We start from the raw sequence: 72,089 nt of genomic DNA, 5'->3' as shown, positions 1-72,089 counted from the left end.
AACTCTTCTGAATAATTTTCCTTTTCTCATTAGGAAATAAGTGTGGAGGTAGCTTCCCTGTAACCAAATAGTTAGCAATATCTGCATACCAAGGAGTCTTATTAGTTACTGCAAACAAATATTCATCTGGAAACTTATCCTCTACAGGAGAATCTTCGTTAGTATTTTGGATTCTAGACAAGAAATCAGCTACTGTATTTTGTTTCCCTGGTCTGTCTAACACAGTAATATTGAATTCTTGTAAAAGTAAAAGCCATCTTGTAACTCTGCCATTAGTAACAGGTTTGTTCATGAGATATCTAATTGCAGAATGATCAGTATGGACAAAAGTTTCATAGCATGTTATATAATGTCTAAACTTGTTGATTGCATGAACAACAGTTAAGAACTCTTTCTCAGTCACAGTATAATTTAACTCAGTGGGAGTCAAATTTTTACTGGTGTAGTAAATGGCATAAGGAACTAAATCCTTTTGACCCAACACAGCTCCTAGAGCTGTATCTGAAGCATCTGTAGAAATATGGAAAGGAAGTTTCCAATTTGGCCCTCTCAAAATGGGTGCTTCAGATATTCTTGTTTTCAAAGTTTCAAATGCAGATTGACAATCAGGATCCCACTTGAATTCACAGTCTTTTGTAAGTAATTTGAAGAGTGGAGATGCTATTTTGGTGAAGTTTTCAATAAATCTTCTCTAATATCCAGTAAATCCAAGAAAACTTCTAACATCTTTTTGAGAATTTGGAATAAGAAACTTGGAGATGACTTCAACTTTTGATCTATCAACTTTAATCCCATCTCCTGAAATATGATGTCCTAAAACAATCCCTTCAGTAAACATCATAAATCATTTCTCATGACTTAATGAAAGGTTTGTTTCTTTACATATTATAAGGACTTTTTCCAAATTCTCTAATGCCTCTTCAAATGAATTACCATAAACTATAAAATCATCCATATAAACCTCTACACAATCATGAATTAGATCAGAAAAGATTCCTAGTACTGCCCTTTGAAATGTTGGGGGTGCATTACATAATCCAAAAGGAAGTACTCGGTAAGCAAAAGTTCCCCATGGACAAGTAAATGTGGTCTTGTCCTGATCTTCAGGTGCTACCTGAATCTGATTGTAACCACTAAAACCATCCAAAAATGAGAAATACTTTTTGCCTGCTAAAGTATCTAATACCTGATCAATAAAGGGTAAAGGAAAGTGATCCTTCAAAGTTGCTTTGTTCAATTCTCTGTAATCAATGCAAACCCTCCATTTACCATTCTTTTTAGGTACTATAACCAAAGGAGAACCCACCGGCTATCTGAAATTGGATAAATGAAGTTTACATTAAGTAACTTTTGGAGCTCTTCTTTCACTATCTCCCTAAGGTTTGGATTCATCCTTCTTTGAGGTTGTCTGATTGGTCTACTGTTTTCCTCAATATAGATGTGATGAATGCAAGTATTAGGGTCAATACCTTTCATATCGGTATACTCCCATGAAAATGCAGTAGAATGTTTTTGCAAGATTTTGGTTAGCTCTTCCTGTTGTGATTTTTCCAAGTTTTTGTTGATATTCAATGTTTTTCCTGGAAAAATCTCAATGGTGGAACTACCAAACTCTTCCATAGAGAAAAGAGACATTTGTCTAGATGATAGACACTCAATGTCGGAATCCAACTGAAATTGTGTGTGGTCATATTCTGAAGATGGTTCAAAGTTTTCTAATGTGTTCAGAATTTGACTATCTTCACTAATCTCAGAAATGGTAAAGACAGGTTGTATAGTATCTTCATCATCAATCCACTCATTATCTCCTATTTCTGTAATTGCTTTTGCTGGAGGATACAGATTGAACTTCTTTGTCGAATTACCATCAGAAATATACATATCCCCAGACCTACAACTGATAAAAGCATCAGCTGTAGCTAGCCAAGGTCTTCCTAAGATGAGAGGATGTCCTCCTAAATTACTCTTGGGAGTTAAAATCATGAAATCTACTGGATATTCCCAAGAGTCTAAGGAGACTGAAATGTCTTCTAATACACCATCTGGTTTAATAATTGATCGATCTGCAAGTTGCAATAAAGTAGGTGTAAAAAGAAGATTAGGAAGTTTTAGCTGTTCCATAGTCTGTCTGCTCATGATGTTGATAGCAGCCCCTAAATCAATCAAAGTATTTGGTATTTCTACCCCATTGATATGTGTTTTGACAATTGGACTACCGGGATCTACATACTTCTGCATAGTAATTTTTCCCATCATGATATCTGCAATTTTCCCTACCAGGTGGATTCTTCTTGTATCTCTTGGTTTCCTTCCTGGTCTTTTAAGACTCAACTCCTTTATTGTTTTTTCTAGAATAGGAATCTCTTTAATGGCTTGTAACAAGGGAATCTTGATACAGACATTCTTCAATTCATCTAGAAAATCATAGTCAGGCAACAAGATTTCTTTTTCCACCCCTTTGTCAATTTGTAATCTTTCAGGAAAAGGAGGTGTGGATGAAGATGCAGGTTGCTCAACTATAGGAGTTGTGGGGGTTAACTATTTTTCTTTTTCTTTTTGAGTACTTGGGTTTTGAAGAGATGCTTCAGAACCCTTATTGGCTTCAAGAGAATCTTCCTCAAAAATGCTTTGCTTTTGAGCATCTATAGAAGGCTTATCTAGTACTCTACCTGATCTGAGTTGTACATCATTGAGAGGAACAATCATATAGGCAGGAAATTGTTGACCTTCCATCATGTAAGCATTTTGAGGGTTTTTGTTATTGGGGTTTGGCAATGGCTGAGAAGGAAGTTGATTTGACTTTTGTTGGAATGGAAGCAAGAGTTGAGAAGTTGGATTCTGTTGAGAAGGTTGTTGTGGAAATGGCAATGATAGTTGTGGGTTTTGATTTGGAAGTTGTGGAGCTTGTTGGTTTTGAAAAGATGGGGGATATTGATAAAATTGAGCAAATCTCCCATAAGGATTTTGCATACCTTGTACCCATGATTGAAAAGGATTTTGAGGTTGGGACCAAGGTTGTTGCCAAGGATTCCAATTTGGTGGGGGTTGAAAATTCATAGAGTTGTTAAACACTTGATTTTGTTGCCCCTGCCAAGGTCTCCTTGAAACAAAACAGAGAGATTCGATTGTATTTGGATCTTCTTGAAAGACAGCTTTGAGCCCAGGAATTGAAGGACAATCCTTGGTCTCATGATTCTCTGAACAAATTACACATGTTTCTACAACTTTTGCATCCAAGGGACATTCCCTTAGAGCATGTTTCTTTCTACACTTTGGGCAAAAGATGGCCAAAGCCTCAGCTTCTGCTTTCTGCTTATTGTGAATCTTAAGAGTGTCTAGTTGCTCACTAAGACTCCCTAAGATATCAGTCTTGAATTCATCAAGCATGTTGCCAATGTCAGCCCTACTTACTGATCCAGTTGCAGATTTGTTTGCTCTGATGAGAGAAGGATCTCTAGGCCCTTTTTGAGTTTTAGATTTCCCCCTTGAGAGATGGACACATAGCTCTGCTATATCATGAAGTGGAAGTTGAGATATGTCTCATTTTCCCATCATGTTCAAAATATCTATCCATTCATCTCCAATGGCTTTTAATAGAAGGGCTTTCCGGTCTCCTCATCTAAGTTACTCATCTTTGCTCTTTTCAGATTGTATTGGAATCTTTCAAGTAAATCCTCCAAGTTTTCATCTTCTCTTTGCACCATTTTGAATACCTCATCCTTGTGATTGGTGGGCATACAATAGTCCAGGTATCTATCCAAAAATGTTTGTTTCATATCATTCCAAGTCCTAATGGATTGAGTGAGTAATCCCATGAACCATTTCAAGGCTGCTCCTTTCAATGTTGAAGGAAACAGTTTGAGTTTTTGAGAGTCTTCCAGATAATCATAAGTTCGACACACGACCTCAAACTCAAATAGAAATGTTTCAGGGTCCTCATTTCTTAACCCATGGAAGTTTGGGAGGACAGATGGTGAGATGTTTTTCATTGTGGCTCGGGAGTCCTCATCGACTATAGGAAATCCGAATGAGTTATCTCCATCCCTATTTCCCCCAATGTTACCTCTACCTCCTCCATTGTTTCCTCCTCCTCCTCTACCAAATCCACTTGCTCCTTCCTCTGTCATGGTAGTTTCCCTGGAGACTTCAGAGTCCCCTGGTTCCTCTACTAAGGGTGAACGAGAAGGAATTTCTCCCTCTTCTTCTTCAGATGATTCTACTTCTTCAATTATAATTTGTCTCTCTGTAGAAGGAAGGAAAGGATCTCTTTCTAGTTCAGATTCGATGGAAGGTGTGGGAGAGTCAACTACTGCCTCTTGAATTCCAGGAATCCTAGGGCTAGGAGTGTAAGTTGGAGATGATGGAGGTGTCTCTTGTCTATTCCTTGAAGTAGATGGAGTTGTAAAAATCGAACTCTTGGCTCTAGCTAAAAACCTTCCCCTAGAATCTCTTGCTCTATGCATGTCATTTTTTGTTTTTCTTCAAGTCGGGCTAATAATTCTCTTTCTGATCTTCCAGGTCACTCTAGGTGCAAGAAGAGAGCATACTCAAGAAACTATTAAACCAATAACTTTCTCTTTTCTGATCCTCCAGATCACACTAAGTGCAAGAGGAGAGCATACTTTGAGAGGTTATCAATTTTCCTTCCTTGAAATTTTCTTGTTTTTTTTTTAGAAATTGGCTACCTAATTTCACTTCCCCGGCAACGGTGCCAAAATGTTTGGTCAATTTAGTATGATCTAAATTGCTATTTATAATGTCAATCCGGGGTTCGTAAACTGACGAAGTGAAGTGTACTATATGTACTAGATAACCATTTCCTTAATCTTTTGTCATTTTTGAGTTTTTAGTTTATTTTTGGATTTATCTTTCCCTAATGTGTGATGGTGAGAGTGAAAGTGAAGTATGAAGTATGGATGGTGATGGTGATTTCTACGGTGATTTTCTCAAACTTGAAAGTGCTCAAGAAGAAAGCTTTAAAACAACTAAACTGGAATCAATTCTTAAGAGAAAGTAAATGCATCAAAAAGTGAACTAATGACAATGGCCCAGTATCCTCGCTGCTGAATGAAAAGAAAGTAAAAACTGAACTTAAAGCAACTCAAACCAAAAGCAAAGAAACTAATTCACACTACTTAAACTCTTCAGATCCTTTACCCTTCAGCTCAATCTACCTTGTGGGAAGTAATCATGAATAAGTCAAGCAATATGCTATCTAAATGGCAAGAAATTAAATTGCATAAAAGAAACTAGTCACACTATAACTCTTCTGGTCCTTTACCCTTCAGCTCAATCTACCTTGTGGGAAGCAACCATGAATAAGTGTAAGCAATATGATAACTAAGTTGCAAGAAATTAAATTGCAGAAAGGAAACTAATCACACTACTTCAACTCTTCTGATCCTTTACCCTTCAGCTCAATCTACCTTGTGGGAAGCAATCATGAATAAGTTTAAGCAATATGATAACTAAATCACACTACAGTTAGTGATATTCTGATTTCTTGCTAATAGAGTCACTTCACTATAGAAAGAAACCATAAATTGATGAGCAGTATGATATCTAAATAACAAAGAAAATAAGTAAGCAAATCACAACTTGGAAAAGACAGTGCTGAAATTAAACTTCAGAAAATGAAAGAACTTCAGAAAATGAAAGTTAGCAGGAAGGACAAGATGATCTCATATGCCAATATTTATCAAAAAGATGAAAATTTGCCTGGGCTACCTAAGAAAACCTGCAGAAAAGCACTGATCAGTTGACAGTTATAAGAAAACAGGGGTGAAAATCTAAACAACAGTGAGTTAAGAAACATCAAATGAAGTGTTATGTACAAGTTAATGATACAAGATCATAATAAAACCAAAGGAAAACTTTACAAGGCTTTAGCGTGCAGGGGCCCTCTGCCACTTCAGTCGGTCAACAAGTAATCACACGAATAAGCTCAGAAAAGTCTTCTCATATATTAAAACAACAATATGTATAAATAGTGGGGTGACAATACAACAGTTCAGAATTTACATAAGGGGAAAAAAACTTCTTTACAGCGTTCATCGACGCGTTATTTATAATGACAAAATGCTGAAACTATCTAACTAACTCCTACGCCATTGACTGTATTGCCAAGGGCACGTAGATCCCTTCAGCCGAAATCTAGCGTAACTGTCATCATGTTTATTAAATCTCTGGAGTGGTTGCTGTGAGATTTCGGTTACAGAAGTGATCTCCAGGTGTGCTGGTGTCTTCGTGAGCTAAGGACTATGCCACGTAACTTTCACTTGCTCAAAACAGAGACGTGCCACCGCTGAACTCTTTGGTTGGCTCTACCTTTGACCTTCGTTGACCGTGACCTTCCATGGATGATTTGGCTGCTTCGAAGGGACACGTTCCATGTATCTGTCACCTGGAGCTTGCCCATGTGGCTCGTTTCTTCATAGGACATCTATAGCACAGCTTTTAACAAAATAGCTGCGGAATCCTGTGCTGGCTGCGGAAACCTGTGCTGGCTGCGGAAATTGACAAGTTTCCGCAGCTGCATGAACAAAAAAACTAAACCAAACAACAGTCATAAGTATAGTCAGAAAACTATGTAAAGAGATTTTTTTAAACTATAATGCAATGATTTAACAACTGGGTGGATGCAATAAGTAGAAAAGGAAGGTTGAGAGGGTGTATAGGAAGGTGCAAGTTTGAGGCTCAACACTAATCATGATTCTTGTCCCTTCTCCTTTTTATTTTTTGTATTCTCTTTAATGGTTGCCTCATCTGAGTTCTTCATGGAGACAATTTCATCTTCTATCGTTTTACACAATCTGTTCTTTTCATTTAACTCTCTTCTAGTTGAAGTAATCTCCAACTCTGATCTTTCACAAAATTCCTCTTTCTCCTTCAGTCGATTACAAACCACATATTCTATTATTTTTGCTTCTTCAAGTTGTGCCCTTAGGCTAATACTTATAGGGACCTTCCCTATGACAACGATTTTTTTATTTATTTATAATTCAGAGTAGCAATCAAGTTCCTACACCACTTAAAATTTACATCACTACTAAAAACATATAAATTGAGTTTCATATGTCAATAGTCATAAATTTTAATTCAACCATGGTGACATTCACAGTACAATATGATCATTCTATATACATCATAATCATATAACATAAATTATGAATTCACAATTTATCATTCACGTAGGAGTGGAGTTTTGATTCTCAGACTTGTTGATGTTTGCACCCCCTTGTTATCGCTCGTGTCCACATGTAAATGTTGATGCACTAATCCGAACTTAAACCAGAACGCAAAAAATCACAGATATAACCATAATTACAAAGATGCAACAAAAATAACACTTCATTTCATCAATAGGAAATACTGAAATATGCTTACAAACATAATTGAATAAACTAGCTTGGGTGATGGTGGCTTATCTCTAAGAAGAGATGTGGCAGATACATGCCTCTGAACTATGTTACAATGAGGCTTAAAGGCCTATTTATTATTGAGAAACAATGGAAAACTCTAAACATCCAAAAACCTAACCCTAAGAGATGAAGCACCAAAACTATGGGCCTTTTTGGGTAAATTGGTACATCAACTTCTTGGGGTCGTAACTTTGGCATACAATCTTCATTTGACACACACCATCCCTCGTTAGAAATATCAATCCAAGGACTACAAATTTTTTGTGGAAAACATGAGTCATAGGTTCATGTTTTCCCCGATTTTCCCAAAAAAACTTCATTTAGGCTCAAAACGGCTCCAGAAGTTCAGGACTCGAAAAACTGCCAAAAATAGTAAATTGTGCTACAATTAAGGAAATTGAAAATTTGAAATTGATAGTGGTGGGGTCCAAATGGAATAGGTGGGTGGCCACCAACATCCGCCTGGATAATGCACCCTGAACCAATGTTAGTGACTCATCGATTTACCTCTCAGCCTTGTCTTTGGGTACTCTTCTTCCCCGCTGGGGTTGTACAATAGAGGAAGAATGTTAGTTGATGGAGGTGAGAAATTTTGGCTCACAAGTCCCCTCTCTGAAGGCCTCCACCTCACCAAACTCACTATAGCTCATATTCACTTGCAATAACATTATCTTATCCATCCAACCATAGGGAAAAAAGGTCCCTTCACCCATAGATTTCCCTTTCTTTTATAGGAGGCTTCAAAGGTGACACTTGGAACTTCATGAATAATTAATTATTTGTATTAATCCAAAAGTTTGATTATTCACCCACCCATGTGTCACCCTCTGACGAAGGCTCTCCAAAATCATTTACTTAAATTTTAATTCAAAAATATTATTTTTCTTCAACCCAACATGACTCCCCATTTCTTCTCCTAGTTGTCTCTTGATTCCCCCTTTATGTTCCTGTTGTGGTAAAAACACAACACCCCCCATTATTGATGCGTCCACTTCGAATAATGGGGACCCTTTCTATAAAAATTTTGGCTAAGCACCTTTTTGGATTTTTATTTTAGTTAATTGCCCTACGCTTTCGTTAATTTTTAGTTTTCTTTGGATTCTTGTTTTGATTGCTTGTTAGAATCGATTTTTTATAAGCTTCACATTGACGCTTGTTTCGCCTCATTTGGTCAACTGGTTTGAAAATGGCACTCCTTTCAAGTCTCATCATTTATTTAGCCTGGGTTAAAAATGCGTAAAATGTACAATATTGCGTTTTGTAGATAAATTAGTTTAATAATGCATTCATTTTAAATATTAACCCGTAGAGAATTTTACTAACATTTTTTCATTTTTCGGCCAAATCATTAAGTATCGAGATTAAAGAAGTTTACTCCAATTTCTAAATCAGTTATTAATCTTGAAAACCCAAAATTTTCGAAGTGGCTGTAGTTTATTTTTATTTTTACTTTTATTAAGAGTGGTTGTAGTTTATAGAATAACTCTCATAAAATAAAACTAAAATAAAAATTGATATTAAATCTTAATTTAATTAAATTAAATTAATATATAATTAATTTAATTAAATTAAAATTTAATATATAAAATATATATATATATATATATATATATATATATATAAACATATTTCGCAATCGGGAGTTTGTATCGCATCGAAAGTTTTAACTTGACACATTTTAAAAGGCCCCGACACTTCATATCCCCGATCGCCGATTATTAAAAAATTCACATATCGCATCGGGAGTTTTCATATGACAAAATTTGAAAACCCCCGATACACCTCCATGCTCCGATACCCGTTAAGCCTTCTCGACGCCGATATTACATCAGGGAATTTCGCTTGGGGAATTTCGCTTACCTCATGATCCATTCCCCCGATTGCCGATAAAACATGTCATGAGCTTGTTATAAGTTTTGTTTTAATAAAAAAGAGCTTTTATTCAAAACTTCTTCATGGTAGGTTACGTATGAAGGGAGTGTAGGTTATTATATAGGTTAGTATATTAGTTTGTAATATGTAATGTATTATATTATTTAAAATAATATGTAATATATTATATTATTTAAATTAATATATATTATTTAATTAATAAATTTTAAATTAATCATATTAATTAATTTATAACAGTTAATTAATTTGATTAATTTAAATTTAAATATCATTTAGATTAATATTAATTAGTTTTTTAATTAGATTAAATTCGTTTATAAATAGTTAATTAAATATTAGTTAGTTAAATTAATAAATAATTTACTAATAATTAGTTTAGTTTATAATTAGCAATTAAATTAGATTTAATTAGGGACTAATTTAGGATTAGTTTTTAATTACAATTTTTTAGCCCAGCAACAGAATTTCCAGATTCATGCCAGATTTGACTCCTCAACTTTGGAAGCCCGTAGATTGAGTTATACTTGGCCAAATGAGGCCCAGGACGGCTCATTGGAAAGAGAAAATCAAGGAGAACATTTTGGAGGAGGTTTCACCAACAGATTTGATCATTTATTGGGCCAAAAATCAGGCAGAAGATCAGGCTCCGAATTTTGAAAACAAAATCATTTTTCTGAGTTATTTTCTTCAATTTCATTTATCCAAAGCCTCTTCTAATTGCAGATCCATTGGTCAATAATATCTTTTGCCAATCAAATCATTCCAAGCATCAATGCAGAGCTTATATCTTATTTTCAATTATTTATTTAAAATAGAATTTGATTGGGTTTGATTCAATTGCCAGAAATGATATTTTGATTGCATTTTAATTTATTTTGATTTCTTTTGCAAGAAAACAGTGGAAAAGATATGGAGAAAAGGATTTCAAGCAATGAGAATGCTCCAGCAATTGAAGATCAGAATTAGGAGCAAGTAAAATTATATTTGGAAGATTTCTCTTCAACAAACTCTCCTCTCCAAAATTCCTTCACAAATATTATAAATAACAGATTGCAGAATGTAAAAAGGGCTGCTCTCCTCTGCAATTTTAGAGACTTCTGAAAGCACTATTGTAATAGGAATTTAGAGTTGTAGGAGAGGGAAGTGAAATCTCAGATCTGGGGATTATTGAGGATTTTTCCTTTGTATCTTGAATTATGTATGAGGGGCAGAGTTTTCATTATTGTGGCTTTAGCTTTGAAGGCAGAAGTTCAAGCAATGTAAAGGACTGTTGGAGACCAAGATCAGAGAAATGGATGCAATAAATTGGTATTTTTAATACTACTGTTTCAAATATCAGTTTCATTTTTATAGTAACAGGAATGTCTCATTTTATTCATGTTTGTGCACTATTGTCAATATGGGTAATTTGTCTCAATCTTGTTATTAGGTATCTTTGTTCTTATGGATTAATTTCTGATTTCTGAGTAACTATTTACTCAGAAATCTGCCTTATTAAAACTGATTTATTAAGTGGTAATATGTTGTGAACTATTTCCACATATTATTGTTTAGTTATTGGATTTGCTGATTTGATAATCAATATCATTTATGTGAACTACTTCCTGAATGTTATTGATTTATTATTTCAGTTAAAAGGTCTCAATAGAATTTGTTTTTGATATCCATAATATCAGTTAATTGAATTACTTCATTAACATGATATTCATTATAAGCAAAGCATGTTTAAATCCCAATATTTTAATTATCTTGCTCTTAGTTGGGTTAGATCTATATCTACCTAATTAAGATAGGATTTAGATTAGTTTCCTTTGCTTGCATCATAGATTAAGCTTGCATTTAGAGTAAATTCTACAATCTTTTAAGTCCTCTCCTCAAAAAGGCGAAATTTTAGTTGTGGCTTGGCTGAACCCAAATCAGCTTAAGGGTCATTCTCTTGCCTGATCAGCAAGAAGAAGTGATCTGATGTCCCTGTCTATTGGTAGTTAAAGATACATTATAAACCAATAGCAATAGGGAGAAGGTAACTGGACCTATATGAACAGTCGGAGCCACCACACCAAACGGAAAAGGAGCTGCTTTTAAGGTCCGGACCGGGTGGTTATCCCCCAATGTTGTTGCAGCGATTTTCGAGGCATCAACAGTTCCTTGATTAGTTTTCATTACTAAAGTCAAATGGTAGGTATCATATTTTGTCCCCCAACTACACCCTAGTTTAACTCAATTTTACTCCGAGAAGGAGATCCTTGTATTGGCTCTTGCCACATGGAGGTTCTCTCATGAGATTAAATTTCTCTAATTTAATTTATTATTCTTTATTTTCATTCACTGCCCTCTTTTCTTAATGAGGTTAAAATATTTTAGGATTAATCTTTCTAATTAACTTTATCTCCCTTTTGTTGAATTTCCATGACCTTGGGTCTAGGTTAGAGTCTTAAAATTATTGATGCTACCAAACCAAGAATCTCAACAAGAACTACTTCTCACAATGGAAAATATAAAGAAGTAAATCACATAGGCACAAGTATACACAATTTTTAACAAAATTGTACAATAATGTACAATGCCAATCTTCGTTTATATTAAACCAAATATGAATAATACAACAATCTATGGTATACAAAATACAATGACAAAATTCATTGCGGCTTCTATGTCATATCTTGTCCTGTCGATCCTTCTCTCCTATACTGCTCACTAGCTACCCCTTAGTCCTTTAAAGGACAACACATCGAGACTCTAGGAGGGCTTCCACCTAACATTGTTTCATGTCACTTTTGTAGCATGTACATGGGTTTATCCAATCTACTCTCTGGGTAGGCCTAATTCCCGAGCTCCAAACTGTTAGGCTAGTAGTCACCTGTTTTCCATCAAGGTGTTGCACTTCGGCACCAAACTTCACCCAACCTTCAACTCCTCTTCGTCACTTCAACATAGCTCATCTATGGCTACTTTGGGTAGCCAATACACTGCCCTCCACTAGATCAATGGCACCCAATACTACACTACGGAATCTACATCAATGAAGGCTTATGGTCACTCAAACAAGCCTCCAAATTGGATCCTAGAGGCTGCACCAAATCTGATCTAATTGTGGTCAACTTCTTTGACCCAACGCTTTCTCCAAATGCTGCTCCAACCCTATTCGTACACTGTTTTTTGTGACTCCTAGTTCGGGCACATTGATGTAGCCCTACACTCCTCCAATAGTCCTCAACCATCCCTCTGAAAGACTGTGATCCGTGACACACTCTTAGAAGACTCCTCCCTTGCTATGTTGTTGTCTTAGGGAATGTACCAGCCCTTAAAATACCCTATGCTTCTCTTGTTGTGGTGTTATGGCCTGCAACCTATCACACAACCACCCTATAGCTCTCGACTAGTAATGCAACAGCTCCTTGTCCCTAAACGGTGCCCCAAACAAGTTTATTTTCACCCATTAAGGCCTCGACCTAGTGACCAACACCCTCAACCTTCATCATAGCAAACTTCGGACTTGTTTTAGCACTTAAAACAATCCCTCTAAGCCCCGCTTCCCTAAGCTCTTGCTGCATCCTTTGATTAAACCTTCCTCCTCAACGAGTTGCTGTCCTTGAGATTGTGTTGCACTTGTTAGATGAGAATTAACCTTGCCTACACCCTCTATTTATACAAAAATTAGGGGCTCCATGAATTTGATGAAGATTCATGTCTCTTGGACGAATTCCTCAAGCCTACATGACTTGTCCTTGTCCAAATATTAATGACAACTTCAAAAATTCATATCTCCACTTCTACAACTCGCAATTCGATAATTCTCGAAGCATTGGATTCTCCTTTCTGCCATCTATAATCTCATCCCATCACATATATAAATGTGCTTCTGGAAATTCCCAAAACACATTTTGGTGCAAAACCCCATACTTGGGTTCCAAGCCCACAAGTGACCCTTGTCGCACTTTTCCCTCCAAACCCTGAACCCTAGGGCTTGGAATACTTCCTAAGCTACACAAATCAACACATTTTCCCCCTTTAGTTATTAAAACATGTATTCACATTATCTACCTATGATTTTCCAAAAGTGGAAAGGGTAGAGTTCTCAAGTGGTCCAATCTTTTGTTTATTCCTATTCTCCCTTTACCCCAAGTTTTATTCTTGATTAGATAACCTGGTTTTAAAACCTCATTTACCACATTGTATGAATTAGTATTATTATCATATCTTAATTATATTTTAGTAGTTTCTTCATGATTCCTAAGGTGTCAAGTCAGTCATGCCCTTTAAGAACATGCCTTTGAAGTTCCAAGGGTTCCATGCCAAACAGTTTATTTTTTATGCCAAGGGTACCAAGTCGATCATGCCCTTCAAGAACTTTCCTTCAAAGTTCCAAGGGTGCCACACTAATCAATTTATTTTTTATGCCAAGGGTGCCAAGTCAGTCGTGCCCTTCAAGAACTTCCCTTGAAGCTCCAAAGGTGACACGTCACTTTCCCTTCAAGCATCAACTTACTATGAGGGGAAAACTAGGTGTGATTATGGACATTATTATCCTCTCCTACATCGCTCGATATAGTGAGACTAATGGTGTTGGGGATCAAGAAAACTGTCTTGATGCATGCCCCCCCCCCAAGTAAAATCCTCGTGAGTGGCCCAATCCAGCATCTACCCCCACAACATCATGATCTTGAAGGCGAATATGTACCAACACATCCCAACCCAAGTCACAGAAAAAGTGCTAGTGAGTGAGATCAAGGACACTGTCCCACCCCTCCCATGAAATTCCATCTATTTGTATAGCCCCATCACCCATGTGTGAGTCGTTTGGCCAAGAAACTATCCTACGCTTGCAACCACTATCATGTCATTAGAATTCACAGTAGAATTTTAAATCATGATCTTGAAGGCGAATATGTACCAACACATCCCAACCCAAGTCACAGAAAAAGTGCTAGTGAGTGAGATCAGGGACACTGTCCCACCCCTCCCATGAAATTCCATCTATTTGTATAGCCCCATCACCCATGTGTGAGTCATTTGGCCAAGAAACTATCCTACGCTTGCAACCACTATCATGTCATTAGAATTCACAGTAGAATTTTAAATTGAACTTTAAAAAATTCTTGAGACAGTAGTATGTGATTCAAACCAAATAATAGGTTGTTGACTCATCACATGCAAGTGCATCGGGGTGGTATCCTGCCACACCCAATAATCATCAGTAGCATGTGTTCACAATAATAGTCACCAATATACTCATGTAGGCTAAATGATCATCATGACATAATTATCAACATCTTTGTAATTGTGAGAAAGAACTAATGTAAACTAACACATAATGAATCCATCATATGATCAGACATAGTCATAAAATATGTCCATCATAATTATTATTATCATAACATTAAACTGGAATTTCATCACATCCATTCATAGTAGGAGTCAAATATATGTATCCTCAACCTTAGGTCCTTAAATAATAATGTATCGAGGCTAATGTCATATCAGAGTTCGTCAACCAGGGCAAGTACTACATACACCCCCTCTTAACAATGGACTTCATCCCAAAGTCCTTAGAACAAGAAAGGAAAGGAAGACATTAATGCATATCCTTGGCATCCTCTATTAAAATCTTGTTATCCTTATTGTAATAGGTATCCTCAATTTGTAAATCGAGCAAATTCTCCCTCGGTTTTGTCTTTAAGGGGATTACCGAAAATATTTGAGGCTCCAACTTAAAGCATTTTCCACTCAGTTTATGGTTCTCTTTATTTAAGTAATATCAACATCATATTCTATTGTTAACTTTGACCACCTTCCTTATCTGGCATTTAAATGGTCTTGGGTGAATATGTGTTGTATGTTTTCACAAACAAACACAACCATTATATTTTATCATTCTTGATCCCAATACTTTTATGGCACACAACGTTGTTCAACAATGTATACACATATATATGGAAATGCCAAATACATTACATCAATCTTCATTTTGCAACAAATGTGGACTACTTGGGTAGACATTAGTTCACTATGAACACCATCCTTAAGTAGGTTAACAAAATCTCTACAACTATGTAATTAACACAATTAAATATTTCATATGAAATTAAAAGCATCATAGTTATATATGTTTAACATCTAACACATTGAAATATATCACAAGAGAATATACCAAAAATAGTGAGTGACCATTAACTCAAAACCACATGTACAGTGGAGCTACATCAAGGTGCATCAATGCCTCTTGGGAATAAATCTCAACTACATCACATACCATTCAGGTTAAATCAATAAATGGCTCTTAGTCTAGGAATTTCTGCATAGAATATCTCCTTTAACAGGGAGAACATTAATACAATTATATGATTGTGCTCCCAAACCATACAATTATATGATAGGCTCCAAAAACCTAGCACTCAATCTCAACCTACCCAGAATAGTAATAATCCTCTTGAATTTCTTAGATGTCACATATTTGAACCTAAGAGTATTGCAATTATAAGTGTCAATATGTCTAATCATCATTGTCTCAACAATCACCTAAGCCAAACTCCTTCATGTATCACATGCAATGCACATCTCTACTATGCATATGTTGAAGATAAAGCAATTGCATGTTGCTTCTTCTACTCCAATAAAGGAACTGACATGAAACATAAATCAAGATGTTTATTCCTTGAGCTACATGTATAAGGCCCAAAAAAAATTGTATCCATTTAAATATAAATTATCTTTGAGCCATGAAAATTTCAATCCCCAACTCCATGTTTCATTCAAATATCTTAGCATTATTTTCTACTCTCCAATTAGATCTTCCATGTATCCAAACATTTTTTCAATCCTTAGGTAGGTCAAGTTACCTTTGTACAATGTTGTGCACATTGTTTTCCTTGTTTTAATTTTATTTGCCTAATTTCCTTTGGTATGATGCCCATGTTACAATCTTCCATTTGGAATATCTTAGTTGGATTCATGGCATAGTTTAATGGAGATATGAAAATTCATTCTTATTAATTCAATTTTTCATACCAAAATAGTAATATGATACTCCAATACCAAACATCTTCAAAGATTATTTTATGTCCTTCTTCAATTCTTCAATATCATACTTAACATTACCTAGAAAAATTAAATCAACCTAAATATCTTCAATAATAATCCTCCCCTTATATTGATCTTTACATTGCACTTAGATTTGCAACATTTCTTTAAAATTGGGACTTCATTCATATAATCATCCATTAATGCATACCATGTTCCAAGTGTGTACTCATGCATACACTATTACTCTTCCCTCTTACATTAGTACGCAACTAAATCCTTCCTTGGAGGTGTCGATGCAAACCAGAAATTATTACTCCATATCTGGCATGTTCAGGATCAATGTGGTTGTTAAAAATACTTAATAAGTCCCTTCCTCTTCACAATTGGTTATTTATAAGGGAATAATTAATTTCCACTTGGCCTTGTTACTTGTCACAAATGAATCGTCTCTTTTATGTCCTCTCATTAGGTAATTGTTGTGCATTGTTTTAATTAAGAATGGATTATGGATCTATTTATTAAAAATAATAATGGATGCTACCCTTCATCATATATTTCTCGTGCACCAAATAAAATGTTATATTGTAGTGCCCGCCCTAGTTGACAACCTCTAATATGAAATTAGCCTTGATACATTATTCTTTGAGGACCTCGGGTTGATGATCCAGATATTTGACTCTTACTATGAATGGATGTGATGATAATTATTTTTCCAATTTGATGTTATGTGATAATAATTGTGATGGACATATTTTATAACTATGTCTAATCGTATGATGGATTCATTATGTGTTTGTTTACATTAGTTCTTAGCCAATTTATGTACGTAAAGCACAACAATTCTTACAGAGGTCATAAGGGAACACACATGTACTTGTGTAAGAGAATCCTCTTAACCTAAACACATTTTGCATGGGATAATACTTTGTAATTCATCTCTACTTATCTGCAAAAATATTGGTGATAAAACATACCTAAAGGCTATTTGGTAATATAATGTTGTACATGATGTCATTATTATTCTTCATTTTCTAATTCTTCTCACAACCATTTCTGTAGTGAAAGCATGAAAGGAATGTATTTTGTTTCTTTATATACAGTGTTCAAGTACTTCAAATGATGTTTTGATTTCCTAGGAAATAGTTGCCCACTAAATGTGTGCTTGATGGGAAAGGACTTTATCATCATTCACTTTGTTATTCTTATGATTTAGTAATAATTAAAAAAGAAATTAATTTAACACATGTACATTTCAATGAGTACATATAAAATCTCTTTAAAGGAAAATTTGAATTATTCCTAATTCCTTTGCTTTCCCACCATTGAAGATTGCGCGAAAGTTTTCAGTGAAATCCACATTACATTGAACAATGAACTCATCAATTCAAGTTGAATGACAATTCTATGCGTCTTTATCTAAACATACTTGTCTTCCGCATGGAAAAGTGAGCAATTGATCATAATAACCATTCAGAAACACAACACCAACTAACGTATAGAGGACACAACGAAAATATCTGCAAGTATTTGACAGATGGAAAAAAATTAATTACAATTAGCACATCTTATAAAACTCATTTATTTAGCGCAGAGTATTGTGATTAGAGGAAGTCATTTCCCACATGAATAACTTATTGTCCGCGATAGTTGAAGTAACGTTACTGAAGGCATATGAATAGGCATATTGCCTATTTCCAGGGTGGGATAAGCTCTAGCCATTATGCACGCCTTTTTCTTTTCTCACTAATTCGTTGATTCTCACTAATTACATTCTCCATACCAAAATGGTAATATGATACTCCGATACCAAACATTTTCAAAGATTATTATATGTCTTTCTTCACTTCTTCAATATCATACTTATCATTACCTAGCAAAATTTAATCAACCTAAATGTCTTAATCAGGCTGATGGAAGGCAAGCCAGGGTAACCACAAACCACACTTAGCCAAGTAGCTAGCCCTACTATGCCGGGAGAGGGCTCTCTCTGTAAGGATCTTAGCCAAGATGACTGGATCAAGTAAAGGATTTTAGGCTAGTTATAGTAGCAAAAAGTTTTGATTGGATTTTTGAAAGGGTTTGCCGGATCAGGAGGAGCTAGACAGTTTAGGTCTAGGGAATTAGGTCAGAATTGTAGGGTGTTTAATGGGGCAAGGTAGGCATAGGCTTTAGCACTCAAGGGATTGATGGGATGAGATGTTTTAGACTGGTGAGAAGCTAAGAAGGGCATGTGAAAACCATGGATCCTTCCTAGACTGCAGAAAACATGAAATGATGAATGGTTTCCCAAGGCAGAGCACTGATATAATGAATTCTACCTATCAACTTGAAAACATTCAACTAGAAGCAATGAAATGATGAATGGAATACATAAAACACATTAACATATGATCACATAAGAAGAAACTGTACTAAAACTCATACCACATGGATCCCATAAAAATAGCTGCAATTCCTATTAATCTCCTGCCAAACTGCTTACAAAAGGTGTACAATCAAGGTCTGAGCATCCAGCTGAGTCCAACCCTTTACAATGAGAAAGAAGAAGAAGATATAGAAATGAATTCAACCTCCTCCCATCCTCCGGGGCTGAATACCTAAGATTAGGAGCTAATCTAACTAATACTAAACAAGAAACAAGAATATAGGCATCATCAACAACTTGCCTCTAAAAGTGAAAAACTGATTCATTTGAGCTCAAACTAACTTCTAAGGCAATGAATCTACCCTCTATTACTATTTATCTATCATAATTACATGCCAAGTCATCATTTAAAATGGTGAATAATCATCCATGAGAGAGAATCCATGATCATAGTCAAAAAATGGAAAAATAGCAACCTTGAGTAAAAACTGCCCTACGCGCAGTGCCACTAGCACAACGCGCAGCGCCACTTTCAGGTCCATTTTGGAGGTCTTCTAGGCATCCAAATTTAGCCCATGATAGCTCATTCGAAAGGTATTCAAGTCTACTTGCCAAACCACATTGCATTTCTACATTTCAAGATCATTTGACCCCTCAAAACTTTATTCTCCCAAGACTGCTTCTGTGTGTCCAAAAAGAGGTAGAAAGGTAATTTTTAGGGTGTTTTTTTAACCTTTTTTTCGACCAGTTCTGCCCCAAAAACTTTGAAACTTGGTAGGGTGCATGTCCTCATCGCTTGGAATCCAAAAATTCAAAACATTTCTTAATTGAGTGCCCCTAGTAAAAGCGCAATGTTGATGGCGCTGCGCGTCTAGGCAGTTTCCCTGCGTATAAAATTTCAAAATTTGGGAATGAAAAAATTTCCTCCGAAGTTGCCCAAAATTGGTGAGAAGCACCATCATCAAGTGTCCTGATGAGCCAATGAAGCTTCAAAAAGCATCCTAAGCCTATCCTCCTCCTTTTTGCCCTTAAAAGCCTGCATAAGCCTAGCTTTCATTTTCTTGACCCTCATATTGCAAATCTTGTTTCAGGTCCTGTAATGATAGGCCATGTGTTTGATCATCTGATTGTCTCTATTGGCCTTCTGTAGCAGGTTCTCAAGGTGAAATTTGACTCTCTCAAGCCAAGTTTCTCTATCATCTTCAATCTCCTTCTCAATAGGAGTCAAAGGGACTTGTGCCTCTTTGCCACTTTGTCGTTTCATCTTGAGCATTTCTAGCTCCATGAGGACTTGTTTGTCACTCAAATTCTTATTTCTTGCTCCAAATATGTGATGACATATTTGGCCCTCTCCAAGTTGTCCGCCAAATCTTGTACTTGAGCTTCCCTTTCTTGTATGATGATGTCATTGGTGGTTTCTTCATCCTGTGCCTCTAATTCAATGATTTCCACTCCATGATGAGTATAACGCTGCTCCAGCTCATCATGCTCAGTCAAGTCAAAGTCCCTTTCCTCCTCATCATCAAGACTCTGCTCTGGCATCTTTTCCTTCCCTTTGTGCAGTTGTTGCACCTGTACCTGTTGTGTCGATGAAGAAGGCAAATCCCCTTCCACATCCTATGGAGCTAGCATTTGCCTATGGGCTGATGAAGAAGCCAAGGTCCCTTCCATTTCCCGTGGAGAAAACACTTGCCTATTGGCTGCAAATAATCTCCTTGTGCCCCTCTGATATGTCGTGTAAATGGGAACATCAGCGGTTCTAGTCTCCTTGGCTTCCTCATTCCCCTGAACACTGCTAGAAGGTCCTCCTGCTTCTTGAGACACTGGTGGAGGAATTTGTGGACCCCTGAAGATATCATGAGAAATAAAGGTCTCCCAAGAGATGTTGAGGAGACTGAGATGATGAAGCACAATGATTTTGATTAGGGAGTAGTGATAAAGGCTGCTCATCTGCTGAGGGTATGAATTCTTCTAGACAAAGTGAGTCATCTTCTCAATATTCCTGAACAATAAGTAAGGGAGATTTAACATCCTCACCTTAGTTAAATGCATGAGGAGTCTGATGTGATAGGTGTACAGCCTGGAGAATCTGCTCTCACAAGTGAAATACTTCATGATGGTTTTCATCATGGGAGCATACTTGTCTTCGAGAAATATGAAAGGAAAAAGTCTCTTCACCTCATTTCTGTATTGGGGTTTGATATAAGGCTCATAGTAGTTCTCATCCAGGTCCTGGGCCTTATACCACCTCTCCCCTACATTCAGAATCCTGGTGGCATCTGAGATGATAGAAGGTGAAACTGTGAATGTTACCCCAGCAAGAGTCACCCTGTTGTCCCGAAGATGAGCTACAAAAAGTCTAGTGAGCTTAGGGTGATGCTGAACTCTCTCTACCTACTCACAGAACTCATAGCAACCAAGGTATCTGAAACATGTGACAGCCAACTGAGAGGCCTCCAATTCCCTAAGGTTTGATGGCTCTTCTCTAATAATCCTGCCTCCCTTGTGTGGTTTTCTCTGTTGCCTAGCTCTGTCTGTTGAGGTGTCACTGCCTGTGTTTGCCTCCTCCTCATAGTCTCAGTCCTCTTGGTCCATGTTTGCAAGGTTGAGGTTGTATGAAGGGAATGAGTGAAAGTGTTTTTAGGAATGAGGGGATGGGAGATGAGCTTGTGGCTAGGAAATGAATGAAGGAGTAGGAAATGAGAGGGAGGGCTTGTTTTGAGAAATTTCCCTTGGGGAAGAGGGATAAAAGGGATGGGGAAATATGGAATAGGGATAAAGGGACAAAGGGATAAGGGATAGGGAAATAGGGATAGGGTTTAGAGCTGTAGTGAGTGATAGGAGGAACAATGATAGTTTAGGGTTTTAGGCATCACTAGGGAAATTTAGGGTTTCATATTTAACATGGAAAATGATGCTTAGGATGTTTGATTTGCAAACCAAAACTGAAGTGAGGGATGTAAACTTACTTGCAATGATGGAAAGAGAGAGAAATTTGAGGTTTGTTGGAAGTTTTGAGGCTTTTCTAGCCTTCTTGCTCAATGCGCAGCGCCGATGACCATACGTGCAATGCCACCCTCGAAGCGTAGTGCCAATGTAAATTTACACTGCGAATTTTTGCCAGACGCGTAGCACCGGTCTCAACACGTAGCGCCAAGCCTTCAACACGCAGTGCCAACCTGTCTGCTTCAGAAGCGCAGCACCGCTCTGCCAACGCGTAACACCACTGCTCCACTTCTCCAGAAGCGCAACGCCAACCTTCCTTCGCCCAAAACTCACTCAAGCTTGCCTCTTCTTCTCACTTTTTTGACTCCTTGCTTGCCAATGAGAATAATGAATTTGAAAATGAAATGTGGGAGCTTAAATAGGAGTAGATTTTGATTTTTGACTTGAGAAACCCACTTTCCAATGTTTCTTTTCCTTCTTGAAAACTCTGTTTTAATGCCTTTTTCTTCTTTGTGTCTTTGCAGGTGGATAAATGCTCAACTTGAATTGATTTTTGCAGTGTTTCTTTGTCTTGCAGCAAGGAGAGATGCTCTGGTGCAGCTAGGATCAATTATTACATATAGTGACTTAAAATTACATATGAAATACAAATAAACTCAAAAAACTCTGTTTTCACCTCAAAAACATGTTTTTGAGGTGAAAATTACATTAGGTTAAAAGACAATTATTCAGTGGCTATGATCTACAAGCCATCATGCTTGACTTATTCATCATCCTCATACCCTTGCTGACCTTTATTTACACAAAAAAATCAGGCATCTTGACCTTGGAAATGAAACCCTAAGACCTAATGAAAACATGCCCTATGACCTAATGGACCATGATTGCAAATTGACCATGAAACCATAACTGAATACAACCTAAAGAAGGGTCAGCAAGTATAATCTATGAGGGAAAATTTAACTTCCATAGGAGAAGACAACCATCATTATATCAGTTCGACATGACCTAATGGAATGATGTAAAATTTTCAGTATGGGACCCCTAAAATGACAATGCAAAGAGCGAATTTGATCCCTGATGGAAGTATGCAGATACTGACACTAACATTGGCCTTATTAGGGATGGCAGCTCCTTGGAGGTGTCAAGAACACCATAGACCAAGTGCCTCATCCATTGGGCAATACGGTCAAAACAAAAAAGTGAAAAAATGACTCAATACAAACTGAAAACTGACTCACAACCAAACTGACTCTAAACTTGACTAAAAACCAAATCAACCAAACTTGACACTAATCATTCAAACTTTATAGCCTTCACTTCGGGCCCCAAGCTCAAATGATAGTGTACTTGAAAACTTGCAATGAAAATCAAACTAATATATACAATGAAGGTGAAGTAATTTCAGGGAACAACCTCAAAAGCAGTAGTGCTTCAGGAGCCTACCATTCACTATCCCTCTTGAACAATCCTGACCATCCATTTCCTTTAACAAAAGTTCATTTTGTCCCCGATAAGCTGAGATTTTATACAGTCCTTTCGATAAGTTATCAAACTTACCATGCTTTCCCTTTTCCTCATTCCGTGCATCCCACTGCAACACTACATCTTCTAGCTGAAACTTTTCTACTTTGGTTTTGCGGTCATAAATCTTTTTGATCTTCTCTTGCAACCAGAAAGTGTTTTGGGAAACCTCTTCTCTTGTTTGTTGAAGGTGAATCATTTGATTAATTTTACACTGAATATCGTCCTCTTCGCTACCAGCTTCCTGTAACAATCTCATGACCAGGACCACAGGTGATGTAGGAAATACTGTATCAGTACCATAAACCAACTCAAAAGGTGACATACCTATGGATTTCTTGTTGCTCACTCTGTCAGCCCACAAGGCATTAACAAGCTTCCGATGCCAATTCTTCTTGTTTTCCTCCAACATTTTCTTGATAATGTTCACCAAGGATTTATTTGATGATTCAACCAGCCCATTGCCTTGCGGGTAGTATGTTGTGGAATGACCCAATGTAATATTGTACTTGTTGCAAAACTGAACCATATTCCTAGACTTAAATGTTGCTACATTATCTGTTATAATCTTGTGAGGGCATACAAAATGAGACAAGATATTAGATTCTAAAAATTGAATAATTACCGTGTTTGTGGCTTGCCTTGTCGAAATGGCCTCAATCCACTTAGTGAAGTAATCGGTGGCTGTCAAGATCCATTTGTGTTGTGCTGATGATGTAGGATAGATTTCCCCTATGAAATCAAGTCCCCACTACTGGAAAGGTGCATTTACTTCAACTGGCTTCAAAGGAAGAGGAAGAAACTTCCTTTTTCCTTAAAAAACTTGGCATTCAAGGCAGCCCATCACTGTCTTATACAAATATGAAAACAAGGTCGGCCTATATTATCCTGCTCTCAACGCTTTGTTAGATGTTGTTTTCCAAAACAAATGACCACCACAATCACCTCTATGAAAGTCATTCATTACCTGCTGAGCTTCATCTTCAACCAAACAATTAAGAAGAACTCCTCCTGGATCTTTCCAATAAAAAGCACTATTTAAAATGTAGAATTTCACAGACTTGAGTTTAAGTGATCTATCTTTACTTCTTGACATTCCAGGAGGTGGCGAAAGATGCTAAAGAACATAAACTATATCAAAATACCAAGGTGATTTGAGAAACATTTCTGATACCTGAATGAGTGAGCCACCATCTTCGTCCTCTAACATTGCTACAATAAGATTTATGTCTAGAGCATGCAGATTTGATTCAGCCATCAATTTTTCCAAGCCTTGTCCTTTGATTAGTTTGGTAGGCTTAATCTCAAGATCATACTCCAACATTGTTGCTATCCACTTACCTCTTCTTCCCTTCGGATCAGTTTGCATGAGAACATCCTTGACTACTGCATTAGGAACATATGCTATAGTATGTGAATGCAGAATGTATACTTTGAAATCCTTCAATGCTTTTATAAGAGCTAGTGCTTGTTTTTCAATGATATTGTACCACAAGGCAGCATCTCAAATAGTCCTACTGAAAAAAGCAATGGGTTGCTCCACCTGATCTCTCTTTTGCATCAATACCGCAACCATGGTGTGCTCGGATGCAAATGAAAATATAATGAAATCATGGGTATAATCAGGACTAATCAAGACTCGGGCTGTAGTCAAAGCAAACTTTACCAAGTTGAATGGCTTCATGGCATCTTCGGTCCACTTCACAGTGCTATCCTTCTTCAACATATTAGTTATTTCACGTAAATGTTTAGCCAAATTTGGTATAAATCTGCGTAAGAAATTCATTTTACCATTGAAAGCTTGAATCTCCTTTTTGTTGTGTGGAAAATCTATATGCTGAATTGCCTCCACCCTTGAAGGATCAATACGAATACCATCTTTAGAAATGATATGACCAAGGATCTTACCCTCGTCCATGGAAAAAAGAATCTTCTTCGGGTTGAGATAAATCCCGAACTTCCTACATTTATGAAAGACAATCTTCAAGTGGTGCAAGTGCTCATCATCAGAACCAGAAAATACCGTCAAATCATCTAAATAAACAACCAAGAAAACATCCTTCTCATTAGCAAAAGCTATGTCCATCACCCACTGAAAAGTGGCTCCGGCATTCTTCAATCCAAATGGCATTTTGGCATACTTAAAAGTTCCCCAAGGTGTTGTGAAAGCAGTTTTGTCTTGGTCTTTTTCATGCACCAAGATCTGATTATAGCCTGAGTAACCATCAAGTAGTGACATCTGTGATGCTCCAACTACTCTTTGCAGAATATGGTCCATCTTAGGAAGTGGGTAATTATCCTTTAAGGACACCTTGTTGAGGTTCTGGAAATCTATGCACAATCTTATCTCTCCGGTCTTCTTTCGTACCGGGACCAAATTTGAAATCCAATCAGAAAATCTAATTGGAACAATGATGCTAGCTTTAAACAATCTATTTACCTCTTTCTCGATGGATGGCAACAACTTTGGATTGATTCTTCTCAACTTCTGTCTAAAAGGCTTTTGATTCGGCTTGATAGGAATAGTATGCTGAATGATATCCTTGTCATACACCTTCAAATCTGAATAATCCCAAGCAAAGACATCAGAAAATTCAGAAAGTAATCTAACATACTTAGCCTTTACTTCAAGAGACAATGATTTTGATAACTTTACAAGCTTGGGCTTGTCAGCTGTTCCAAGATTTACATCTTCAACTCCTTTGTCCGTAGGAACTAAGCTCGATTTTCTTGCCACATCATCCTGATCAAAAAGCTCCTCTAAAGGTATGATACCTCTAGGAATAATGTTATCCTTCAACTGTAAAACCTCCATCTGATTTACCTCAATCTCTTGGTCATCGGAATCACAATCATCATCAATGGAAGCATTTTTAAACTTTCCTTCATTTTGCAAAAAGGCATTAATTTCATTATCATCCCAAAATACTTACCAATACCTCAAATTATCAGGGACAGCAGGCCTATGTTTGACATGAATTTCAATTTTGTTGCTAGAATTCATTGGAATCTTCAAATTGCTAGCCACAGTGGCGAGTGGATTTGCAATGATGTTTTGAGTCTGGGGTACTGCTGTCAAGGTATATTTAGGAAACATCCTCAAAATATCCAGAACTGTGTTTCTATAGGCCCTCATCCGCGGATGCTTTGCTTGATATTTTCCTTTTACCTGTTTAATCACCAGCTCTGAATCACCATAAACTGAAATCCTTTTCGCATTGAGCTTCTTCAAAAGTTTAAGACCTGTAATCAAAGCCTCATACTCCACTTCATTATTAGCGCAATCAAAAGCTAACTTGTAGGAACATACTCTAACATTACTTGGGACTTTGGCAAATTGGAAGGCAGGGCTTTGAATCCAAATTCCAATACCGGTAGTGTCCTTACCCACAACACCATCGAAGTCCATGCTCGAAAGGCCGGCTTCATCTTCTAGATGCTGAAATTATGCTTCCTTCTCAACTTTACCTTGGATGATTACTTCATTTTTCTGCTCTTCACTGACCTTTTGCTGCTATGTGGGCTGCTCAGAAGAACTTGCTATTTTTTTCTTTTTCTTGATTAAGAACTGCTCTAAAATTCTCAGAAATTTTTGGTACATCATCTACTTCTACAAGCTGAATATATACATCATTCAATCCACTATCAGAGTACAAAACAAAGGACTCTAAATCAATATGTACAACATTTATTGGATGATTCACAGGCTTCTCTTTACTAGTGATCATGTACTTCATTTTCTTTTCCCAGTACAACTTCCTCAATTGACCGAAAACAGGGATGGTAGCATAAGAGAAGTCAAGTTGTAAAGTGCCTTTGAGTTTAGCACCCCACAATATAGATAAGAGCATACCAAATTGAGGCGGTATATCAGCAACTACCACATCCATCAAGACATTTTTGGCTGGGATTTGATCTAAAGAAACCACCAGATCTTTGATGAGACCAATGAAACAAACTCTACTAGAGTCAAAGGAGTACAAATCATGATATTTCCGAGGGATATCCAGGCCCAACTTTTCCATAATGGCTTTAGGAATCAAATTGTGAGAACCTCCAGAATCTAACTTGGCATTATGGAGAATGTACTCATGCAATCTAAGACTCAGATAAAAGGGAAGGACTTCACTATCTTCAGGCTGACCTTCTATGGCTGGACCAAAAATGAGTTCAGGATGATCATCTTTGACATTCACCATGTCTGAAAAAGGATCAATTTGCAATATTCTAGATACATGGTGTTTATAATTTCTATTCTTAACCAGCTCAGTCAAAGGAATGAACATTTTCAATTTAGCAATTTTAGTTTCTAAATTAAAGGATGAAACTTTTTCTACCTCTTTGACACCAATGTCCTTCTTATCCGCATGTTCTTTCGCTGCACTATCTTTTTGCTGATTGTTCTTCTCATTTGTAGTGATACTTGTCGATGGTACTTTGCTGGAAATTGGATCAGAAAACTCTTTCCCTTTCTTCTGAGTGTTTAAGGAATCATTCTTGGATTGCACATCCTTTCTTTTATGAATGGGATTGACCGATACGTCTCTGCTCCTTAAAGAGTACTGCCTTTGCTGTGAAGACAAAGCATTTATATAACCACGTTGATAATCATCAGACTCAGCCTCCAAAACCACATCATTTGCCAAGATGTAATCTTCATCCCTTTGAATGTCTAGAACTTTTGCATATTCTTCATCTTCGGTCAGAAATATAGGCATACCATCAACAATGAAAAAGTGATTTGTTTCAATTACCAGATCTTCATCATCTTCTTCTTCCATACCTTGAACATAATTCTGTTGTAAGGGAGTTCTGATCTGTTGTTGTTGTGTTGGTTGCTCGGGTGCCTTTTGTTCTCTCTGCTTGATTCAGAATTGGGGCTGCTGCTGTCCTCTAAAATTTGGATTCCAGATTGGAGTTTCAGGTCTATCTGTGATGGTTAACTGGTCAACCATCCTTTCCACTGTTCGAATCAATGTATCCATCTTTACATTTGAAGGAGATGCTTCTTTTCATGGTCACTCTTTTCTCTAATCTCATTCTTGCTCTTTTGAACAACAAGTTTGCTTCTACACTCATTGCATTCTTTTTCATGTCTTCTAGTGTGGTAGGATCACATTCCTGCAACTGATATGCCATATCAGCATCGAAACCGTCTGGAAACTTAAGCAAAGCTAATCCCTCTGGTGGTTTAATGTTGGCCAGAATAACATTGTATACTGCATTAAACCTCACACAATAGTCTTGCACACTCTTGCCGATATTTCTTTTGATGTTCTCATACTCGGACAAAATCTGAAGCGGATTCTTGTTCACCTCCCACCGATCTAGGAATTGCCTATGGATAATTCGTAAAATGGTGATAGAAGAAGCTGGTAAAGCTCTGAACCATTTTCAAACTTCACCTCCAAAACTTTGTACAAACAATCTCATCGACACATCTTCAATTTATACCTCATGGAGGTCAAAGAAATCATTCATTCTATCAAGATGTTGCTAAGCTGTAATGGTTTGAGTAGCATCAAAGAAAGGTATCTTGGTTTGATAATCAGCGGGCATGGCACCAATATTTTGAGGTAAAATGAGGGGTGCATACCAGGCAGCCATAACTCGAGGTGGATTTAAAACAAGGATCAGGCTACTAGGAGTTGATGGAGAACTGGGAGGAATAGGTGATTGACAGAGAATGATAGGTTGATGGGGAAGTGAATGTATGAATGGAGGCAAGGAATGAATTTGACAGGTTGAAGGGAATAATGATGAACCGAGGGTAGTGGACACTGGTTCAGAAAGCTCAGGGATCTTAGCAGTAATGAGGGATGATTGAGGGAAATTTAGGATATACTCATCAATTGACCGATTTTCCTTTTGGAATTCGAGATATACAATAAACTCAGGATCTAGAACTATATCGTCAAGTGCACTTTCAAACCTGGTTTTGAATAGGGAAAGGTCAAATGATAGATTAAAGGGGAGATCTTCTAAAAACAACCACTCATTAGGGAAAGAATCTACTTTTATTGAAGGTGTGGGACTGACTGAAGTTTCTTCTTTCTTGAGTCTTCTTAAAATCAGATTAGGATTATCCACTACTGGGGCAGGATTTGGATCGCGATTTCCCCTATTGTACTTTCTCAAAGCCAGTGTGCTCAAATTTCGAAGTTTTATATATTGCTTTACAACTTTCCAATTCAGCCTAGTAAATTCTAAAACTCATCATCCATAAGCTTAAGAATTCAAATGAAAGATATTACTGGGGTGATTAGTCTTTCGTTCCCCAGTATGGTCGCCACTATGTTATCACCTGGATTGAACCTCAGGCTGATGGAAGGCAAGCCAGGGTAACCAAAAACCACACTTAGCCAAGTAGCTAGCACTACTAGGCTGGGAGAGGGCTCTCTCCGTAAGGATCTCAGCAAAGATGACTGAATCAAGTAAAGGATTTTAGGCTAGGTATAGTAGCACAGATTTTTTATTGGATTTTTGAAAGGGTTTGCCGAATCAGGAGGAGATGGACAGTTTAGGTCTAGGGAATTAGGTCAAAATTGCAGGGTGTTCAATGGGGCAAGGTAGGCATAGGATTTAGCATTCAAGGGCTTGATGGGATGAGATGTTTTAGGCTGGTGAGAAGCTAAGAAGGGCATGTGAAAACCATGGATCCTTCCTAGACTGCGGAAAACATGAAATGACGAATGGTTTCCCAAGGCAGAGCACTGATATAATGAATTCTACCTATCAACTTGAAAACATTCAAAGAGAAGCAATGAAATGATGAATGGAATACATAAAACACATTAACATATCATCACATAAGAAGAAACTGTGCTAAATCTCATACCACATGGATCCCATAAAAATAGCTGCAATTCCTATTAATCTCCTACCAAACTGCTTACAAAAGGTGTACAATCAAGGTCTAAGCATCCAGCTGAGTCCAACCCTTTTCAATGAGAAAGAAGAAGAAGTTATAGACATGAATTCAACCTCCTCCCATACTTATGGGTCGAATCCATAAGATGAGGAGCTAATCTAACTAATACTAAAAAAGAAACAGAAATATAGGCATCATCAACAACTTGCCTCTAAAAGTGAACAACTGATTCATTTGAGCTCAAACTAACTTCTAAGGCAATGAATATACCCTCTATTACTATTTATATATCATAATTACATGAAAAGTCATCATTTACAATGGTTAATCATCATCAATGAGAGAGAATCCATTTTCATAGTCAAAAATTGGAAAAACAGCAACCCTGACCAAAAACTACCCTACGCACAGCGCCACTGGCCCAAAGCGCAGCGCCACTTTCAGGTCCCTTTTGGAGGCCTTCTCGGCATCCAAATTGAGCCCATGATAGCTCATTAGAAAGGTCTTCAAGTATAATTTTCAAAACACCTAGAATTTATGCATTTTAAGCTCATTTTGCCTCTCAAAACGTGATTCTCCCAAGACTGCTTTTGTGTGTCAAAAAAGTGGCAGAAAGGTCATTTTTAGGGTGTTTTTTAACCTTTTGGTGGACCAATTCTGCCCCAAAAACTTTGAAACTTGCTAGGGTGCATGTCCTCATCCCTCGAAATCCAAAAATGCAAACTGTTTCTTCATTGAGTGCCCCTAGGAAAGCCCAACACCGGTGGTGCTGCACGTCTAAGCAATTTCCCTGTGTATAAAATTTCAAAATTTGGGAATGACAAAATTTCCTCCAAAGTTGCCCAAAATTGGTGAGAAGCACCATCATCAAGTGTCCTGATGATCCAAGGAAGCTTCAGCAAGCATCCTAAGCCTATCCTCCTCATTTTTTCCCTTCAAATCCCGCCTAAGCCTTGCTTTCATTTTCTTGACCCTCATATTGCAAATCTTGTTTCGGGTCCTGTAATGATAGGCCATGTGTCTGATCATCTGATTGTCTCTATTGGCCTTCTGTAGCAGCTTCTCAAGGTGCAAGTTGACTCTCTCAAGCCAAGTTTCTCTATCATCTTCAATCTCCTTCTCAATAGGAGTCAAAGGGACTTGTGCCTCTTTGCCACTTTGTCGTTTCATCTTGAGCATTTCCAGCTCCATGAGGACTTGTTTGTCACTCAACTTCTTGTTTTCTTGATCCATATATGTGATGACATATTTAGCCCTCTCCAAGTTGTCTGCCAAGGCTTGTACTTGAGCTTCCCTTTCTTGTCTGATGATGTCTTTGATGGTTTCTTTGTCCTGAGCCTCTAAGTCAATGATTTCCACTCCATGATGAGTATAACGCTACTCCGGCTCATCATGCTCAGTCAAGTCAAAATCCCTTTCCTCCTCATCATCAAGACTCTACTCTAGCATCTTTTCCTTCCCTTTATGCAGTTGTTGCACCTGTACCTGTTGTGTCGATGAAGAAGGCAAAGCCCCTTCCACATCCTGTGGAGCTAGCATTTGCCTATGGGCTGATGAAGAAGGCAAGGTCCCTTCCACATCCCGTGGAGAAAAAACTTGCCTATTGGCTACAAATAATCTCCTTGTGCCCCTCTAATATGTCATGTAAATGAGCACCTCAGCAGTTCTAGTCTCCTTGGCTTCCTCATTCACCTGAACACTGCTAGAAGGTCCTCCTGCTTCTTGAGACACTGGTGGAGGAATTTGTGGACCCCTGAAGATATCATGAGAAATAAAGGTCTCCCAAGAGATGTTGAGGAGACTGAGATGATGAAGCACAATGATTTTGATCAGGGAGTAGTGATAGAGGCTGCTCATTTGCTGAGGGTATGGCTTCTTCTGGAAAAAATGAGGCATCTTCTCAATATTCTTGAATAAGAAGTAAGGGAGGCTTAACATCCTCACCCTGGTAAAATGCATGAGGAGCCTGATGTGATAGGTGTACAGCCTGGAGAATCTGCCCTCACAAGTGAAATACTTCATGATGATTTTCATCATGGGAACATACTTTTCTTCAAGAAATATGAAAGGAAAAAGTCTCTTCACCTCATTTCTGTACTGGGGTTTGATATAAGGCTCATAGTAGTGTTCATCCAGGTCCTGGGCCTTATACCACCTCTCCCCTACATTCGGAATCCTGGTGGCATCTGAGATGATAGAAGGTGAAACTGTGAATGTTACCCCAACAAGAGTCACCCTGTTGTCCCGAAGATGAGCTACAAAAAGTCTAGTGAGCTCAGGGTGATGCTGAACTCTCTCTACCTGCTCACAGAACTCATAGCAGCCAAGGTATCTGAAACATGTGACAGCCAACTGAGAGGCCTCCAATTCCCTAAGGTTTGATGGCTCTTCTCTAATAATCTTGCCTCCCTTGTGTGGTTTTCTCTGTTGCCTAGCTCTATCTGCCGAGGTGTCATTGCCTGTGTTTTCCTCGTACTCATAGTCTCGGTCCTCTTGGTCCATGTTTGCAAGGTTGAGGTTGTATGAAGGGAATGAGTGAAAGTGTTTTTAGGAATGAGGGGATGGGAGATGAGCTTGTGGCTAGGAAATGAATGAAGGAGTAGGAAATGAGAGGGAGGGCTTGTTTTGAGAAATTTCCCTTGGGGAAGAGGGATAAAAGGGATGGGGAAATATGGAATAGGGATAAAGGGACAAAGGGATAAGGGATAGGGAAATTGAGATAGGGTTTAGAGCTGTAGTGAGTGATAGGAGGAACAATGATAGTTTAGGGTTTTAGGCATCACAAGGAAATTCAGGGTTTCATATTTAACATGGAAAATGATGCTTAGGATGTTTGATTTGCAAACCAAAACTGAAGTGAGGGATGTCAACTTACTTGCAATGATGGAAAGAGAGAGAAATTTGAGGTTTGTTGGAAGTTTTGAGGCTTTTCTAGCCTTCCTGCTCAACGTGCAGCGCCGATGCCCGGACACGCAGCGCCGGTGCCCGGACGCGCAGCACCACCCTAGAAGTGCGGCGCCCGTGTAAATTTACACTACGAATTTTTGCCAGACGCGTAGCGCCGATCTCAATGCACAACGCCAAGCCTTCAATGCATAATGCCAACTTGTCTGCCTCAAAAGCGCATCGCCGCTCTGCCAACACGCAACGCCACTACTCTACTTCTCCAGAAGCATAGCGCCACCCTCCAGAAGCGCAGCACCAACCTTCCTTCGCCCAAAACTCAGTCAAGCTTGCCTCTTCTTCTCAATTTTTTAACTCCTTGCTTGCTAATGAGAATAGTGAATTTGAAAATGAAATGTGGGAGCTTAAATAGGAGTAGATTTTTTATTTTTGACTTGAAAAACCCACTTTCCAATGTTTCTTGTCCTTCTTGAAAACTCTGTTTTATTGCATTTTTCTTCTTTGTGTCTTTGCAGGTGGATAAATGCTCAACTTGAACTGAATTTTGTAGTGTTTCTTTGTCTTGCAGCAAGGAGAGATGCTCTGGTGCAGCTGGGATTACTTATTACATATAGTGACTTAAAATTACATATGAAATACAAATAAACTTAAAATACTCTGTTTTCACCTCAAAAACATTTTTTTGAGGTGAAAATTACATTAGGTTAAAAGACAATTATTCAGTGGCTATGACCTACAAACCATCATGCTTGACTTATTCATCATCCTCATACCCTTGCTGACCTTTATTTACATAGAAAATCAGGCATCTTGACCTTGGAAATGAAACCCTAAGACCTAATGAAAACATGCCCTATGACCTAATGGACCATGATTGCAAATTGACCATGAAACCATAACTGAAGACAACTTGAAGAAGGGTCAGCAAGTATACTCTATGAGGGAAAAATTTAACTTCCAGAGGAGAAGACAACCATCAGTGGATCAGTTTGGCATGACCTAATGGAATGATGCAAAATTTTCAATATGGGACCCCTAAAATGACAATGCAAAGAGAGAATTTGATCCCTAATGTAAGTATGCAAATACTGACACTAACATGTAGTCTATGAATTATGTATAAAAGAATAACATTTGATTTGAAAATAAATGCCTAGATATGAATTTAACCTTAACTTTGATTGGTAGAGATGATTTTGTCATAGTATTATATCCTAAGAATTGGAAGAGAGTTATTCTCCTCTTAACTGATATAATATTCATGACATTGTAATAATAGAAATAATGTTTATTTGGTAACAAAAATGGAAAATAAAGCATCTAATCTTTGAAAAGTCATCCTATAAGCCTTAGATATCAAAATTGTATTAACCATTCCCTTTTTACTCCTAAGTAGATTTTAGAGTTTTGCACCATTGCTCAAATACAAAATGAAGGGAAGGGTACTTTGTGTTGAGTTGTGAACCCTACATAGCAATGCAAGGGAGCTTCATGCCTTGGCTTGAATGTGGATGCATAAACAATTGGATTTCCATAATTTTTACTCTATACGCATCCTTAGTCGAACTAGATGTTGGATGAACCTTCTGACTTCAATCTATGGAGAATACATATACATCTTTGTATGTAGATTATTTCTATGCTTAGTTTTTCTCTAGATATGTTGTTGGTTGATAGCCTCAACATTATGCGGCTCTAGCCAAAGGAGAAAATATTTCAAACAATAATGTTTCTATATATGAATGAATGGGACTGAGAGCAACCTACTTACAGTAAGGTCCTTATGCCCAATTTGGAACAAGTCACTACCATGATCTGAAAGTGCTATAGCTACTCCCAAATGGAACAAAAAAGAAAGGATTCTGAAATGATGTCAAATACTAATGATTATAAACTTGAATATGGAAAATATCATTTTAGTGAATAAGCATTGGCCATCTTTTACCTAGGACTAGCTACACTAATTAATGACTTATCGAAGTGACAAAGTGGGTTGACTTAGTTACGAAGTTAGATGCATTCCCTGTTACATGGATTCATCTGGGATAAGCATGGTCAATGCTTGCTTGTTTGAATCGATTATAGATTTGTGGCATTGGCTTACTCACTCTATTAAACATCTTTCTTCTCGAGATAGGAATTATCCAACTTTCTTCCCAGGATAGGAAAACGCAGGGTTGGAGACCAACTTCCCTATCTTATTAAATACCTTCTGCATACATATGTGGTTCTCTATAGTCTATCATTACCCACTAGGAAATAGATTCATTTATATTCAAGGAGTTATGAATGACTATGTTTCCGCCATATTTCTCTTATAAAAAGTGTTGTTCATAATTTAGTAAAGGTGTGTGCATGTGAATGGGTTAGATTTCGATATGATATTGTAAAATGATAAACTCAATTTATGGAAGAACCCGCGTAATGGTAGCCTTCCTATCATCTACCTAGTTAAACCCTAAATATCCCTTATAATAGTTCGTGATTCTACTTTGAGCTGGAGGGAAAGAAGGAACCAAATGAAATAAGAGAATAATAATAATAATAATCATAATTAATGATCAAATGTATCTCATAATTTTAATAATCAATTCTTAAATGTCTTCTTTTCATTACTTTTCTAGAGTTTTATCCTCCTATTTATTACCTCCAGCTATTTTCCACCCGGTCGTTAGGGGTAAACAAAGACTTCATTACAGACTGTCAGGAAAGGCGAAGACAACCTTGAAATAATGGTAGTGGTGGGTAAAGATCCAAATTTGAAATAGATCACGCACTATCAACTACCAACATCAATTTCAGAGACATCCCAATCCTTGTGCACCAATCCTCTGCCCCCCATCCCTATGATGTAATCCTCGGTGTATCCATTTGAATAAGGGGTGGTCAAATCTCATGTCATGAAAGAGGATCGGTTGGTGCACATACCATAACATACATAAGTATTTTATTCAAGAGTATCATGCTATGAAAGAGAATCTGATCAATCATTAATATCGATGAGAGAAAACTATGTAATATTTATGTCAATATCATACCAGAATTCAAAGGTCTTCCGAAAAAGATCAAAGATACAATAAATTGTCTCCTAATATGAGAAAACTCAATTTAATATGAGTGATTTTAATTAATTCCTAGTATGAATGGATATAGTTATGTCTAGAAAAGAGTGAATTAAATATTGTTGAATAAACTTTGATGATATTTCTGACTGTATACCTAAATGCAGGCCTAAGTGTTATAGTGTTTAATAACCTTCAAGTAAGAGAAAATCAAATATCTCCAAATATATTTCCCATTGTAAACTTGAATGTATCTGTGAGTATCATAATGTGCCCCAATTATAGTCATGTCTTTCTTCTCTTGATGCATCACAAGTAGGACTCCAAAGTATAAACTAATATTTGCATAGAAACTTGATGAATACTTAACGTATAATAAATCCAAATCACCAAAATGCAGTATCCCAACGAAAATAATCAATAACTTGTGTGTGATAATTAATATTTAGGAATGCACACACTCTAGTCATCTTGTATACATCATGGACTTATCTGGGCCAACCAACATTATGTGTACAAACAAAAGTGGAGGTATCGAGCACAAACACAATAATACCTCCACACATGATGACAATAAAGTTAAAAAAAAAAAAACTATAATTTCTTATATGCATTGAGGTCCTTCATGCACAAACGGTTGGGGAGGCAAACATTCAGCCTAATAAATAGGACTTCCTATTGAAGACTTCATAACAATGACCTCGAATTATTTGTGACCCATAAAATAATGACATCCAGTAGACATGATGATCTAATTAGTCACATGTGCAAGTCTACAAGTTAAAAGTTCTTCATGAAAAATTCATAGAAAAGACACAGGGCTAATAAATATACTAGTGGAATATTACAATGTTACTTATGCTTTACGTATTATTTATGAGAGATACAAAGGCAATGAATTTTCTTAGATATCTATATCGGGATGTGTCATGATTGGATTGATAATCCCGAAGACCAAATATTTTTCTGGATGAGAAGTGCACACCAATAATAAATTAGATAAAAGGAATTTATATGCCAGAGAGAAATCAATGGAAAAGAAGAATGACTAATGTATAGAATAGGGAAGGTGGGATCATATTAATATCCCCATTAGAGAGATTATGTCCCTTTCTATAACACCCTGATCCCACTTCTACCCAAGTAACCGGCCAACCGGGGTAAATATATGATGAGAGGCCACTATGATGGGATTCAACCTCCTAAGCCAATTTAAGGAAGTGGAATCGATGTAAACACACCATACAGACCTTCCACATCAGCAACAAGACTCCCAAGAGCCACCCCGACCACTCAGGTAACCAGCCCCTAAGACCAACTGAAGTTTTATACCCACACACTCTCTTGATATGGACAAGCATGCGTCCAGGAGGCTTTGGACGCTCCCACAACATGGTTATGCATGTGTCCAGGGAATTTTATTCCCAGTGCTATGCCTGCATCTCCAGGATTTGAGCCACCTTTTTCAGGCCCAGAGCCCAGGTCACTACCCAGAACTCAATAACACTTTCATAGATGAATTTAAACAACATAACAATGATGCATTTTCAAAACAATGACAAGGTCTAGACTGGAACCCTACTAGCCATGACATGAATTTCGTCAAACATATCACAAATATGTAATCTAGAGGTTTAAATAATAGATCTGAGCATAAGGGTCTGATACTTATCTAAGAATTGATAAGAAGCATTAATGCCTCAACACATTAGTTGCAGTTTCATCCATTAGGCCATAGATACATTATTCATTCATTTACAAGTAAAACATGATGATATCCATACATAGCCGCTTTCATAATACATATTCATAACCATAAAAATAGCAACATAAATACCAAGGAAATCACAACCATATCATCCACATATAAACTAGTATAATACTCATGAAATAATAAGGAGAAATAAGCTCATATTAATTATGCAAAGGCTAACCAATTGTGGGACTTCCATGAGCCACCTGACCGTAGACATAGATGAGCGAAATATCTATTCATATAGTAACCCATGTGCCACATTCCAAGCATGAATGTGGGACTCAAACCAAAATAACCAATCAGGGAATCCTGAGGCTAATCCACCTCACCCTCATCAATAGAAACCAAACTTTACCGTAATCCATCGTGGATCACTAGGCCAAACAATAAACATGTAATAGCAGGCTTTACCATGATCTCCACCAGATCACTAGGCCAAACAAGCATGGATACCACTAGATTTCTCCACCTACACCGTGAGGGAATTTCTAGTCTCCTAGTCTCTCAGGCCTTACTGCAATCCACATCGAATCACTAGGCCCTAAACCGAGACCCACTCTCCAGGATTTACTACATATCCTATCTCAGGATTACTAGGTCTGATGGAGAGCACCCACCTTTAGGATTTATCGTATATTCCACCATTCACTGGTCGAGGATTCCTAGGCCCACCGAGGAAACACAAAATCTGGCTTTACCGCAACCCATAGTCTGGTTCAGGGGTTACTAGGCCATGTGTTCTATTATTCATAGATCCACCACACTCATCTTTGAATCCATCGGGTAATCCAGCTCAACTAAAACATGAGAAACCCATCACACCTTGGCTATTTGGAAATGACAAGGCTAGGTTGAAAAACACTGTCACACCTGGAAAAACCCATGCCATAACAGGAAAAAAACCACATGAAATACCGTGCATTCCAAATATAGAAAGGAAAACACACATGAAAATCGATACATGTAATGAATCTTGTTGTAGTTGCTTGATCCTGCTCTTACTTGCTTGCTCCTTCTTTCCTCTTGCCTTATTTTCCTTTCTTGATCTAATGCCAAAGTTCTCCAAGAAAACTCCAAGTGTCCAAAAGTGAGAGAGAGAGAGAGAGAATAACGAGATATCTCCAAAACTGAACTCACAAAAGGTACCAACTGATCCTCAGAAGCCCTTTTATCAATTAGGCCTCTATTTTCTTCATTTTCCATTATTTTTCTTCATTTTCCTCCTCAGATGCAACCTATGACCTTTCACCTTCCTTTTCTCCTAATTTTCATTATTTTCATAAATAAATGTGTCAAAAATGTCATTTTGCCTTTCCAAAGCCTTATTCATTTCCTTTTCCAATTTCCTTAGTCATAATAAACCAAATGAACACGCACTATGATGTTTTTCCCAAAATTCAGCTTAGAATAAGTGTCCCATCAACCATGGTTATTATTTTTCCTTTATTAAATTTTATTACATGGAAGTTTCACAAAGGTTGTTACAGAACCCTCCCCCTTAGGGGAACACCATCCTTGGTTTTCAACAACACCTACAATCAATAAGGTTTTTGTAAGCACAACATACTTCCCATGGAGCTTTATAAATTAGCTCATTGCATTATTTACAATGATCATTCTGCTAAGAAGAAAACCAACATAACAAGTATAACATCATAATCAAATGACACCCATACCACTTATTGGAGCTTTATAACATAGCTCATGACGATATTTACATCCATATCAAAACATCACCCAAATATATGCCAAAACATATACCAAACATTATACCAAAATTGTTTTGCCTCAACCGGAAAACAATGAAGGATACATAGCCCGCATCTAATCTGCCATATCCCATGTAGCTTTATCGGGCCCAAATTTCTTCCATTGCACTTTAACCTGCTCGATTGCTTGGTTCCGAATCATGGGCACCTTTCTCTACAATATACATTGAGGTTCTAGCTGGAATTACCATCTTGTTCCACCTACAATACATACCAGTCAATCACAAGATTATCACATTTAACATACTTCTTAAGCAATGACACATGGAAGACATGATGGAATTTTATTGTTAGAGGTAGTGCAAGTTGATAGGCTATTGGCTGAATCCTCTCAATAATATTGAAAGTTCCACAAAACCATGGTGTCAACCTGGCACATGATCCAATCCACAAGGATCTCTTCTTTTGTTTGATGTGCACTTACACCTTTTCCCAACCTGGAACTCCTTGAACAACCTGTTCTAATCTTCATAGCTCTTCTTCCTATCCTGTGCTACTTTTATATTCTTCTTGATACTTTCATTTCTCGCTCCATGTCTGACAACATGTCCATCCAATCAACACCCTGTTAACTGGATCACTCCAACTGATGGGAATAATGCAACTCCGCCCATGCAATGCCTCAAACACACTCATCCTCAAGGATTCCTGATACGCATTGTTGTAAGCGAACACTACCAGTGGAAGATATGCCTTCCACTTTTGTTGCTAATGCATCATGTTCATCCTCAACATATGCTCCAATACCCTGTCAACCCTCTCAGTTTTTCAATCTGTTTGTGGATGATAAATTGTACTGGAGGCAAACTTTGTGCCCAAACCTGAAAACAACTCCTTCCAAAAATTGGAAGTGAAATTTGCATCCCTGTCTAACACAATCTTCTTCAGGACTCCATGTAATCTGACCACATCCCTAATGAAGATCTGTGCTACATCACTCGCTGTGAATTTAGACTTCATTGGAATGAAGTGTGCTACCTTTGTCAATCTGTCCACCACTACCATGATAGAATCATCCTGTCACACTTTCCTCGGTAAACTTGTGATAAAGTCCATGGAAATGACCTCCCATTTCCACTTTGGAATCATAATTGGTTGTAGCCATCTACCTGGATGCTTACACTCTGCCTTCACCTCAGTGACAATCCAAGCACCTAGCTACAAACTCTACTACGTCCCTCTTCATATTTGTGCAATAATATAATTTCTTCACTGCTATCATCGTCTCATGATAACCTGGGTGACCTGAATATGGTTTCACATGAAACTACCTCAAGGTCACCTTCTTGAGTTCATTTTTATCTGGTACATATATCCTGTCTCTAAATCTAACAAATCCATCTGTAGTGAGACAATAGTCCACATCTTGTGCACCTGCATCTGTACATGTACCACTACCTGTACCTATACCTATACCTGTACTTGTACCACTACATGTACCACTACCTGTACCTGTACATGTAATCTACTGCAACTTGTGCAAAATCTCTATATACCTGTCATCCTGTTGACCTGCTTGCAAGATCCTATCCTGTAAATTTGTCCCATAGGAACTCATAGTTTCCGTATGACTTCTCTGTATCTGCCTGTTAAGAGCATCTGCCACCTTGTTCTATTTACCTTTGATACAGCTGATCTCAAAATCAAACTCACTGAACGTGGCCAACCACCAAGCCTGCCTGCCATTCAGATTTGGTTGGTCAAATAGATATCGCAAACCACTGTGATCACTCATCAATATAAACCTCCTACCAAGAAGATAGTGGCTCCACATCTTCAATGCGTGTAAGATTGTTGCTAGCTCAAGATCATGTGGCAGGTAGTTTTGTTCGTGCTCATTTAGTTTTTGTGACTCATAGCATACCATATGTCCATCCTGTAGAAGGAATCCACCAAGTACTCTCTTGCAAAAATTTGTACATACTACAAACTCTTTGTCCAGATCTGCAATATTTAACACCGGTGCATGTGTCATCAACTACTTAACCTGCTAAAAACTGGCCTCACACTCATCTATCCACTGAAACTTCTTACCTTTACTCCACAATGATGTAATAGGATAAGTAATATGTGAGAAGTTCTTGATGAACCTCCTATAATAACCTGCCAATCCCATGAAGGATATCACCTCATCCACATTGTTGGGAGCTTCCCACTCCATAATAGTTCTTATCCTCTCTGGATCCACTGCTATGCCATCCCTTGAAACCACATGTCCCAAGTAGTGTACCTTAGTCTGAAAGAAACTGCACTTGCTGAGCTTAGCATACAACTGATGCTCTCTCAACAATCTCAACATTGTTGGTAAATTCTCAGCATGCTCTTCCTCATTTTTAGAATATACCAATATGTCATCAATGAACACAATAACAAACTTATTCAAATAAGGACATAACACACTATTCATCAAACACATAAAGGTAGCTGGAGCATTAGTCAACCCGAATGGAACTACAACAAATTCATAATGCCCATACCTGGATCGAAAAGTTGTCTCATAAATGTCCTCATCTGTAATGCGTACCTGATGATAGCCAGATCCATGGTAAATTTTAGGGGCGAATTATAGCCCAAAGGTGAAATTTGAGGGTTTTTACATTTTAAGAGGGCGAATTTTTTATTAAAAACCCTTTTCATATAGTTAGCCCCAATTTTATTTAAAAAATAATTAATTTTTTTATTTTAGCCCAAAATAAAAAATGGGCGGATAAACTAACCGAACCTTCATTTGGCCTGATTCGCTGGTTTTGGGAAATCATATTCCCTTAAAATCGCCGAATTTTGATATTTGCCCCTGGTTTGGGAGATTAAAATCGCCATATTTCTGATTTACAGTTTGGTTTTTCTGGTTTGGGAGTGGTTTGTGAGGGTCGATTTGGTCTTGGGAGGTTAGATTTGTTTTGAAATGGAGGGCGGAGGTTAATTTGTTTTCAAATGGAGGGCGACTCCTTGTTTTCATGGATTCAGCCCCCTGTTTTCACAGGTTCCAGATTCATCGTGTATATGGCTCCCTGTTTTCATGGATTTAGGGTTTAGGGTTTAAAACATTTTTTTTTAATATTTACTCCATAAGTCACCTTATATTTATGAACACGCAAGGATGTAAATAAATAAAAATATAAATAAAGTGGAGGTATGGTAAATAAATAAAACCTTTTTTTATACTTACTCCAAAGGTATGGTAAATAAATAAAAATATAAATAAACTAGAAGTATGGTAAATAAATAAAACCTCTTTTTATATTTAGTCCATAACCCTCTTTCTATTTAAGAAGGCTAAAAAAAGAGGTTTTATTTAAGTGAATCCTATGGGCCAAATACCATATTTATAAAAGAGGTATGGTAAATTAATAAAAATATAAATAAATGAGATGTATGGTAAATAAATAAAACAATTTTTTATATTTACTCCATAAGTCACGTTATATTTATATTTACGAACACTCAAAAAATGCATTATATTTAGGTGAAGCCTATGGGCCAAATTATTATTAATACCATGCAAAAAAAAAATATTAACCCTAATATTAGTACGAATAAAAATAAAGATGGCACATGGTATTGACCCATTGTATTCACGTAGAATGTAGCCTATTTAAAGGGGGGGAATTAAACCAGCATAGATCCATTACTTTGGATCTACTAAGCGCCGAGAGGGATCAAATATTGTGATATGCAAGCTAGTATAGAGTGAAAAAATATTTGATCCCTCTCAGGGCTTGGTAGATCAAGAGTAAAAATGGATCTTGTAATTTAATGTCACTTAAACATTTTAACTTGGTTAAAAAAAACAGTTATTAATTTTATTAATTTTTATAAATTACTATTAGTAGTTTTTAAGTTCCAAGTTTATGATAACCCATGGTATTGACCCATGGTAATACCATGGTATTCATATGAGCATAGACTATTTAAAGGGGAAATCCATCTGTCTTAATTATGGGTCTACCAAATGCTAAGAGGGATAAATAGATTTCATCCCTCTCAGAGTGGTAGATGTGAAGCTAAGATGGATATAGGTTGGTTTTTATGATAGTGAAGATATTAAATAGACTTAGAAAATTATATTGTAAAAAAAGTCTTATCTTAATTCTAGGTCTACCAAATGCTAAGAGGGATAAATAGATTTCATCCCTCTGAAGTTAAGATGGATATAGGTTGTTTTTTATGATAATGAAGATATTAAATAGACTTAGTAAATTATATTGTAAAAAACATCTTAAGGTGAATGGCTAAACCTACATTTAGTCACTTCACAAAATTTAGTAAAAAATACCAATATCTCCATTAATATTGGTTTTTCTGATTTGACAAAAAAAAATCAAAACAGTGAGATCTTATCTCTTTCCGCATCGCATCACCCTTGCAGAAGAGAGATAGTCGTTGCCTAGATTTCCCACCATTTTTCAAACATTCTCAATTTGATATCTTCATGAAAACATTAAGGTACTGATGTTGGATTAGTTGTTTGAAAAATATGTTGGTTTGTACAACCTTTCATCTTCTATGTTATTCTTAGTTTTTCGTAATGATCTGTAGGGGTTGGGCCACTACACCATATTGTCCTAAAAGGCAGAGATTGTCCACCAAAAAGGAAATTAATTCACATGTTACAACGTTGTGAAAAAATGCAAGACATATGAAGGTAGTGAATTATGCTAATAAGCAATTTAGATTGGGAGAGACGTAATTAAATTTTATTATTTAATTGAAGATTTCCAATTAAAATAATAATAAATCTACATTTATATATTTATATATTGATTGGAAAGCTACAACGATCGCTTCTTTCCATTAGATCCCCTTCAGGCCTTTGGGATACCTACTACTTTCTTATATTATATAGTTGGGGCTTGCTACTTGTTGGTGTGTTGGGGTAAACAAACTTGATGTGTTTTTTTTTTTTTTTTTATCTCGCAATTGGAGTCTATGGAATAAGAAAGAAATTTTATAGCTTGACAAAAGTGGTAGAGAAAATATCAATCTCTCCTACCTTGACAGAACTGGTGGTCAAGATCAACACCTACAAGAACTTTGTTGTGGAATATTATCAAAACTAATAGAAGGAAATGAAAGAGTGTACAGTAAGAACCTTGACAAACACGGCCATTGAAACTTGCGACATTGTTTATAGGAAGAGAAAATTATGTTTCTTTTTTCCAAATATATATGTTAGTATATTACGGTTTAATGAATATTTTTTCCTATTATCATATATGGTTCATACTTTAACAAAACATTCACTAAGACTTCACAATGTTTTATTATTCAGTGAAATATTTTTCAAGATCTTACAAGATTTTATAATTCGGTGAAAGATTCGCCTTGAATTTACAAGATAATATAAGTTGGTGAGAGATTTGCCAAAAAAATTATATATACATATTATATTATTGATAAAATCGCCTCCCATTATTCCTATGTATCATGGGGATTCGCCCATTTATTATACATATAAATTTAGGGTTGTTCTTAAAATTTTCCCTGGCCGGATCTCAGATCAATCTTCGAAAACATTGTTGTTCCCTTCAATTGATCGAACAAGTCATCAATCCTTGGCAACATATACCTATTATTGATGGTCACTTTGTTCAACTATCTATAGTCAATGCATAATCTGATAGTACCATCCTTCTTCGTCACAAACAATACGGGTGCGCCCCAAGGTGATACACTTGGCCTAATGTATCCCTTGTTAAGAATCTCCTTTAATTGCAAATTTAACTCTACCAACTCAGGTGTACTCATCCTATAAGGTGCCTTTGATGTCGGAGCTACCCCTGGCACCAACTCAATAGAAAAGTATACTTCCCTATGCGGTGGAAATGCTTAAATATGCTCAGGAAATACATCCTGAAACTATTGTAGAATTGGGTACCTTCTCAAAACATCTACATCATCAACTTCCTTACATTTGTAGTGATAAATACGCAGTTCAAATAACACACACCCTTTCCTGCGACTACGTTTGGCCTACATAGTTGTCACCATCCTAACTGATGTGGTTTTCTTCTTTCGCTGTAAGACTCTTGGTTCTACATTGTCATCCAAGCACTCAATGGATTTGTCATAACAATCCACCTTGGTCTTGTGAAGGTATATCCAGCCCATACCCAATATCATGCTATATGATCCCAACGGTACATTCAAGTGTGCTGTTGTAGACATGTCATTCAACTCAAATTCACAAGCTCTTACCCAATGATGGACGTTTCTTTGTACCTGTAGCCAATTGCACTAACCAAGATTCTGCATGCACTTCTTTATTCAAACCACACTTATCCACCAATTCAGGACTAACATAGCTATAATTAGATCTAGGGTCAATCAAAATAGAAACAACTTGATCACAAAGCTTATCATCCATCTCAATGATAGATGCTTGATGGTCTACCTGTCTATTATCCAGTGCTGCATAGATATGAGGAACACTCTGACCAACATCCCCAACAATATGCGCCTCCTATGCACTATATATCTAAGGTATACCACCCTAATTCGATGTAAAATCTCTTTTAAGGTGTTCCTTACCGCATGTCCAACACTCCAACGGTCTAGTTCCATCACTCCCATGTTGTTGATGTGACCCATGTCCCTGTCTAGTTGCATTGAACTTCTTTTGCGGTGCCACCTTTTCTTTCTTTTCTGCATTCTAAGGCCTTGCTCTTTTTGGTTGTCATTTACCTTTACCTTTATCTTTCCCTTTCCATCCTTGCTGAGATTCATTCTTATTCTTTGAATTCTCATAGCAATGATTCAATTTCCCAATATATTCCTCAAGTGACTAAGGCTCATCATACTCAATCCGATCTCTAAGTGCTAATGGCAAACCACAGAAAAATCATTGAACTTTAGCCTTCTCATATTTAAGATACAATACATACCTCAATATCTCTAGGAACTTGGTTGTATACTCCTCATTTGTCATCGATCCCATCTTTAGATCATATAATTCTTTAGCCTTATTGTCGTAGTACCTTTCTGAAAAATACTTCTTCCTGAAAAGCCTCTTGAACTCATGCCAACTCAAGTCCTCTATCCTGATGTCTCTGACCCACTTCACATCTTCCCACTAGATATATGATTTACCTCTCAAGGTGAAGATAGCTACTCTAGCCTTCATATTATCTGTATAATTATGCAACTCAAAGAACTTCTTCATCCCAAGTATCCAAGCCTCTACATCTTCAGACTTCTTCACATCTCCATCAAAATTAGGTGGTTTTGCTTTGTTAAATTCATCTAGCAAGTATCCCCTATCACCCCTCCTGTAATGATGATAATGATGATGATCATAATTCCTATCAGAACCAGAACTAGAGTAGTACTTGTCTCCATCACCTCTCCTATCCAGAGTATCCAACATACTGCCATCTCCAAGTGTGTCATCTCTATCCGACCTGTGACCACCATGAGACCTACTGCCATATGCCCCATTAGTTTTTTCCTCTTTTCCATGGCTGATCCGAAGTGGTCCTTGTCGCTACAATTATGACAAACTATAAAGGAGTATTGCATTAACGTCTGCTTGTTTCCCTTGTGCCTACATGATTTTGTCATTGTCCACCTTAAAACTTCTTATTTATTCCTTCAAGATTCTCAATGTGTCTGCTAAATAAGAAGAGTGCCCAACACCACGCTTCTCATCTGATTCATAGGGAGAATCTATGTAGTCTACCATCTTGCTAGTCATTTTGAAATCTTTCCTACAAGGCATGCTATGTCAGCTAAACCAAATCACAATAACCAACGTACCTTAGCAAATTTCGGGGAGGATGTCTTATCTGCAATATCAACCAATCAACATAGTAAATGTATAACATAATCATGAAAACATATATACATATAATACATAAGGATATAAACATGTAACCATCATTTTAGCTAGAGACCATCATATCAACTACACATTTCATGACCTCATGCATGACAACAACAACCATACCAAAGTACACTCACAATACATAAGCTAAACAACATGTAACCAATCATACACTCATGATGACACACTTCACAACAACAACATCATCTTTCACATGGTGACATCACTACAACCATGAACAACACCATGCATATGCAACAAGAATATAGACCACATGATGATTAACACACGTGCAACTGACATGAATGCATGACAAACACACACCACCCATCCAGTGCAAGGGGTGAAACATGCTTTGATACCACTTTCTGGTTAGATACGACCCAAAGAGAGCACAACCCACTCTGATACCACTCTATAACACCTTCATCCCACATCTACCCAAGTAACCAGCCAACTGGGGTAAATATGCGACGAGAGGCAACTATGATGGGATTTAACCTCCTAAGTCACCTTAAAGAAGTGGAATCAACATAAACACATCGTACATACCTTCCACATCAAAAACAAGACTCCCAAAAGCCATCCCAACCACTCAGGTAACCAGCCCTTGAGACCAACTGAATTTTTAGACCATTAAACCCCAGGATGCTCCCTTGATATGGACAAGCATGCATCCAGGAGGCTTTGGATGCTCCCATAACATGGGTATGCCTGTGTTGAGGGACTTTTCTACCCAGTGTTGTGTCTGCGTCTTCGAGATTTGAGCCATCTGTTTCAAGCTCATAGCCTAGGTCACTGCCCAGAACTTAATAACACTTTTGGAAATGAATTTACACAACATAACAATGATGCATTTTCAAAACAATGACAAGGTCTAGACTAGAACCCAACTAGCCATGATAGGCATTTTGTCAAACATATCCCAAATATGTAATCTACATGTTTAAACAACAGATCTGAGCATATGGGTCTCATACTTATCTGAAAATTGCTAAGAAGCATTGATGCCTCAACACATTAGTTGGAGTTTCATCCATTAGGCCATAGATACATTGTTCATTCATTTACAAGTAAAAACATGAGGAGAGCCATTACTAGCCACTGTCACAATACATATTCATAACTAGCATAATAGCAACAGAAATACCAAGGAAATCATAGCGATATCATCCACATATAAAACAGTATAATACTCATGAAATAATAAGGAGAAATAACCTAATAATAATGATGCAAAGGCTAACTAGTTGTGGGATTTCCACGAACCACCTGACCGTATACATGGCTGAACCAAATCTCTATTCAGCGAGTCACCCTTGTGCCATATTCCAAGCATGAATGTGGGAATCAAACCAAAAGAACCAACCATGGCATCTTGAGGATAAACCACCTCACCCTCATTAATAGAAACCATGATTTAGCGTAATCCATCTTGTATCAGTAGGCGAACCAATAAACATGTAATTATAGGCTTTACCATGATCTCCACCAGATCACTAAGGCAGACAAGCATGGATGCCACCGAATTTCTCCACCTACACCGTGAGGAATTTTCTTGTCTCCTAGTCTCTTAGGCGTTACCACAATCCACACTGGATGACTAGGCCCTCGACCAAGACCCACTCTCTAGGCTTTACCGCATATCCCATCCCGATATTACTAGGCCTGATGGAGAGAACACACCTCTAGGATTTACCATATATCTCGCCATTCACTGGTCTTGGATTCCTAGGCCCATCGAGGCAACACAAAATCAAGATTTACACAACCTGCAGTCTGGTTAAGGGCTTACTAGGCCATCTGTTCTATTATTTAGAGGTCCAACTTACTCATCTTTGAATCCATCCGACAATCCAGCTCAACCAAAACATGAGAACCCCATCACACCATGGCTATCCAGAAATGTTAAGGCTAGGTTGAAAAGCATTGTCAAAACCTAGCAAAACCCATGCAATAACAACAACAAAAAACATATGCAATACCATGCATGCCAAATCTAACAAGGAAAACGCACATGAAAATCAGAACCTACAAGGAATCTTGTTGTAGTTGCTTGATCCTGCTCTTCCTTACTTGCTCCTTCCTTCTGTAGATTTTTACTTGTAGATTCAAACTGCTTATGTGATATGCTAAAAAAAAGACATGAATCTACTCTACTCGTCAACGGAAACAAAAATTGATCGATGAAAACATTAAGAAGAAAAGGAAGAATATCAATCGCACATAACACAATATTTTTCTAGGGAAAGCAACTACTCAAAACCCCGACTATCTATATTGCATTAACTAGTAGACATGAGAAGAAAATACAATGCTTTAAACCCAAACAATTCTTACACAAGTACAATATATCTCTCTACTTCAAAAACTAGCTCAAGCCAACACTTAGCCAAATCTATTTCCTGCCAAGCCCCTACTTCCTTGTGCAATTCCTGAGAGAATTAGCCCATATTTAACTGGGAAATTTCCCACTCATAACTACGCAATCCATCCATAGGAATTCCACTCATTGTATGCACCATCTATACAACTCAGAAAATCATATAACTTATAGTACATTGTCCCTGAACTCTAATCTCAACTGGGTCTTCCTCTGAACTGTGAGTTATTTATAAGTGAATCTTTAGTTAACTGGTGGATCAGTGAAGCTACACTGAAGCTGCTCCCCACTACTAGACCTCCTACTAGTTCCTCCAACTGATTGAACTATTTTAACTTACTATAACTCAGTTAGACTTAGTTAATTAAATACAACTCAAAAGAACTCAACCCGGACCCCCAAAATTTAGGAATCATTATACATGACTCTAGATAGACTTCCAACTGAAATTTATTTAGCCAACTAAGTCAAATTAACTTAGTTAACTACTACAATTTGCTATGAGAATAGAATTTTGATTTAATTCCTAATTTAATTCAAGGACAAATTAAATTAGGATTTCTTGTTTCTATTTTTAGCACTCCCTCTCAATAAGAAAGGGATTATCTACTACCTCGATCCTGCCTCTATGAAACTTGAATTTTCATCTTAAAAAAACCATTTTCAAAATATTTGCATCCTGCTCCTCTATGGGAATGTACTCCAACAACATGATTCTCCTCTGCACACAATCTCGAAGATGATGATACTAGATATCAATATGCTTGGACCGATCATGAAAAAATGGATTCCTAGAGAGTTTGATACAACTCTGATTGTCACAGTAAATCATTGTTGGATCCATCTGATGGCCATTGAAACAATCCAACAAGAATCTTCCTCATTTAGATATCGTCACAAGCTACTTTAGTAGCAACCATGTACTCTGCTTCTGCTGAACCGAGTGCAAGTGATCTTTGTTTCCTGTTGTACCAAGAAACAACTACTAGCATAATACTGAAGATCCCACCTAATGTTCTCTTCCTGTCAGATGGACTCCCTACCCAATTTGCATCGATGAAGCCTTGAAGCTTCACTCCCTTTGTCTGTATGTACCAAAGACCAAACTGAGTGGTGCCTCTGAGGTATCTCAACACATTTTTGGTTGCCTTCCAATACAGTTTGGTAGGCTTAACCATAGCTTGACTAAGATGGTTAACTGCATAACACATGTCTAGTAGTGTTTTCACTGAATACATGAGTGAGCTCACAAGTTATATATAAATAGTAGCCTCCACTACTTCACCAGAAGTAGCATCCTCCTTCCTCTAATTACCAGCTAGATTAGTCTCCATGGGTTTACTGCTCTCCATGTGGAACTTCTTCAGTATCTCGTTGGCATACTTTCCCTTAGAAACAAACAGTTCCTCATCTCCTTGCCATACTTCCATCCATATAAAGTAGTGCATGAGCCCCAACTCCTTCATTTTGAACTCTCTTGCAATATCCTCTTTGCAAGACTTGATTAGCTTATCATCACCTGTCAGAATCAAATCGTTGACATATAAAATAATAATCAACAATTTACCTTCAACCACAATATGGTAAAGGTTCACATCTGCTTCAATTTTAGTGTAGTGTCCACTCTAGTTTCCTAACCCTAATATGACATTATCTTACATACTTTAGTCTATGAGGAACTCAGGTTGAGGATCGAGAAACGTGACTCTATTATTAGTGAATGTGATGGTTATGTATGTTCTCTATTAATATTATGATTACGATATAATTAATGGTTATGTGTACTCTCTATTGATATCATGATGGTGATAGTAGTAAAGGATAGACATGTTTCTATTGATGTTATAATGATGATAGCTTTGATCTATATGTATGGTTCCATTAAGGTTATGATGATGCTAGCCATGATGGAGGTATCACCTATGTTAGCTACTTACATTAGTTCTGGTTCACAATGAACAATGATGTGAATGACCAGGTGATGGTAATAATGCTATTATGACAATGACTAACACTGAGAAACCTGGTTACTGATTATTATTGAGTATGGCAGGAAACCACCAGAGGCACTCACACATGACGAGTTGACGACACCTGGTTTGATGAGAATTTATATTATTTTATCTTTGAAATTCTAATCGATTTTGAAACCTGCTATATATGTTTATCTATATTCTAATGATATGTTAATGGTTGCAGGCACAGACTAGTTGTTTGGCCGAATGACTCACATATGGGTGATGGGGTTGTACAAGTGGATGGAACTACATGGGAGGGGTGGGACAGTGTCCCTGATCTCACCCACTAGCACTCCCGCTATGACTTGGGCTGGAAGGGTTGAAACACCTTCGCCTTGAAGATCACGATGCCATGAGGGCAGGTCCCCAAGTTGGGTCGCTCATGAGGATTTTACCGAGGGGTGCGCATCAAGGCGGATTCCTTGATCCCCGACACCATTAGTCTCACTATAGCAGGCAACATAAGAGATGATAGTAGTCTATGACGTTGCACCTATACTTTCCCCTCGTAGTCACTGGATGCTTGAAGGGCAAGTGGCGTGGCACCCTTGGAACTTCAAGGGAATTTCTTGAAGGGCACGACCAACTTGGCACCCTTGGCATCACAAATGAAATGTTAGGCGTGGCACCCTTGGAACTTCAAGGGAATTTCTTGAAGGGCACGACCAACTTTGCACCCTTGGCATCACAAATAAATTGTTAGGCGTGGCACCCTTGGAGCTTCAAGGGAAGTTCTTGAAGGGCACGACCCAAACTTGGCACCTTGGAATCATTAAAAATAAATAAATTAATAAATATAATCAAGAAATGAAAACTAGGTAAATTTACATCAAGGGTAAATGATGTTAGAAACCGAGGTAATTAAATCAAGAATAAAACTTGGGTTAAGAGGATCATAGGAAGAAATAAAATATTTTATCTTAAAAACTCTACCCTCCCCATGTTGGAAAATATTAGGTAGATTATGTAGTTTAATTAGGTAAAAGGGGAAAGAGGGACATAATTGTAAGGATAAAGATTAATCTTAAACTAATTAAGCCTAATTAAGAGAAGAGGAAGGTGAATTAAAATAAGAATAATAAATTAAATTTAGAGAAATGTAGAGAACCTCCATGTGGAAACAACCAACATAAGAATATCCATCTAAGAGATAACTTGAGTTAAATTAGGGGGGTAGATAGGGGATCAAATCTTGACTCATTAATTGACTTTAGTAATGAACCCAAATTAAGGAATAAAAAGGGGGATAAAGAGGCAACTAGGAGAAGAAATAGGAATCTTGTTGAGGTGAGGAAAATATTAGTTTTAAATTAAAATTTAAGTAAATAATTTTGGGAGACCCTTGATGAGAGAGTGACACTTGGGTGGGTGAATAATCAAGCTATTGAATTATAAAAAATAACTAATTATGCATGACATGCCAAGTGTCACCTATGAGGACTCCTATAAAAGAAGTGGCAAGCCATGAGAGAAGGGACTTTTGGGGAACCCTATTGTTGGGATGGATGAGATGATGTCAAAGCAGTGATTACGATCCTATAGTGAGTTTGGTGAGGTAGAGGATTTTAGATAGGGGACTCTTGAGCCAAGGAGTGCTCTCCTCTACCAGCTATTGCAATTCTCCATTGTACAACCCCATTGTAGCTCGGGGGTCCGCGGGGAAGAAGAGTACCCAAGGAGTAGGCTGGGAGGTTAATGGTTTATCAAACATTAGTGATGGTATATCACTTATTTTATGACTATGCATAGTAAGAATATCATTTGCTCATGAAATTTGGCTATTGAATTTACTTATTAAGAAAATGAAAATTTTTGACTATTAATTCTAAATAATTTGTTAGTAAATTGCCAAGACATATGAGTCACATAAGACATTTTGCCTATTAGTACATTTAAATTAATAAAATATTTACCAACAATTACTACCCACCATAATGTATACATAAATTTAGGTGGGAGTAAAAATGTCTAAATATAGGTAACAAAAAAAAGAAAAGGGGGTAAATATGTTGATTTACCATCATGAGAGCCCATTAAAAATATATGCCAAGCATATTGAATGTATTAGCATAAGACTGTAAGATATGATCAATTTTGATAATTAATTTAGATGTGGCATTATTAGGACCATAATAATGTAAAAAAAAAGGGGTCCAGGAGGATGATTATAGTCCTAATATAACCACTTGCGAGGACGAGGAGGAGATGCATCACCATTATCCTTTTATGTTCTAATTACTTCGAGACGAAGTCCATTATTAAGAGGGGGTGTATGTAGTGCCCCTCTCCAGTTGATTGACCTTGATATGACATGACATTAACAGTGATTTAGCCTCAAGGCTCACAAATTATTCTTTGGGGACCTCAGGTTGGGGATCCAAACACTTAACTCTACTATTAGTGGATGTGATGGATGTGTTTATTTCCTGTTCGATATTATGATGATGATATCTTTGATGTATATGTATTATTTCTACTGATGTTATGTTGATGATACCTATGATGGATGTGCTCCTTATGTTGGCTACTTATATTAGTTCTAGTTCACGATGAACAATGATGTGAATGACTAGGAGTTGTTAATGATGCTATTATGACAATGACTAACGTTGAGAAACCTTGTTACTGATGACTATTGAGTATGGCAGGAAACCATCAGAGGCACTCGCATATGACGAGTTGATGACACCTGGTTTGATGAAAATTCATATTATTTTATCTTTGAAATTCTAAGTCGATCTTGAAACCTGCCATATATGTTTAACTATATTATGATGATATGTTAATGGTTGCAGGCACAGATTAGTTGCTTGACCGAATGACTCACATATGGGTGATGGGGTTGTACAGGTGGATGGAACTACATGGGAGGGGTGGGACAGTGTCCCTGATCTCACCCACTAGCACTCCCATCGTGACTTGGGCTGGAAGGGTGAAACACCTTCGCCTTGAAGATCACGATGCCATGAGGGCAGGTCCCAAAGTTGGGTCGCTCATGAGGATTTTACCGGGGGGCACGCATCAAGGCGGATTCCTTGATCCCCGACACCATTAGTCTCACTATAGCAGGCAACATAAGAGATGATAGTGGTCTATGACGTTGCACCTATACTTTCCCCTCGTAGTCACTGAATGCTTGAAGGGCAAGTGGTGTGGCACCCTTGGAACTTCAGGGGAATTTCTTGAAGGGCACGACCAACTTGGCACCCTTGGCATCACAAATAAACTATTAGGTGTGGCACCCTTGGAACTTCAAGGGAAGTTCTTGAAGGGCACAACCAAACTTGGCACCCTTGGAATCATTAAAAATAAATTAAATAATAAATATAAACAAGGAATGAAAACTAGGTAAATTTACATCAAGGGTAAATGATGTTAGAAACCAAGGTAATTAAATCAAAAATAAAACTTGGATTAAGAGGATCATAGGAAGAAATAAAATAGAGTACCTTAAAAACTCTACCCTTCCCATGTTGGAAAATACTAGGTAGATTATGTGGTTTAATTAGGTAAAAGGGGAAAGAGGGACATAATTGTAAGGATAAAGATAAATCCTAAACTAATTAAACCTAATTAAGAAAATAGGAAGGTGAATTAAAATAAGAATAATAAATTAAATTTAGAGAAATATAGAGAACCTCCATGTGGCAACAACCAACATAAGAATATCCATCTAAGAGATAACCTGAGTTAAATTAGGGAGTAGATAGGGGATAAAATCTTGACTCATTAATTGACTTCAAGTAATGAACACAAATTAAGGAATAAAAGGGGGGATAAAGAGACAACCAGGAGAAGAAATAGGAATATTTTTTAGGCGAGGAAAATATTATTTTTAAATAAAAAGTTACGTAAATAATTTTGGGTGACCCTTGATGAGAGAGTGACACTTGGGTGGGTGAATAATCAAGCTATTGAATTATAAAAAATAACTAATTATTCATGACATGCCAAGTGTCACCTATGAGGACTCCTATAAAAGAAGGGGCAAGCCATGAGAGAAGGGACTTTTGGGGAACCCTATTGTTGGGATGGATGAGATGATGTCAAAGCAGTGATTACGATCCTATAGTGAGTTTGGTGAGGTAGAGCATTTTAGAGAGGGGACTCTTGAGCCAAGGAGTGCTCTCCTCTACCAGCTATTGCAATTCTCCATTGTACAACCCCATTGCAGCTCGGGGGTCCGCGGGGAAGAAGAGTACCCAAGGAGTAGGCTGGGAGGTTAACCGGTGGGTCATCGCATTCGGATCAAGTACATCGCCATTCATTCGCGGAGGTGACTGACAACAAGGGAATACTAGCAACAACAAAGCAAACAGAGTCTCGTCTTCCGGTGAACGGTACATATGTGTTGCAATACTATTTTGGTCTTAGTTAAATGTATGTAACTGTTATGATATGTTTCCTGAAATGAATTCCCAATGTGTTTCTCTTCTGGTTGTATTTTGCTGTGAAATAAAAAATAAATAAATAAATAAATAAAGAAAAATAAAAAAATAAACTAAAAAATAAAAAATAAAATAAAAAAATAAAAAATAAAAATAAAAATAAATAAATAAAAAATAAAAAAAATAAAAAATGTATATAGTCTGGATGTGGTCCTTACACTTGAATACACAACTAGTCCTTACACTTGGTATCAGAGCCAAGTTGAACCCTTGAGACCTATGAGCCCATGCATGTATGACTTGTTGTTAGATATCAATTACAACTCATAAAAAAAAAATCAACAGATGAATTATCATTGCGTGCTCCTCAGCAGATGTTTGTTTCACTACATGTCCCATTCACCAAACAACGTTGAACTCAATGCTGACCGTGATGTTACCCTGTCCGCTTGGAGGATATCTCCACTATCATTGGGAATACCTTTGCAGCAGAAATTTCAAATTTCAAACGCTCTGCATGTTACAACTTTCATATAAAAATGTAGTATCCTGCAAAACAGGCAACTTTCAGATAAAAATATAGTCCTCTGCAAAAACATCAGAAATAATATGTATAGCGCTTAGACTTATGTATTTTACTCTCCTCTGCAAAAACATCAGAATTATGTGGGAGAGCGGTTAGACTTAGGTATTTTACTCTGATTAAAATTCATAACAGAACAAGCAATGACAAATTTATGAAACACAAATCGTAAGCAATGACAAATTCAACAGAAATTGCAATGGAAGATTTCTGAAACACAAGTCCTTACCTCATCTTCAAAGCAACGAAGATTATCTCCTTTCTCCACACCAATTAGCCTACCACATCCAACGTAACTCCAAGGATCATTCACGGGTTTCTTCGTACACAAAAATTATCAAGAGAGAACAAAGAATACTGACCACAACGCTGGGAAACGAGCTTATGTTTGATGAGTACATTGCATAGTTGTCTTCATAGAAGACACATACAATGGTATATCCAGAGCTATAATCACTAAAATGTAACAATCCATATTGAAATGGCGTAATAGGGTTCTAGATGGGACATGTGTTCTTAGTCTTCTAATTCATATAAACCATCGTTTCTCACACTGATTTGCTTCACATTGAGTTTCTTCTTATCGATATCATGGTGAGCCATGGATAGTTCTTTAGCTTCTGAGTCGTCTCAGACAAATATGACTGTTGGCCAAATTCTTTGATTGTATTTTGGAATTTCAAGGAAATTTGATGGATATGAGTACCTTCACTCATGTTAAATTTCAAATTAAAAAAAAAAAACATGTTTACGAATTTCAATGGGAATATGATCTCAGAGTATCTATAATTTTTAATTTATATTACTGAATTCTGGTTTTTATCATTATATCATAAATGTTTGAATCTAGCAATCACCTGGTGCTTATTTTAAACTCCTATTTAGTTTTCCTATGCGTTTTGCATTTTAGAATTGACAGCAGTTTTAGAATTGACAGAAGCTGCAAAGGAGAAAGAGATTGCAGCGTTGCTGTCTGCAGAGCATGATTCATGTTCTTGCTATTTAGAGATTCAAGCATGCGCTGGGGAAACAGAGAGTATGGATTGGGCAACTATGGTTTTACATATGTACAAACTGTGGGTTCAGCGTTGTGGATTCCAAGTCAACTTTATCCAAATAGAACTTTAATTTGACAATGTTCATGAACTAAAACGAATGCCGGAGAACAACTAAAATTCGAACGCTGGTTCGACATCGAATTATTTCTACTTCGCTGCTCTTAATTGCTTAGATCCAAGGCCATTTTATAACTCGACCTGTGACGTCTATTGTAACACAAATTCCATTTAACTGCCTTTCATTATTAAGAAAATTAAGAAAATTAAATTTACGATAAGCTATTAGTTTGAGTTATTAAGAAAATTAAATTTAGCTGTCAGTCGTGTCAGTGATGGGTAAAAAAAAAAAAAAATCTTTCTAATTTATATTTAAAGAAGAAAGCGATTAGTTTCGATGAGATTCTGTCATTATGAAATCAGATAACTGAATTGCAAGGGAGTTGTCTATAATGCGATTTTTTGGAGATTCTGGTGACGGAATCTGGCGGAAGAAATTGAGTTTAAATCATGATTTGTTGCAGTTAAAATGGTTTTTTAACTGCATATTTGGATTCAGCACCCTCGAAAACCCCTGGGACGCTTTCATTGTGCAGAAACTAGCTATCAAACTTGGGATTCCAATAATTTCCTGCCGGATTTCGACCGGAAAAATCTGCCAGAAAAACTTTCAAAAAGTCGCGTTAAAGACTATTTCAATTGCAAGTGCCGCAAGAGTATATATTAAGTTTATTATAGGGGAAACGAAATTTAAGAAATTTTAAAAGGGCGAAAAGAAACCCATTGGATCAGAGGAAATGACCAGCATAGTGAAAAAAGGAGATACCAGGACGCCACCCCAAAACTTTAGTGGCTTCCTTGTTTTGCACAGTTTGAATGCAATAGTTAATATATATATATTATGAAACGCTTCATGACTATTGCGCTATTAGCGAATATAATGTCATTCATGCCATCCGTATAGTTCTTTTATTACAAGGATTTATAATTAATATAATTTTAATGATATTGTCAAATAAGGTTGAGAAATATTAAATTATTATGATCAACACTCTTTAAAAATTTATAAACAACTTCGTTAAATTTTAAAAACATAAAATTATATAAATTTATCATGGGGCAATTTGTTTAAAATATATATATATATATATATATGCAATTCAATGCATGTATAAATTTGTTTTATTAATGTTGTCATATATTAATTGGATATAAATAAAAAATAAAAATATTTAATTTGATTATTTTTATTTCACTTACAACTTCACCACTTAGTCATTAACTCGACCACTAAGTAATCATGTGATAAACTGTGATAAACTTTTAATTCATATTTAAGTATTGGTACTGTGATAAACTTTTAATTCATATTTAAGTATTGGTAGGAATCAATTATGATTACATATAGTTTATTGAGAATTATCTTCTCAATTACTAAAACATACTTAAGAATGCATTTCTAAACTTATTTGACTTAAATAAACGCATAATATTCAGTTTCCTTTCTTTCTTTTTTTAAATTTTAAAATTAAACTACCAGTTTAACATGGGAGCTAATTGTTAACTTGGTATAGATTTTGGAGATCTGGATGTAATTATTTGATATAAATTGATTGGATTGAATATTCAAATTTCTCGGTGTTTTGGCGCTTAAGAATGGATTGGATTCTTTTTGAATTAACACTGTAATTGTGGCAAAATCTATACAACATGGAGCTTAGATATTCCGATCACAAGGGTAACAAGAATTGGATGCAAGCTATACTCTAACGCAGACAGGTCGGGCATGAAACTTTCAACAGCGAAGCAATTGATTATAAACCTTATTGATCGAATCAGAGACGAGGTGAAATTCAAAAAGCAAAAAAAACCGAAAAAAAAGAACAAAAAAATTTGATGCAAATGTCACTAATTTCTCGTTTGCACGATAAAAGAATATATATTCGATATTAATTCTACAAACAAAATAACAATATTTTTAGATAGACCGGATCTCAAAGTTATTTCGAAGAGCTAATGCAAGGCATCAAATTTGTTGACACATTACGGTTTGGGCCTGGGCCACGGTGAATAGGTCCGTTGATTTTGTAAAGCTTTAGTGGAACCTTAATATTTATGTAGGCCAAAGTTTGCTTATTAACACACAAAAAAAAAGCAGAAACAAATTATACCCAATTTGATATAACCTTTGATAGAGTAAGAGGCAAATCTACATAAGTTAGTTCTTTTGAAATTACCCTAGTTTATCAACCAAAGGGCACTAGGTCAAACATATGGTGAGCATAATTTAGAATTCAAATTTTTGTTGATTCTGATGATATCTATTGCTCAAATTACTGACGGTGTCTATTTTTAAAGATGAATTATCTAAGATGACTCATGAATGAATTCATGTTTGAAGGCCCTGGACGTTTTTGTGGCAGAAGCATTGCTTACACTAATCCCATATAGATTTTTATTTTATGGTCTAAATTAGGTTGCAAGCAACTAAGCAAGGCTGGAAAACGAAATTTTGGGAATGAATAATGTACAAAAGAAGCAGAAAATTCATAGTAGAATTGGACATATAATTTCCATATTGCAAATGAAGTAAAAAGAAGGTTCAAGGACTAAGTTTTTGGTGGTGAGAAAGGGTGTACTAGTGCTTCACTAACATCCTAGGAATCATCAAAAGTCTGCATATGTGCATGCTATAGAAATCCTAAGAATTGGAAGTTAAATAAAAACTTCAAAGCAATATCTAAACATGCAAATTTTATAATACTTAAGTAGCATATTGTTCCTTTTTCCAGTGCATTCTCTTTTATCTTCTTAGACATCTTCGAAATGGTTGAACAATATTTTGACCCTACATTTGCCTATTCTTTGGATATATTCCATGTAATTTTCTAGGATATCAAACAGTGCACAAACATTTTGTGATGTATCTGAATAAATAAATGATAGTTATAGCATGTTAGAATATATATAACTGCTAAAGCTATAGAAACAGAAACTTTGTTTAGGGTGGGGTTGAAATATACAATTGAGAAGCTCTCATCCTTAAAATGAAGCCCTCATCCTTAAAATAAATTGGTTAATGCACATGATTTATGATAGATAAGGACGCTTAAATGTGCTTAATATATATATATATATATATATATATATATATATATATATATATATATATATATATATATATTCTCTAATGATCAACAATCACTAGAAAATAATAAAATAAAACATAAGAATAAGTTTAACTAATGAAACTAGTTCCATCTCATTTCAATAAGTTGTCTTTTTTCGTCGTATAATACCAAAAACTTAATCTTGACTTCGTCATATGCTAATTTTCTTGGTTTAGGCTTTATGAGTGGTTGGATGGAAGCATTTTAATGCTCTAACAATAATCAAGCCATTCTTTTAAAAATTAATAACGAGTTGAAAGTGCCACATTATAAATTGACATATGGAAATTATGTTTTATGTGGTAATATCTTGGTTAAATTTAATATTTACATCAATTGTATAGAAGTTTTATATACTGGTATGTATTAAAGAAAAGACAATAATTAAATATTGATTGCAAAAGGATGTTTTTTTTTTATGGGTACATGAAAAGTTAGTAGTGTGTTTTAAAATATTATTAATTTGTTTTGAACTTTTTAATAATATTTGAATTAAATTATAGTTTTCATAAATATCATTATTGATATAAATATATATTATAATTTGGATATCATATTTTCAATAGGTTGCTATGATAATTTGATAATTTATTTAATTATTTATGCATGAGAAGGTGAAGTGGAGTGGTCACTGGTCACAAGTTGTGATCACTTAACAGTATCCTTGGGTTTTCTTTGAAAAAGGTTGGGATCTTTCTTTGGAGATGAACTTGAGTGATAGCAGGGATGTCACTATCTCTTTCTTGATAGGTGAGGTGTGGTAGGTGTTATAACCAATTTGATTCCTCTCGATAGTTTTGATTCCTTGGATTGGGAAGTATGTTTTTGAATGGTTGGCATAATTTCCTTATTTAGAGTATTCTTCTTTATGCCTAGTTCAATGCTTGATATATTATCAACTGCATGTTTAGATTCTTCCATTGTTAGGTCATGTGCCACATCATCTCTAACTAGTTGAGACACTAACATCATTGCTTACTAGGATATTATCTATAATTAAGTAATGTGGTGATGTTTCAAAGAGTTTCTTGGTTGGATGAACTCCTAGGAACTATTCATTGAACACTACATCTTGATGCACAATCACTTGCTTTGTAATTTATCTAATTATTTATTTATTTACAATTGCTAATAAGAATGTTTTAATTTTTAGCACTTTTTCCTTCATCTTTTTGCTAGCTCGTAAGCTTAAGTTCGCCATTTGAATTTCTTATTCTTACTTGTCCACCTCTTTCGACATTTTTCCGCCTATGGCCTAAATGCGATGCTACAATTATACTGACAAGGGTCCAAAATGACACTTATTGAGATATTAGGGAAATATTGCAAAATTATCAGAAGTGATAACTTAGAATTTAAGACTTATGAAAATATCAAAAGTATGGACAACTTTTGAAAAATTTATACAATCTTTTCTTCTACGACAATATTATTGCAACATCTATGACAGTGAACTCTACCATATGCAATGATGATTATACAAATCACTTTGTGTTACATATTGTCCCCGAAATTGTCACTTATAGGGTCTTGTAGACGTAGTTTGAAATGAACAATTAACTGGAGGCTGCAGGAGTATAGTATGTAGATGACTTTACTTGGTTGAAAGCATCATATATTAATTGTACCATGAGATGAATATTGATTATGATTATCCTGCCCTTGTTTTTTTGTTGCTTAGTCCAAAAAAAAAAAGTGGGCTGCAATGTTCCCCAGATATAGTCCTTTAGTTATAACGGAATTCGTGGTATAGATACCTTGGGAAAATTTTAACCTGCCCACCAGAAGGTTGGCAAGAGTTTCAGGAAGGGTTCCTAAGATTATGTGTCGTCGTTTCTCCTTTATGTTCTAAGGACTTCGAGACGAAGTCCATTGTTAAGAGGGGGTGTATGTAGTGCCCACACTAGTTTCCTGACCCTAATATGACATTATCTTACATACTTTAGTCTATGAGGAACTCAGGTTGAGGATCCAGAAACGTGACTCTATTATTAGTGAATGTGATGGTTATGTATGTTCTCTATTAATATTATGATTACGATATAATTAGTGGTTATGTGTACTCTATTGATATCATGATGGTGATAGTAGTAAAGGATAGACATGTTTCTATTGATGTTATAATGATGATAGCTTTGATCTATATGTATGGTTCCATTAAGGTTATGATGATGCTAGCCATGATGGAGGTATCCCCTATGTTAGCTACTTACATTAGTTCTGGTTCACAATGAACAATGATGTGAATGACCAGGTGATGGTAATAATGCTATTATGACAATGACTAACACTGAGAAACCTGGTTACTGATTATTATTGAGTATGGCAGGAAACCACCAGAGGCACTCGCACATGACGAGTTGACGACACCTGGTTTGATGAGAATTTATATTATTTTATCTTTGAAATTCTAATCGATTTTGAAACCTGCTATATATGTTTATCTATATTCTGATGATATGTTAATGGTTGCAGGCACAGACTAGTTGCTTGGCCGAATGACTCACATATGGGTGATGGGGTTGTACAAGTGGATGGAACTACATGGGAGGGGTGGGACAGTGTCCCTGATTTCACCCACTAGCACTCCCACCGTGACTTGGGATGGAAGGGTTGAAACACCTTCGCCTTGAAGATCACGATGCCATGAGGGCAGGTCCCCAAGTTGGGTCGCTCATGAGGATTTTACCGAGGGGTGCGCATCAAGGTGGATTCCTTGATCCCCGACACCATTAGTCTCACTATAGCAGGCAACGTAAGAGATGATAGCGGTCTATGACGTTGCACCTATACTTTCCCATCGTAGTCACTGGATGCTTGAAGGGCAAGTGGCGTGGCACCCTTGGAACTTCAAGGGAATTTCTTGAAGGGCACGACCAACTTGGCACCCTTGGCATCACAAATGAAATGTTAGGCGTGGCACCCTTGGAACTTCAAGGGAATTTCTTGAAGGGCACGACCAACTTTGCACCCTTTGCATCACAAATAAATTGTTAGGCGTGGCACCCTTGGAGCTTCAAGGGAAGTTCTTGAAGGGCACGACCCAAACTTGGCACCTTGGAATCATTAAAAATAAATTAATTAATAAATATAATCAAGAAATGAAAACTAGGTAAATTTACGTCAAGGGTAAATGATGTTAGAAACCGAGGTAATTAAATCAAGAATAAAACTTGGGTTAAGAGGATCATAGGAAGAAATAAAATATTTTATCTTAAAAACTCTACCCTCCCCATGTTGGAAAATACTAGGTAGATTATGTGGTTTAATTAGGTAAAAGGGGAAAGAGGGACATAATTGTAAGGATAAAGATAAATCCTAAACTAATTAAACCTAATTAAGAAAATAGGAAGGTGAATTAAAATAAGAATAATAAATTAAATTTAGAGAAATATAGAGAACCTCCATGTGGCAACAACCAACATAAGAATATCCATCTAAGAGATAACCTGAGTTAAATTAGGGAGTAGATAGGGGATAAAATCTTGACTCATTAATTGACTTCAAGTAATGAACACAAATTAAGGAATAAAAGGGGGGATAAAGAGACAACTAGGAGAAGAAATAGGAATCTTGTTGAGGTGAGGAAAATATTAGTTTTAAATAAAAAGTTAAGTAAATAATTTTGGGTGACCCTTGATGAGAGAGTGACACATGGGTGGGTGAATAATCAAGCTATTGAATTATAAAAAATAAATAATTATGCATGACATGCCAAGTGTCACCTATGAGGACTCCTATAAAAGAAGGGGCAAGCCATGAGAGAAGGGAATTTTGGGGAACCCTATTGTTGGGATGGATGAGATGATGTCAAAGCAGTGATTACGATCCTATAGTGAGTTTGGTGAGGTAGAGGATTTTAGAGAGGGGACTCTTGAGCCAAGGAGTGCTCTCCTCTACCAGCTATTGCAATTCTCCATTGTACAACCCCATTGCAGCTCGGGGGTCCGTGGGGAAGAAGAGTACCCAAGGAGTAGGCTAGGAGGTTAACCGGTGGGTCATCGCATTCAGATCAAGTACATCGCCATTCATTCGCGAAGGTGACCGACAACAAGGGAATACTAGCAACAGCAAAGCAAACAGAGTCTCATCTTCTGGTGAACGGTACATATGTGTTGCAATACTATTTTGGTCTTAGTTAAATGTATGTAATTGTTATGATATGTTTCCTGAAATGAATTCCCAATGTGTTTCTCTTCTGGTTGTATTTTGCTGTGATAAAAAAAGAAAAAATGTATATAGTCTAGATGTGGTCCTTACACTTGAGTACACAACTGGTCCTTACATTTGGTGAATCCAAACTTGTTGAAATAGCTATCGATCTTGGTGTACCAAGCACATGGTGCTTGTTTCAGTCCATACAACGCTCACTCGAGTCTGCACACATGCAACTCTCTATTAAAGGTCTCAAATCCTTCAGGCTTGTCATCACTTGTGTCATCTGGGCCAATTACATGTTGCCACCTATCATGTCAGAGGAGAGAGAAAGGGTCCCCGAGACCTTAGTTTTGCGGCCAATTTCCTTTGTTAATAAAAAAACCACCAAGTTCAAGAAACCAGCCTCGACACCACTCCATTATGGTTTGTGGTATTAGGGGGCGTGGTCCTAAATTGGTTCTCCATCGTTGATCTACTTGATCAATGATATGGGAAACCACCTCCCATCGCCTTGTGTGGCTCGAAGCCTATCTTTCGGTGCTTAACCTTGTTCTCCCCAAACATTTTTCCAGACTCGCCCTCAGTGGGTTGAGTTGCTATAGTTGGGACCTCCTGCTCGACTCCTCATTGGCCGTTTGCTCTATTGTCGTGTTCCAGCATCCAACACCTGGTACTTTTGCTTTCTGTGCCCTTTTCCATCCCCCTAGGTGCACCCACCGAGATAATTTCGTTGGGATGGCGACATCCCCTAGAATAATTCCACTCCATTCATCCTAGTACTAATACTTGTGCACCATAACTTTACCATCGGGGTAACTCCGTCAGGCTAGGTTGTCAGGTGGGATCCTCCTACACCAATAGAAATTCTTCCCGTTGCTGCGTTGTTGGCCATGTTTGCCCGAAGCTTTGTATAGCAGCGCCACCAACCTTTGTTTCATGTTTGGAACTTGTGCCAACTCTCACTAGGCGCCAAAGGCTCACCCAATCACCTTTTAACCCTACTATCATGGACTTAAGGTCACAAACTTTGAATGCCTCTTTATTTTGATCCAGGAGGCCATTTTCATTCTTCCACATATCACTAAAAAGATTTTTCTGAGATCTTTCAATCTATGTGGGTTCCACCTACTTATTTGATGTTCTATTTCTCCAAAACTGGCTCTAAAGTCTCTGCACCATTCTCATCCATGTTTATCTTCTTGTGATTGATCATTTGCCATGCTTTGCCTTTTCCACCATTGCAATTGAATTTTCCTTTTCCTTTGCCAATAATTACAACACAATTTATAGTGATTTGAAATTTCCATGCTTTCCTTTTCCACCTCTGTTACTTTTTTATTTGTCACGAATGATAACATATTTACCAATGCATTTGCAGTTGCTATTGATTTCCTTTGCCAATCTTCACCATTGCCTTTACCTTTTCCTTTTCCATCAATGACAACATATTTCCAACAAGTGTATCATCTATCAAGTAACAAACAATAGAGTTAATAGTCATCAATATTGTCATATTACAAGTTCAAAAGAAGTTTAGAAATCATTTAATGCAAACTATTGGAAGACCTCTATATGACCATATTGTACTTATTCCAAAGATCCATATATCTCAAGTAGTTGAATTCCTTCTTTTGAGAGATGATTTGCACTCTTATTGTGCTCCTTTTAAAACAAGAGTATAACTATTCAAATCATATTGATTATATATTGTCTTTAATTCAATGCTAGTGGAAGGAGAGAATTATTTTGTACCCAAAGGCTTCCTTTCATCCAATTATTGACCATATATGAATCACCCATGACTTGAAGCTTATTAATCCCTCTATCTAAAATAAATTTTAGTAGGTAGTAAAGGCCTTGAATTCTCATTGGTTATTTATTCATCTTCTTGTATTAATATTGACATGAACTTTGTATCTCTGTAAAATATAGAATGAATCGAATCCCATTAATATAATAATTGCCTTAACAATCCCTATATTAAAAAAATCCCTAAGATAATGACTTGTTTTCATAGACCATAGAAATAATTCACTATGGGTTAACCTTTAGAGTAATCTTGTTATACACTAATAGAGCATTAACCTAGGTATTTACCTAGAAATTGGGCATCATCTTCTTTTCAAACAAAATAAAATTTCTAGCTTTCCATATTCCTATAGAACCAAAAATGGGATTTCCCCGAGGCACTTTAAATATTGCTAAGTAAACCAAATATTGAGACAAGTATCTATATTTTCATATTTCCATAGGTTTTTCATACCCAATAATGCTCTAACCTCAACCTTGAATGTGTCTCTACAACACCCCCTTATTGCATATATACCCTCTCTTACTTATGATCCATCTCCCACTCTCCATTTCAATTAAGATCCTATGACTAGGAGTGCTAGTTTCATTTCCTTTCACTAGTTGGGTGCATTCACTATACTCTTCCTTTCCTTTCTAATCTAGTTTGAAAAGGTTTTTGGAGTAATGTATTTCTATAAAAGAATCATTTTCCATGTGATTTTTTTTTATGACATTCCATGGTGATTTTTTCTACAAGAGCCTTACTAAATAAATATATGTTCTTTAACCCCAACCCCCTATGGATTTTGAACTAGTTGCAAACCTCTCCCAATTAACCACAAGTTTCCCTTTGTAATCATCACTCCATTTCCTTTCTAATATTTTTAGAGGGTTTTTGGAGCAATGTATTTCTATACATTAATCCTTTTCCACATACTTTTCTTTATAATGACATTCCATAGTGATTTTTCTACTAGAGCCTTACCAAATAAATGTATTTTCTTTACCACCAACTTCCTAGGGATTTTGGAGGTGCAACTCTCCCAATTAACCACAAGATTCCCTTTATAATAATTGATCCCTTTCCACAAAATACTAAAAAATATATTTCTAATTCTTATCAATAACACCATTTAGTATATGATCTAGATGTGTAAGTATATCATAATAGCTTCTAACACTAACGATATCAAATCAAATTAGCCACTCCGAGAGAGACACTCATTGCACCAAAAAGAAATGCATTTTATTTTTTATTTTTTTAAGACAATAACTAATATTAGTATGCCTTTCCATAAAAATTAGAATAAAGAGTCAATCCTAAATATTTTATCCCTTCTAACATGTTTAAAGGTTGAAAAGGAAAACATCCTCTAGTGCCCAAATCCTAAATACCTTTTAGACCAATTGTATAAATTACCGACTTATTCTCATTTATTTATCTTCATATAGCCTTACTATAAAGTTCAACAATGTTATCGATACATCGACCCTCCATTTCTAATTTGAAACAGACAATGAAAAATCAAATAAATAGTGTGAGTTCCTTAGGTATTCTTAGTTTCACCCTTTTGAATCTCCTTGCTCTCTTAGCTTCATGAATGACTCTACTTAATCCATCTACTACCCCTATAAAGAGGTAGGATGAGAGCAGGAAACCTTGTATAATCCAAATTTATTATTTAAAGAAGTTTGATTTCAATATAATAATCAATATTACAAAGGAGATAGTAGCCATACATCCCATCATCTACTTGACCAAATGAAGTGAGAACCTTACGTGAATTCAGAATAGGCAAAGGTACAACCATGAGATGTTATCATATGATTTATAAAGTTCTAATATGATCACTATTATTGGCATATGTTATGTTTTGATAGTGTTCAATCCCTCTTGTGTTGATCTTATAGCCTCATGTATCTGGAATCCTTCTAGAAACTAAACTATTCAAGTGAGATTACTTTCAGGAGAACAATCTTTAATTTAACTACAATGACCTTGGAAATAATATTGTAAATGGTTGCAGAGAGAGATATGACTGAATCCATCAAAAGTCTCAGGAAATCCACTCTAGGATGAGAATAATAAATATGCAATTAAAGGATACATGTACTCTCCTAGATGTTCTCAATTCTCTGACAACTTTGAGCACGTCCTCTCCTAACAAATCAAAGAACTCAATATAGAACTCCATAATCCAACCATCAAGTCTTGGAATTGTATCTTTCCTAAAAGAGTTGAGAACATAAATAACTCCCTCCCTTGAGACTTCCCTATACATCATCTCATTCTCCTCTTCTCCAACCAATAGAGGGAAATAGAATGCCACCTTGATATTTTTTTATATTTTTAATATGCTTGCTTTATTTTGTTCTTTAAAAACCTCCTCAAAATGTTGCATTCCTTACTTAACCAAATCCTAAAAAAAATTGACCTTACTCCCTAATCCTTGTTGGTTTATTCGTAGATATATTAGCGCTCTTTTAGTGATTATCAATGCCCTAAAATTAATTTGGTGCTTTGATCCCCCAATTAAATCTAGGTGGCCCTATTTTGAGACTCCATTTCATTTCCCTATCCCAAAGTAGCTTTGTTTTTTTTACCTAGATCCTTTAAATTGAAATTATCATCACTGCTTAGTTGACATCCTATATTAGCATAAAAAATGACTCCATATTCTTCTCCAATACTTTTAGTTGACCATCCCTTTCTTTGTGTCTTTTTCCTGCCTATGGAACCACTTTTTCCTGAACTCTTTTCAAATTCCTTATAAAATATTCACAAGTAGTGCCCTCTTGTGAAGGATCATACATCAACTATTTCTACTTCACCAAATGTTGAATTTCCTCCTTATTAGCCCCCCTTTTATTAAACTCGAAAGAAGCTCCTAGGTTTGCATCAATTTTATCCAATTCCAAAACAACTAGAAAGTGACATGAGCATCTATTGGATCCTATCCATGATTGGTACCTTTCCACCTTTTGTATAAAATTTCCATGGATCAATAACCTATTAAGCCTCTTGGAAACACAATATGCCCCTAATCTATTATTACTCCAAGTTGGCTTAAACTTAATAGGCTTAATGTCCATGCACATGCCCAACTAAATAAGCTAATGGAAGGATATATCCTTCTACTCAAAGTAAAATATTTAGGTCTCTCCAATAATGAGTTTATCAACTTTAAAACACTTTTAAAAAAATTCCCAGTAAATTTTCTTACCCTCATAAGTCCCATACACATTTAGTAAAGTCAAAGTCATTGCCAAGATTTTACTAAATACCTTTGTGCAAAGCCCTAAATAAAAAGAAATATAATTAATAATGGATACTTTTTTATTTCAACTAGTAATCAAGCCCCCTAAAAACCATTTTGAAGATGAAGCAAGAAATTCCCATCCCCTCAAAGACTTTTTGAATTCAAAAATTAATTGGTCTCCCTTTCCTATTATCTCTTCTATGAGAACTATATCAGTATTATCTAGTTCCATTGATAGCTTGAGGGTTATTCTATTAGTCTACTCCCTTAAACCATACATATTCACTAAAAGTACTTTCATTAGGATATTGAGGAGGGTTTTAATCTTGCTATAAGGGCCCCTAAAATAAACCTATGTTAACTTTGATTAATGTCTTCAATTTCTCTTTCTCAAGCTAATCTCAAATGAGACTTTCTTGATACAGTCAAATGTCCCATGTATTTTCGAAGATATGAGCCTAGACCCTTGGAAACTCAAAAAATTGGTGGAGCCAACCCATCTTTTGACATAGTAGGTAATTCTATCCCTACCTCATAGATGAGTATGAGATGACCTAAATATTCCCCCCACTAGTAGGATTTCCCCCATCAACAAAACAAACAAACTCACATGATAGAACATTAGGGGATTCCCTACCCACAAGCCCTTAAACCAAATTCAAATCACTTAATAGAGAGACAATCCTACCACAAAATTAATCTTGCCCTTTGATTCTATCAGAAAATCATCTACTTCTTCCATCTTTTGAAGAGAAAATGACCCCATATTTAAGAGGCAGTTTATGAGACTTACTTGAAAACTTGTAATCCTCCAATATTTGACATCACTTTCAATAATTCTTCATTTCCAAGGATAGATCATACTAATGCAAGTCAATTTCATGAGCCAACACATCGTCTTACCCGAAAATTGATCATGCACCCATAATCAATGGCATAAAAAGGTCCCATACCTACAAGTTTATATCCATCTCGTTCCCTATCTCTTGATCATTGCCCTTTGAGACACTATCTAAGCCATGAAATTTTGAATGTCGATCTTCAACATCTTCCCTTTGAATTGGATCCATTGGTTTACCCTCCCTACCAGAGAGTCCTCAATGTAGATAAATTTCTTCCACCAAACCTTTTTAAGGAAAACCTTGTCACAATACTTATGCACATGTACATAGTCATGACACATTATGAATCTAAATAGGATTTTATGTTAGTTGATAATGTGAGAATATCTTCAACCACCCATTACAAAATTCATCGACTCATAATGACCAAGATTTTCATATATCTTGAATGGAAATATCACGACATACCTGACTTTACTACTAAAAAAGATATTATCAATTAATAGAAGTTTCTTATTAAGAAAATTCCTCATTATTGTAAGAGCTTGTACTATTTGGAGCTTCATGGGTAAAATATGTATCTTCACCCTAACTAGAGTTTTTTCTATTAAATCATTTTTGGTGTCAAATAAGTGATGCCATCACTTCATAGATAAAAAATAACTATCCATGAACCATGCTTCTTCAATAATTGACAAAGTTTCTACCTCATATTTTAATAACAACCCCAACCATCCACAAGAGAATACATGAAAGGATGGAATATAACCAAGAGTGGAGCCCACACCCATTGAATCCAACTTCCAAGCTATTCTAAAGTCACCCTTTAAACTATGAATTCCCCTACCAAAGTATTTCCTACCAAATAGAGGATCTGCTCACACCCACATCTTAATCTAACATGAAGGAAACCTCACCCCCTTGACTCTTTACATCATTCATTGCTTCTTTCTCTTCACCTTCTTCACCATTGTCGATCCTTTTGAATACTATAATTCCAACTACCTTCCTATAAAACCTCCATATCCCATTTTTGAAGCCCTATTATTTATATCATATAGCTTAGGAGAACAAAATCTTTGAGG

This window comes from Pinus tabuliformis, chromosome 1_1 (genome assembly GCF_031772625.1).
Source record: "Pinus tabuliformis cultivar Carrire ecotype Pingquan chromosome 1_1, CPIR1, whole genome shotgun sequence".
Taxonomy (NCBI): Eukaryota; Viridiplantae; Streptophyta; class Pinopsida; order Pinales; family Pinaceae; genus Pinus; species Pinus tabuliformis.
This window is presented reverse-complemented; position numbering follows the sequence as displayed.